The sequence below is a fragment of the Diuraphis noxia genome, unplaced genomic scaffold (genome assembly GCF_037042655.1).
Source record: "Diuraphis noxia isolate RWA-SAM2 unplaced genomic scaffold, SU_Dnox_SAM2 contig0003, whole genome shotgun sequence".
In the NCBI taxonomy this organism is placed as follows: Eukaryota; Metazoa; Arthropoda; class Insecta; order Hemiptera; family Aphididae; genus Diuraphis; species Diuraphis noxia.
In genome coordinates, this window is record NW_028301713.1 from 83,278,098 (window position 1) to 83,350,186 (window position 72,089).

Genomic DNA, 72,089 nt, shown 5'->3' on the forward strand with positions numbered 1-72,089 from the left:
TTTATATTTTTAACGTTAAGTTCACATTATTTTACATCTAAAACACATAATTACAATACATTTGGGTGAATACAAAAAATAGAAAAAAAATTTGGGAAAAAATTGGGTAAAAAATGGTGATAATTCCGCTAAATATCGTTTAAAGTCATTTGTATTGAACTAATCATACTTTTTATATTTTTATCGTTAAGCTCACATTATTTTACATCTAAAACACGTCTTTACAATACATTTGGGTGAATACAAAAAATAGAAAAAAAATTTGGGAAAAAATTGGGTAAAAAATGGTGATAATTCCGCTAAATATCGTTTAAAGTCATTTGTATTGAACTAATCATACTTTTTATATTTTTAACGTTAAGTTCACATTATTTTACATCTAAAACACGTATTTACAATACATTTCGGTGAATACAAAAAATTTGGGAAAAAATTTGGTAAAAAATGGTGATAATTTCGCTAAATATCGATTAAAGTCATTTCTATTAAACTAATCATACTTTTTATATTTTTAACGTTAAGTTCACATTATTTTACATCTAAAACACGTATTTACAATACATTTGGGTGAATAAAAAAGGTCGTAAAAAACTTTTGAAATACAGGTGATGAATCCGCTAAATATCGTCTTAAGTCATTTCTATTAAACTAATCATACTTTTTATATTTTTAACGTTAAGTTCACATTATTTTACAACTAAAACACGTATTTACAATACATTTGGGTGAATAGAAAAAATAGAAAAAAAATTTGGGAAAAAATTTGGTAAAAAATGGTGATAATTTCGCTAAATATCGATTAAAGTCATTTCTATTAAACTAATCATACTTTTTATATTTTTAACGTTAAGTTCACATTATTTTACATCTAAAACACGTATTTACAATACATTTGGGTGAATAAAAAAGGTCGTAAAAAACTTTTGAAATACAGGTGATGAATCCGCTAAATATCGTCTTAAGTCATTTCTATTAAACTAATCATACTTTTTATATTTTTAACGTTAAGTTCACATTATTTTACATCTAAAACACGTATTTACAATACATTTGGGTGAATACAAAAAATAGAAAAAAAATTTGGGAAAAAATTTGGTAAAAAATGGTGATAATTTCGCTAAATATCGATTAAAGTCATTTGTATTGAACTAATCATACTTTTTATATTTTTATCGTTAAGTTCACATTATTTTACATCTAAAACACGTATTTATAATACATTTGGGTGAATACAAAAAATAGAAAAAAAATTTGGGAAAAAATTGGGTAAAAAATGGTGATAATTCCGCTAAATATCGTTTAAAGTCATTTGTATTGAACTAATCATACTTTTTATATTTTTATCGTTAAGTTCACATAATTTTACATCTAAAACACGTCTTTACAATACATTTGGGTTAATATAAAAGGTCGTAAAAGAATTTTGAAATACAGGTGATGAATCCGCTAAATATCGTCTTAAGTCATTTCTATTAAACTAATCATACTTTTTATATTTTTAACGTTAAGTTCACATTATTTTACATCTAAAACACATAATTACAATACATTTGGGTGAATACAAAAAATAGAAAAAAAATTTGGGAAAAAATTGGGTAAAAAATGGTGATAATTCCGCTAAATATCGTTTAAAGTCATTTGTATTGAACTAATCATACTTTTTATATTTTTATCGTTAAGCTCACATTATTTTACATCTAAAACACGTCTTTACAATACATTTGGGTGAATACAAAAAATAGAAAAAAAATTTGGGAAAAAATTGGGTAAAAAATGGTGATAATTCCGCTAAATATCGTTTAAAGTCATTTGTATTGAACTAATCATACTTTTTATATTTTTAACGTTAAGTTCACATTATTTTACATCTAAAACACGTATTTACAATACATTTCGGTGAATACAAAAAATTTGGGAAAAAATTTGGTAAAAAATGGTGATAATTTCGCTAAATATCGATTAAAGTCATTTGTATTGAACTAATCATACTTTTTATATTTTTATCGTTAAGTTCACATAATTTTACATCTAAAACACGTCTTTACAATACATTTGGGTGAATATAAAAGGTCGTAAAAGAATTTTGAAATACAGGTGATGAATCCGCTAAATATCGTCTTAAGTCATTTCTATTAAACTAATCATACTTTTTATATTTTTAACGTTAAGTTCACATTATTTTACAACTAAAACACGTATTTACAATACATTTGGGTGAATAGAAAAAATAGAAAAAAAATTTGGGAAAAAATTTGGTAAAAAATGGTGATAATTTCGCTAAATATCGATTAAAGTCATTTCTATTAAACTAATCATACTTTTTATATTTTTAACGTTAAGTTCACATTATTTTACATCTAAAACACGTATTTACAATACATTTGGGTGAATAAAAAAGGTCGTAAAAAACTTTTGAAATACAGGTGATGAATCCGCTAAATATCGTCTTAAGTCATTTCTATTAAACTAATCATACTTTTTATATTTTTAACGTTAAGTTCACATTATTTTACATCTAAAACACGTATTTACAATACATTTGGGTGAATACAAAAAATAGAAAAAAAATTTGGGAAAAAATTTGGTAAACAATGGTGATAATTCCGCTAAATATCGTTTAAAGTCATTTGTATTGAACTAATCATACTTTTTATATTTTTATCGTTAAGTTCACATAATTTTACATCTTAAACACGTCTTTACAATACATTTGGGTGAATCTAAAAGGTCGTAAAAGAATTTTGAAATACAGGTGATGAATCCGCTAAATATCGTCTTAAGTCATTTCTATTAAACTAATCATACTTTTTATATTTTTAACGTTAAGTTCACATTATTTTACATCTAAAACACGTAATTACAATACATTTGGGTGAATACAAAAAATAGAAAAAAAATTTGGGAAAAAATTGGGTAAAAAATGGTGATAATTCCGCTAAATATCGTTTAAAGTCATTTGTATTGAACTAATCATACTTTTTATATTTTTATCGTTAAGCTCACATTATTTTACATCTAAAACACGTCTTTACAATACATTTGGGTGAATACAAAAAATAGAAAAAAAATTTGGGAAAAAATTGGGTAAAAAATGGTGATAATTCCGCTAAATATCGTTTAAAGTCATTTGTATTGAACTAATCATACTTTTTATATTTTATACGTTAAGTTCACATTATTTTACATCTAAAACACGTATTTACAATACATTTGGGTGAATATAAAAGGTCGTAAAAAACTTTTGAAATACAGGTGATGAATCCGCTAAATATCGTCTTAAGTCATTTCTATTAAACTAATCATACTTTTTATATTTTTAACGTTAAGTTCACATTATTTTACATCTAAAACACATAATTACCATACATGTGGGTGAATACAAAAAATAGAAAAAAAATTTGGGAAAAAATTGGGTAAAAAATGGTGATAATTCCGCTAAATATCGTTTAAAGTCATTTGTATTGAACTAATCATACTTTTTATATTTTTAACGTTAAGTTCACATTATTTTACATCTAAAACACGTATTTACAATACATTTCGGTGAATACAAAAAATTTGGGAAAAAATTTGGTAAAAAATGGTGATAATTTCGCTAAATATCGATTAAAGTCATTTGTATTGAACTAATCATACTTTTTATATTTTTATCGTTAAGTTCACATAATTTTAGATCTAAAACACGTCTTTACAATACATTTGGGTTAATATAAAAGGTCGTAAAAGAATTTTGAAATACAGGTGATGAATCCGCTAAATATCGTCTTAAGTCATTTCTATTAAACTAATCATACTTTTTATATTTTTAACGTTAAGTTCACATTATTTTACATCTAAAACACATAATTACAATACATTTGGGTGAATACAAAAAATAGAAAAAAAATTTGGGAAAAAATTGGGTAAAAAATGGTGATAATTCCGCTAAATATCGTTTAAAGTCATTTGTATTGAACTAATCATACTTTTTATATTTTTATCGTTAAGCTCACATTATTTTACATCTAAAACACGTCTTTACAATACATTTGGGTGAATACAAAAAATAGAAAAAAAATTTGGGAAAAAATTGGGTAAAAAATGGTGATAATTCCGCTAAATATCGTTTAAAGTCATTTGTATTGAACTAATCATACTTTTTATATTTTATACGTTAAGTTCACATTATTTTACATCTAAAACACGTATTTACAATACATTTGGGTGAATATAAAAGGTCGTAAAAAACTTTTGAAATACAGGTGATGAATCCGCTAAATATCGTCTTAAGTCATTTCTATTAAACTAATCATACTTTTTATATTTTTAACGTTAAGTTCACATTATTTTACATCTAAAACACATAATTACCATACATGTGGGTGAATACAAAAAATAGAAAAAAAATTTGGGAAAAAATTGGGTAAAAAATGGTGATAATTCCGCTAAATATCGTTTAAAGTCATTTGTATTGAACTAATCATACTTTTTATATTTTTAACGTTAAGTTCACATTATTTTACATCTAAAACACGTATTTACAATACATTTCGGTGAATACAAAAAATTTGGGAAAAAATTTGGTAAAAAATGGTGATAATTTCGCTAAATATCGATTAAAGTCATTTGTATTGAACTAATCATACTTTTTATATTTTTATCGTTAAGTTCACATAATTTTAGATCTAAAACACGTCTTTACAATACATTTGGGTTAATATAAAAGGTCGTAAAAGAATTTTGAAATACAGGTGATGAATCCGCTAAATATCGTCTTAAGTCATTTCTATTAAACTAATCATACTTTTTATATTTTTAACGTTAAGTTCACATTATTTTACATCTAAAACACATAATTACAATACATTTGGGTGAATACAAAAAATAGAAAAAAAATTTGGGAAAAAATTGGGTAAAAAATGGTGATAATTCCGCTAAATATCGTTTAAAGTCATTTGTATTGAACTAATCATACTTTTTATATTTTTATCGTTAAGCTCACATTATTTTACATCTAAAACACGTCTTTACAATACATTTGGGTTAATACAAAAAATAGAAAAAAAATTTGGGAAAAAATTGGGTAAAAAATGGTGATAATTCCGCTAAATATCGTTTAAAGTCATTTGTATTGAACTAATCATACTTTTTATATTTTTAACGTTAAGTTCACATTATTTTACATCTAAAACACGTATTTACAATACATTTCGGTGAATACAAAAAATTTGGGAAAAAATTTGGTAAAAAATGGTGATAATTTCGCTAAATATCGATTAAAGTCATTTGTATTGAACTAATCATACTTTTTATATTTTTATCGTTAAGTTCACATAATTTTACATCTAAAACACGTCTTTACAATACATTTGGGTGAATATAAAAGGTCGTAAAAGAATTTTGAAATACAGGTGATGAATCCGCTAAATATCGTCTTAAGTCATTTCTATTAAACTAATCATACTTTTTATATTTTTAACGTTAAGTTCACATTATTTTACATCTAAAACACGTCTTTACAATACATTTGGGTGAATACAAAAAATAGAAAAAAAATTTGGGAAAAAATTGGGTAAAAAATGGTGATAATTCCGCTAAATATCGTTTAAAGTCATTTGTATTGAACTAATCATACTTTTTATATTTTTATCGTTAAGTTCACATAATTTTACATCTAAAACACGTCTTTACAATACATTTGGGTGAATATAAAAGGTCGTAAAAGAATTTTGAAATACAGGTGATGAATCCGCTAAATATCGTCTTAAGTCATTTCTATTAAACTAATCATACTTTTTATATTTTTAACGTTAAGTTCACATTATTTTACATCTAAAACACGTAATTACAATACATTTGGGTGAATATAAAAAATAGAAAAAAAATTTGGGAAAAAATTGGGTAAAAAATGGTGATAATTCCGCTAAATATCGTTTAAAGTCATTTGTATTGAACTAATCATACTTTTTATATTTTTATCGTTAAGCTCACATTATTTTACATCTAAAACACGTCTTTACAATACATTTGGGTGAATACAAAAAATAGAAAAAAAATTTGGGAAAAAATTGGGTAAAAAATGGTGATAATTCCGCTAAATATCGTTTAAAGTCATTTGTATTGAACTAATCATACTTTTTATAGTTTTAACGTTAAGTTCACACTATTTTACATCTAAAACACGTATTTACAATACATTTGGGTGAATATAAAAGGTCGTAAAAAACTTTTGAAATACAGGTGATGAATCCGCTAAATATCGTCTTAAGTCATTTCTATTAAACTAATCATACTTTTTATATTTTTAACGTTAAGTTCACATTATTTTACATCTAAAACACGTATTTACAATACATTTGGGTGAATACAAAAAATAGAAAAAAAATTTGGGAAAAAATTTGGTAAACAATGGTGATAATTCCGCTAAATATCGTTTAAAGTCATTTGTATTGAACTAATCATACTTTTTATATTTTATACGTTAAGTTCACATTATTTTACATCTAAAACACGTATTTACAATACATTTGGGTGAATATAAAAGGTCGTAAAAAACTTTTGAAATACAGGTGATGAATCCGCTAAATATCGTCTTAAGTCATTTCTATTAAACTAATCATACTTTTTATATTTTTAACGTTAAGTTCACATTATTTTACATCTAAAACACATAATTACCATACATGTGGGTGAATACAAAAAATAGAAAAAAAATTTGGGAAAAAATTGGGTAAAAAATGGTGATAATTCCGCTAAATATCGTTTAAAGTCATTTGTATTGAACTAATCATACTTTTTATATTTTTAACGTTAAGTTCACATTATTTTACATCTAAAACACGTATTTACAATACATTTCGGTGAATACAAAAAATTTGGGAAAAAATTTGGTAAAAAATGGTGATAATTTCGCTAAATATCGATTAAAGTCATTTGTATTGAACTAATCATACTTTTTATATTTTTATCGTTAAGTTCACATAATTTTAGATCTAAAACACGTCTTTACAATACATTTGGGTTAATATAAAAGGTCGTAAAAGAATTTTGAAATACAGGTGATGAATCCGCTAAATATCGTCTTAAGTCATTTCTATTAAACTAATCATACTTTTTATATTTTTAACGTTAAGTTCACATTATTTTACATCTAAAACACATAATTACAATACATTTGGGTGAATACAAAAAATAGAAAAAAAATTTGGGAAAAAATTGGGTAAAAAATGGTGATAATTCCGCTAAATATCGTTTAAAGTCATTTGTATTGAACTAATCATACTTTTTATATTTTTATCGTTAAGTTCACATAATTTTACATCTAAAACACGTCTTTACAATACATTTGGGTGAATATAAAAGGTCGTAAAAGAATTTTGAAATACAGGTGATGAATCCGCTAAATATCGTCTTAAGTCATTTCTATTAAACTAATCATACTTTTTATATTTTTAACGTTAAGTTCACATTATTTTACATCTAAAACACGTCTTTACAATACATTTGGGTGAATACAAAAAATAGAAAAAAAATTTGGGAAAAAATTGGGTAAAAAATGGTGATAATTCCGCTAAATATCGTTTAAAGTCATTTGTATTGAACTAATCATACTTTTTATATTTTTATCGTTAAGTTCACATAATTTTACATCTAAAACACGTCTTTACAATACATTTGGGTGAATATAAAAGGTCGTAAAAGAATTTTGAAATACAGGTGATGAATCCGCTAAATATCGTCTTAAGTCATTTCTATTAAACTAATCATACTTTTTATATTTTTAACGTTAAGTTCACATTATTTTACATCTAAAACACGTAATTACAATACATTTGGGTGAATATAAAAAATAGAAAAAAAATTTGGGAAAAAATTGGGTAAAAAATGGTGATAATTCCGCTAAATATCGTTTAAAGTCATTTGTATTGAACTAATCATACTTTTTATATTTTTATCGTTAAGCTCACATTATTTTACATCTAAAACACGTCTTTACAATACATTTGGGTGAATACAAAAAATAGAAAAAAAATTTGGGAAAAAATTGGGTAAAAAATGGTGATAATTCCGCTAAATATCGTTTAAAGTCATTTGTATTGAACTAATCATACTTTTTATAGTTTTAACGTTAAGTTCACACTATTTTACATCTAAAACACGTATTTACAATACATTTGGGTGAATATAAAAGGTCGTAAAAAACTTTTGAAATACAGGTGATGAATCCGCTAAATATCGTCTTAAGTCATTTCTATTAAACTAATCATACTTTTTATATTTTTAACGTTAAGTTCACATTATTTTACATCTAAAACACGTATTTACAATACATTTGGGTGAATACAAAAAATAGAAAAAAAATTTGGGAAAAAATTTGGTAAACAATGGTGATAATTCCGCTAAATATCGTTTAAAGTCATTTGTATTGAACTAATCATACTTTTTATATTTTATACGTTAAGTTCACATTATTTTACATCTAAAACACGTATTTACAATACATTTGGGTGAATATAAAAGGTCGTAAAAAACTTTTGAAATACAGGTGATGAATCCGCTAAATATCGTCTTAAGTCATTTCTATTAAACTAATCATACTTTTTATATTTTTAACGTTAAGTTCACATTATTTTACATCTAAAACACATAATTACCATACATGTGGGTGAATACAAAAAATAGAAAAAAAATTTGGGAAAAAATTGGGTAAAAAATGGTGATAATTCCGCTAAATATCGTTTAAAGTCATTTGTATTGAACTAATCATACTTTTTATATTTTTAACGTTAAGTTCACATTATTTTACATCTAAAACACGTATTTACAATACATTTCGGTGAATACAAAAAATTTGGGAAAAAATTTGGTAAAAAATGGTGATAATTTCGCTAAATATCGATTAAAGTCATTTGTATTGAACTAATCATACTTTTTATATTTTTATCGTTAAGTTCACATAATTTTAGATCTAAAACACGTCTTTACAATACATTTGGGTTAATATAAAAGGTCGTAAAAGAATTTTGAAATACAGGTGATGAATCCGCTAAATATCGTCTTAAGTCATTTCTATTAAACTAATCATACTTTTTATATTTTTAACGTTAAGTTCACATTATTTTACATCTAAAACACATAATTACAATACATTTGGGTGAATACAAAAAATAGAAAAAAAATTTGGGAAAAAATTGGGTAAAAAATGGTGATAATTCCGCTAAATATCGTTTAAAGTCATTTGTATTGAACTAATCATACTTTTTATATTTTTATCGTTAAGTTCACATAATTTTACATCTAAAACACGTCTTTACAATACATTTGGGTGAATATAAAAGGTCGTAAAAGAATTTTGAAATACAGGTGATGAATCCGCTAAATATCGTCTTAAGTCATTTCTATTAAACTAATCATACTTTTTATATTTTTAACGTTAAGTTCACATTATTTTACATCTAAAACACGTAATTACAATACATTTGGGTGAATATAAAAAATAGAAAAAAAATTTGGGAAAAAATTGGGTAAAAAATGGTGATAATTCCGCTAAATATCGTTTAAAGTCATTTGTATTGAACTAATCATACTTTTTATATTTTTATCGTTAAGCTCACATTATTTTACATCTAAAACACGTCTTTACAATACATTTGGGTGAATACAAAAAATAGAAAAAAAATTTGGGAAAAAATTGGGTAAAAAATGGTGATAATTCCGCTAAATATCGTTTAAAGTCATTTGTATTGAACTAATCATACTTTTTATAGTTTTAACGTTAAGTTCACACTATTTTACATCTAAAACACGTATTTACAATACATTTGGGTGAATATAAAAGGTCGTAAAAAACTTTTGAAATACAGGTGATGAATCCGCTAAATATCGTCTTAAGTCATTTCTATTAAACTAATCATACTTTTTATATTTTTAACGTTAAGTTCACATTATTTTACATCTAAAACACGTATTTACAATACATTTGGGTGAATACAAAAAATAGAAAAAAAATTTGGGAAAAAATTTGGTAAACAATGGTGATAATTCCGCTAAATATCGTTTAAAGTCATTTGTATTGAACTAATCATACTTTTTATATTTTATACGTTAAGTTCACATTATTTTACATCTAAAACACGTATTTACAATACATTTGGGTGAATATAAAAGGTCGTAAAAAACTTTTGAAATACAGGTGATGAATCCGCTAAATATCGTCTTAAGTCATTTCTATTAAACTAATCATACTTTTTATATTTTTAACGTTAAGTTCACATTATTTTACATCTAAAACACATAATTACCATACATGTGGGTGAATACAAAAAATAGAAAAAAAATTTGGGAAAAAATTGGGTAAAAAATGGTGATAATTCCGCTAAATATCGTTTAAAGTCATTTGTATTGAACTAATCATACTTTTTATATTTTTAACGTTAAGTTCACATTATTTTACATCTAAAACACGTATTTACAATACATTTCGGTGAATACAAAAAATTTGGGAAAAAATTTGGTAAAAAATGGTGATAATTTCGCTAAATATCGATTAAAGTCATTTGTATTGAACTAATCATACTTTTTATATTTTTATCGTTAAGTTCACATAATTTTAGATCTAAAACACGTCTTTACAATACATTTGGGTTAATATAAAAGGTCGTAAAAGAATTTTGAAATACAGGTGATGAATCCGCTAAATATCGTCTTAAGTCATTTCTATTAAACTAATCATACTTTTTATATTTTTAACGTTAAGTTCACATTATTTTACATCTAAAACACATAATTACAATACATTTGGGTGAATACAAAAAATAGAAAAAAAATTTGGGAAAAAATTGGGTAAAAAATGGTGATAATTCCGCTAAATATCGTTTAAAGTCATTTGTATTGAACTAATCATACTTTTTATATTTTTATCGTTAAGCTCACATTATTTTACATCTAAAACACGTCTTTACAATACATTTGGGTTAATACAAAAAATAGAAAAAAAATTTGGGAAAAAATTGGGTAAAAAATGGTGATAATTCCGCTAAATATCGTTTAAAGTCATTTGTATTGAACTAATCATACTTTTTATATTTTTAACGTTAAGTTCACATTATTTTACATCTAAAACACGTATTTACAATACATTTCGGTGAATACAAAAAATTTGGGAAAAAATTTGGTAAAAAATGGTGATAATTTCGCTAAATATCGATTAAAGTCATTTGTATTGAACTAATCATACTTTTTATATTTTTATCGTTAAGTTCACATAATTTTACATCTAAAACACGTCTTTACAATACATTTGGGTGAATATAAAAGGTCGTAAAAGAATTTTGAAATACAGGTGATGAATCCGCTAAATATCGTCTTAAGTCATTTCTATTAAACTAATCATACTTTTTATATTTTTAACGTTAAGTTCACATTATTTTACATCTAAAACACGTCTTTACAATACATTTGGGTGAATACAAAAAATAGAAAAAAAATTTGGGAAAAAATTGGGTAAAAAATGGTGATAATTCCGCTAAATATCGTTTAAAGTCATTTGTATTGAACTAATCATACTTTTTATATTTTTATCGTTAAGTTCACATAATTTTACATCTAAAACACGTCTTTACAATACATTTGGGTGAATATAAAAGGTCGTAAAAGAATTTTGAAATACAGGTGATGAATCCGCTAAATATCGTCTTAAGTCATTTCTATTAAACTAATCATACTTTTTATATTTTTAACGTTAAGTTCACATTATTTTACATCTAAAACACGTAATTACAATACATTTGGGTGAATATAAAAAATAGAAAAAAAATTTGGGAAAAAATTGGGTAAAAAATGGTGATAATTCCGCTAAATATCGTTTAAAGTCATTTGTATTGAACTAATCATACTTTTTATATTTTTATCGTTAAGCTCACATTATTTTACATCTAAAACACGTCTTTACAATACATTTGGGTGAATACAAAAAATAGAAAAAAAATTTGGGAAAAAATTGGGTAAAAAATGGTGATAATTCCGCTAAATATCGTTTAAAGTCATTTGTATTGAACTAATCATACTTTTTATAGTTTTAACGTTAAGTTCACACTATTTTACATCTAAAACACGTATTTACAATACATTTGGGTGAATATAAAAGGTCGTAAAAAACTTTTGAAATACAGGTGATGAATCCGCTAAATATCGTCTTAAGTCATTTCTATTAAACTAATCATACTTTTTATATTTTTAACGTTAAGTTCACATTATTTTACATCTAAAACACGTATTTACAATACATTTGGGTGAATACAAAAAATAGAAAAAAAATTTAGGAAAAAATTTGGTAAACAATGGTGATAATTCCGCTAAATATCGTTTAAAGTCATTTGTATTGAACTAATCATACTTTTTATATTTTTATCGTTAAGTTCACATAATTTTACATCTAAAACACGTCTTTACAATACATTTGGGTGAATCTAAAAGGTCGTAAAAGAATTTTGAAATACAGGTGATGAATCCGCTAAATATCGTCTTAAGTCATTTCTATTAAACTAATCATACTTTTTATATTTTTAACGTTAAGTTCACATTATTTTACATCTAAAACACGTAATTACAATACATTTGGGTGAATACAAAAAATAGAAAAAAAATTTGGGAAAAAATTGTGTAAAAAATGGTGATAATTCCGCTAAATATCGTTTAAAGTCATTTGTATTGAACTAATCATACTTTTTATATTTTTATCGTTAAGCTCACATTATTTTACATCTAAAACACGTCTTTACAATACATTTGGGTGAATACAAAAAATAGAAAAAAAATTTGGGAAAAAATTGGGTAAAAAATGGTGATAATTCCGCTAAATATCGTTTAAAGTCATTTGTATTGAACTAATCATACTTTTTATATTTTTAACGTTAAGTTCACATTATTTTACATCTAAAACACGTATTTACAATACATTTGGGTGAATATAAAAGGTCGTAAAAAACTTTTGAAATACAGGTGATGAATCCGCTAAATATCGTCTTAAGTCATTTCTATTAAACTAATCATACTTTTTATATTTTTAACGTTAAGTTCTCATTATTTTACATCTAAAACACGTATTTACAATACATTTGGGTGAATACAAAAAATAGAAAAAAAATTTGGGAAAAAATTTGGTAAAAAATGGTGATAATTTCGCTAAATATCGATTAAAGTCATTTGTATTGAACTAATCATACTTTTTATATTTTTATCGTTAAGTTCACATTATTTTACATCTAAAACACGTATTTATAATACATTTGGGTGAATACAAAAAATAGAAAAAAAATTTGGGAAAAAATTGGGTAAAAAATGGTGATAATTCCGCTAAATATCGTTTAAAGTCATTTGTATTGAACTAATCATACTTTTTATATTTTTATCGTTAAGTTCACATAATTTTAGATCTAAAACACGTCTTTACAATACATTTGGGTTAATATAAAAGGTCGTAAAAGAATTTTGAAATACAGGTGATGAATCCGCTAAATATCGTCTTAAGTCATTTCTATTAAACTAATCATACTTTTTATATTTTTAACGTTAAGTTCACATTATTTTACATCTAAAACACATAATTACCATACATGTGGGTGAATACAAAAAATAGAAAAAAAATTTGGGAAAAAATTGGGTAAAAAATGGTGATAATTCCGCTAAATATCGTTTAAAGTCATTTGTATTGAACTAATCATACTTTTTATATTTTTAACGTTAAGTTCACATTATTTTACATCTAAAACACGTATTTACAATACATTTCGGTGAATACAAAAAATTTGGGAAAAAATTTGGTAAAAAATGGTGATAATTTCGCTAAATATCGATTAAAGTCATTTGTATTGAACTAATCATACTTTTTATATTTTTATCGTTAAGTTCACATAATTTTAGATCTAAAACACGTCTTTACAATACATTTGGGTTAATATAAAAGGTCGTAAAAGAATTTTGAAATACAGGTGATGAATCCGCTAAATATCGTCTTAAGTCATTTCTATTAAACTAATCATACTTTTTATATTTTTAACGTTAAGTTCACATTATTTTACATCTAAAACACATAATTACAATACATTTGGGTGAATACAAAAAATAGAAAAAAAATTTGGGAAAAAATTGGGTAAAAAATGGTGATAATTCCGCTAAATATCGTTTAAAGTCATTTGTATTGAACTAATCATACTTTTTATATTTTTATCGTTAAGCTCACATTATTTTACATCTAAAACACGTCTTTACAATACATTTGGGTTAATACAAAAAATAGAAAAAAAATTTGGGAAAAAATTGGGTAAAAAATGGTGATAATTCCGCTAAATATCGTTTAAAGTCATTTGTATTGAACTAATCATACTTTTTATATTTTTAACGTTAAGTTCACATTATTTTACATCTAAAACACGTATTTACAATACATTTCGGTGAATACAAAAAATTTGGGAAAAAATTTGGTAAAAAATGGTGATAATTTCGCTAAATATCGATTAAAGTCATTTGTATTGAACTAATCATACTTTTTATATTTTTATCGTTAAGTTCACATAATTTTACATCTAAAACACGTCTTTACAATACATTTGGGTGAATATAAAAGGTCGTAAAAGAATTTTGAAATACAGGTGATGAATCCGCTAAATATCGTCTTAAGTCATTTCTATTAAACTAATCATACTTTTTATATTTTTAACGTTAAGTTCACATTATCTTACATCTAAAACACATAATTACCATACATGTGGGTGAATACAAAAAATAGAAAAAAAATTTGGGAAAAAATTGGGTAAAAAATGGTGATAATTCCGCTAAATATCGTTTAAAGTCATTTGTATTGAACTAATCATACTTTTTATATTTTTATCGTTAAGCTCACATTATTTTACATCTAAAACACGTCTTTACAATACATTTGGGTGAATACAAAAAATAGAAAAAAAATTTGGGAAAAAATTGGGTAAAAAATGGTGATAATTCCGCTAAATATTGTTTAAAGTCATTTGTATTGAACTAATCATACTTTTTATATTTTTATCGTTAAGCTCACATTATTTTACATCTAAAACACGTCTTTACAATACATTTGGGTTAATACAAAAAATAGAAAAAAAATTTGGGAAAAAATTGGGTAAAAAATGGTGATAATTCCGCTAAATATCGTTTAAAGTCATTTGTATTGAACTAATCATACTTTTTATATTTTTAACGTTAAGTTCACATTATTTTACATCTAAAACACGTATTTACAATACATTTCGGTGAATACAAAAAATTTGGGAAAAAATTTGGTAAAAAATGGTGATAATTTCGCTAAATATCGATTAAAGTCATTTGTATTGAACTAATCATACTTTTTATATTTTTATCGTTAAGTTCACATAATTTTACATCTAAAACACGTCTTTACAATACATTTAGGTGAATATAAAAGGTCGTAAAAGAATTTTGAAATACAGGTGATGAATCCGCTAAATATCGTCTTAAGTCATTTCTATTAAACTAATCATACTTTTTATATTTTTAACGTTAAGTTCACATTATTTTACATCTAAAACACATAATTACCATACATGTGGGTGAATACAAAAAATAGAAAAAAAATTTGGGAAAAAATTGGGTAAAAAATGGTGATAATTCCGCTAAATATCGTTTAAAGTCATTTGTATTGAACTAATCATACTTTTTATATTTTTATCGTTAAGCTCACATTATTTTACATCTAAAACACGTCTTTACAATACATTTGGGTGAATACAAAAAATAGAAAAAAAATTTGGGAAAAAATTGGGTAAAAAATGGTGATAATTCCGCTAAATATTGTTTAAAGTCATTTGTATTGAACTAATCATACTTTTTATATTTTTAACGTTAAGTTCACATTATTTTACATCTAAAACACGTATTTACAATACATTTCGGTGAATACAAAAAATTTGGGAAAAAATTTGGTAAAAAATGGTGATAATTTCGCTAAATATCGATTAAAGTCATTTGTATTGAACTAATCATACTTTTTATATTTTTATCGTTAAGTTCACATAATTTTAGATCTAAAACACGTCTTTACAATACATTTGGGTTAATATAAAAGGTCGTAAAAGAATTTTGAAATACAGGTGATGAATCCGCTAAATATCGTCTTAAGTCATTTCTATTAAACTAATCATACTTTTTATATTTTTAACGTTAAGTTCACATTATTTTACATCTAAAACACATAATTACAATACATTTGGGTGAATACAAAAAATAGAAAAAAAATTTGGGAAAAAATTGGGTAAAAAATGGTGATAATTCCGCTAAATATCGTTTAAAGTCATTTGTATTGAACTAATCATACTTTTTATATTTTTATCGTTAAGCTCACATTATTTTTCATCTAAAACACGTCTTTACAATACATTTGGGTTAATACAAAAAATAGAAAAAAAATTTGGGAAAAAATTGGGTAAAAAATGGTGATAATTCCGCTAAATATCGTTTAAAGTCATTTGTATTGAACTAATCATACTTTTTATATTTTTAACGTTAAGTTCACATTATTTTACATCTAAAACACGTATTTACAATACATTTCGGTGAATACAAAAAATTTGGGAAAAAATTTGGTAAAAAATGGTGATAATTTCGCTAAATATCGATTAAAGTCATTTGTATTGAACTAATCATACTTTTTATATTTTTATCGTTAAGTTCACATAATTTTACATCTAAAACACGTCTTTACAATACATTTGGGTGAATATAAAAGGTCGTAAAAGAATTTTGAAATACAGGTGATGAATCCGCTAAATATCGTCTTAAGTCATTTCTATTAAACTAATCATACTTTTTATATTTTTAACGTTAAGTTCACATTATTTTCCATCTAAAACACATAATTACCATACATGTGGGTGAATACAAAAAATAGAAAAAAAATTTGGGAAAAAATTGGGTAAAAAATGGTGATAATTCCGCTAAATATCGTTTAAAGTCATTTGTATTGAACTAATCATACTTTTTATATTTTTATCGTTAAGCTCACATTATTTTACATCTAAAACACGTCTTTACAATACATTTGGGTGAATACAAAAAATAGAAAAAAAATTAGGGAAAAAATTGGGTAAAAAATGGTGATAATTCCGCTAAATATTGTTTAAAGTCATTTGTATTGAACTAATCATACTTTTTATATTTTTAACGTTAAGTTCACATTATTTTACATCTAAAACACGTATTTACAATACATTTCGGTGAATACAAAAAATTTGGTAAAAAATGGTGATAATTTCGCTAAATATCGATTAAAGTCATTTGTATTGAACTAATCATACTTTTTATATTTTTATCGTTAAGTTCACATAATTTTAGATCTAAAACACGTCTTTACAATACATTTGGGTGAATATAAAAGGTCGTAAAAGAATTTTGAAATACAGGTGATGAATCCGCTAAATATCGTCTTAAGTCATTTCTATTAAACTAATCATACTTTTTATATTTTTAACGTTAAGTTCACATTATTTTACAACTAAAACACGTATTTACAATACATTTGGGTGAATAGAAAAAATAGAAAAAAAATTTGGGAAAAAATTTGGTAAAAAATGGTGATAATTTCGCTAAATATCGATTAAAGTCATTTCTATTAAACTAATCATACTTTTTATATTTTTAACGTTAAGTTCACATTATTTTACATCTAAAACACGTATTTACAATACATTTGGGTGAATATAAAAGGTCGTAAAAAACTTTTGAAATACAGGTGATGAATCCGCTAAATATCGTCTTAAGTCATTTCTATTAAACTAATCATACTTTTTATATTTTTAACGTTAAGTTCACATTATTTTACATCTAAAACACGTATTTACAATACATTTGGGTGAATAGAAAAAATAGAAAAAAAATTTGGGAAAAAATTTGGTAAAAAATGGTGATAATTTCGCTAAATATCGATTAAAGTCATTTCTATTAAACTAATCATACTTTTTATATTTTTAACGTTAAGTTCACATTATTTTACATCTAAAACACGTATTTACAATACATTTGGGTGAATATAAAAGGTCGTAAAAAACTTTTGAAATACAGGTGATGAATCCGCTAAATATCGTCTTAAGTCATTTCTATTAAACTAATCATACTTTTTATATTTTTAACGTTAAGTTCACATTATTTTACATCTAAAACACGTCTTTACAATACATTTGGGTGAATACAAAAAATAGAAAAAAAATTTGGGAAAAAATTGGGTAAAAAATGGTGATAATTCCGCTAAATATCGTTTAAAGTCATTTGTATTGAACTAATCATACTTTTTATATTTTTATCGTTAAGTTCACATAATTTTACATCTAAAACACGTCTTTACAATACATTTGGGTGAATATAAAAGGTCGTAAAAGAATTTTGAAATACAGGTGATGAATCCGCTAAATATCGTCTTAAGTCATTTCTATTAAACTAATCATACTTTTTATATTTTTAACGTTAAGTTCACATTATTTTACATCTAAAACACGTAATTACAATACATTTGGGTGAATACAAAAAATAGAAAAAAAATTTGGGAAAAAATTGGGTAAAAAATGGTGATAATTCCGCTAAATATCGTTTAAAGTCATTTGTATTGAACTAATCATACTTTTTATATTTTTATCGTTAAGCTCACATTATTTTACATCTAAAACACGTCTTTACAATACATTTGGGTGAATACAAAAAATAGAAAAAAAATTTGGGAAAAAATTGGGTAAAAAATGGTGATAATTCCGCTAAATATCGTTTAAAGTCATTTGTATTGAACTAATCATACTTTTTATATTTTTAACGTTAAGTTCACATTATTTTACATCTAAAACACGTATTTACAATACATTTGGGTGAATATAAAAGGTCGTAAAAAACTTTTGAAATACAGGTGATGAATCCGCTAAATATCGTCTTAAGTCATTTCTATTAAACTAATCATACTTTTTATATTTTTAACGTTATGTTCACATTATTTTACATCTAAAACACGTATTTACAATACATTTGGGTGAATACAAAAAATAGAAAAAAAATTTGGGAAAAAATTTGGTAAACAATGGTGATAATTCCGCTAAATATCGTTTAGTGTCATTTGTATTGAACTAATCATACTTTTTATATTTTTATCGTTAAGTTCACATAATTTTACATCTAAAACACGTCTTTACAATACATTTGGGTGAATATAAAAGGTCGTAAAAGAATTTTGAAATACAGGTGATGAATCCGCTAAATATCGTCTTAAGTCATTTCTATTAAACTAATCATACTTTTTATATTTTTAACGTTAAGTTCACATTATTTTACATCTAAAACACGTCTTTACAATACATTTGGGTGAATACAAAAAATAGAAAAAAAATTTGGGAAAAAATTTGGTAAACAATGGTGATAATTCCGCTAAATATCGTTTAGTGTCATTTCTATTAAACTAATCATACTTTTTATATTTTTAACGTTAAGTTCACATTATTTTACATCTAAAACACGTAATTACAATACATTTGGGTGAATACAAAAAATAGAAAAAAAATTTGGGAAAAATTTGGGTAAAAAATGGTGATAATTCCGCTAAATATCGTTTAAAGTCATTTGTATTTTACTAATCATACTTTTTATATTTTTATCGTTAAGCTCACATTATTTTACATCTAAAACACGTCTTTACAATACATTTGGGTGAATACAAAAAATAGAAAAAAAATTTGGGAAAAAATTGGGTAAAAAATGGTGATAATTCCGCTAAATATCGTTTAAAGTCATTTGTATTGAACTAATCATACTTTTTATATTTTTAACGTTAAGTTCACATTATTTTACATCTAAAACACGTATTTACAATACATTTGGGTGAATATAAAAGGTCGTAAAAAACTTTTGAAATACAGGTGATGAATCCGCTAAATATCGTCTTAAGTCATTTCTATTAAACTAATCATACTTTTTATATTTTTAACGTTAAGTTCACATTATTTTACATCTAAAACACGTATTTACAATACATTTGGGTGAATACAAAAAATAGAAAAAAAATTTGGGAAAAAATTTGGTAAAAAATGGTGATAATTCCGCTAAATATCGTTTAAAGTCATTTGTATTGAACTAATCATACTTTTTATATTTTTATCGTTAAGCTCACATTATTTTACATCTAAAACACGTCTTTACAATACATGTGGGTGAATACAAAAAATAGAAAAAAAATTTGGGAAAAAATTGGGTAAAAAATGGTGATAATTCCGCTAAATATCGTTTAAAGTCATTTGTATTGAACTAATCATACTTTTTATATTTTTAACGTTAAGTTCACATTATTTACATCTAAAACACGTAGTTACATTACATTTGGGTGAATACAAAAAATAGAAAAAAAATTTGGGAAAAAATTTGGTAAAAAATGGTGATAATTTTGCTAAATATCGATTAAAGTCATTTCTCTTAAACTAATCATACTTTTTATATTTTTAACGTTAAGTTCACATTATTTTACATCTAAAACACGTATTTACAATACATTTGGGTGAATACAAAAAATAGAAAAAAAATTTGGGAAAAAATTTGGTAAACAATGGTGATAATTCCGCTAAATATCGTTTAAAGTCATTTGTATTGAACTAATCATACTTTTTATATTTTTATCGTTAAGTTCACATTATTTTACATCTAAAGCACGTCTTTACAATACATTTGGGTAAATATAAAAGGTCGTAAAAAAATTTTGAAATACAGGTGATGAATCCGCTAAATATCGTCTTAAGTCATTTCTATTAAACTAATCATACTTTTTATATTTTTAACGTTAAGTTCACAATATTTTACATCTAAAACACGTATTTACAATACATTTGAGTGAATAGAAAAAATAGAAAAAAAATTTGGGAAAAAATTTGATTAAATAATGGTGATAATTCCGCTAAATATCGTTTAAAGTCATTTGTATTGAACTAATCATACTTTTTATATTTTTATCGTTAAGGTCACATTATTTTACATCTAAAACACGTCTTTACAATACATTTGGGTGAATACAAAAAATAGAAAAAAAATTTGGGAAAAAATTTGGTATAAAATGGTGATAATTTCGCTAAATATCGATTAAAGTCATTTGTATTGAACTAATCATACTTTTTATATTTTTATCGTTAAGCTCACATTATTTTACATCTAAAACACGTCTTTACAATACATTTGGGTGAATACAAAAAATAGAAAAAAAATTTGGGAAAAAATTTGGTAAAAAATGGTGATAATTTCGCTAAATATCGATTAAAGTCATTTGTATTGAACTAATCATACTTTTTATATTTTTATCGTTAAGTTAACATAATTTTACATCTAAAAAAAGTCTTTACAATACATTTGGGTGAATATAAAAGGTCGTAAAAGAATTTTGAAATACAGGTGATGAATCCGCTAAATATCGTCTTAAGTCATTTCTATTAAACTAATCATACTTTTTATATTTTTAACGTTAAGTTCACATTATTTTACAACTAAAACACGTATTTACAATACATTTGGGTGAATAGAAAAAATAGAAAAAAAATTTGGGAAAAAATTTGGTAAAAAATGGTGATAATTTCGCTAAATATCGATTAAAGTCATTTCTATTAAACTAATCATACTTTTTATATTTTTAACGTTATGTTCACATTATTTTACATCTAAAACACGTATTTACAATACATTTGGGTGAATATAAAAGGTCGTAAAAAACTTTTGAAATACAGGTGATGAATCCGCTAAATATCGTCTTAAGTCATTTCTATTAAACTAATCATACTTTTTATATTTTTAACGTTAAGTTCACATTATTTTACATCTAAAACACGTATTTACAATACATTTGAGTGAATAGAAAAAATAGAAAAAAAATTTGGGAAAAAATTTGGTATAAAATGGTGATAATTTCGCTAAATATCGATTAAAGTCATTTGTATTGAACTAATCATACTTTTTATATTTTTATCGTTAAGCTCACATTATTTTACATCTAAAACACGTCTTTACAATACATTTGGGTGAATACAAAAAATAGAAAAAAAATTTGGGAAAAAATTTGGTAAAAAATGGTGATAATTTCGCTAAATATCGATTAAAGTCATTTGTATTGAACTAATCATACTTTTTATATTTTTATCGTTAAGTTAACATAATTTTACATCTAAAAAAAGTCTTTACAATACATTTGGGTGAATATAAAAGGTCGTAAAAGAATTTTGAAATACAGGTGATGAATCCGCTAAATATCGTTTAAAGTCATTTGTATTGAACTAATCATACTTTTTATATTTTTATCGTTAAGCTCACATTATTTTACATCTAAAACACGTCTTTACAATACATTTGGGTGAATACAAAAAATAGAAAAAAAATTTGGGAAAAAATTTGGTAAAAAATGGTGATAATTTCGCTAAATATCGATTAAAGTCATTTGTATTGAACTAATCATACTTTTTATATTTTTATCGTTAAGTTAACATAATTTTACATCTAAAAAAAGTCTTAACAATACATTTGGGTGAATATAAAAGGTCGTAAAAGAATTTTGAAATACAGGTGATGAATCCGCTAAATATCGTCTTAAGTCATTTCTATTAAACTAATCATACTTTTTATATTTTTAACGTGAAGTTCACATTATTTTACAACTAAAACACGTATTTACAATACATTTGGGTGAATAGAAAAAATAGAAAAAAAATTTGGGAAAAAATTTGGTAAAAAATGGTGATAATTTCGCTAAATATCGATTAAAGTCATTTCTATTAAACTAATCATACTTTTTATATTTTTAACGTTAAGTTCACATTATTTTACATCTAAAACACGTATTTACAATACATTTGGGTGAATATAAAAGGTCGTAAAAAACTTTTGAAATACAGGTGATGAATCCGCTAAATATCGTCTTAAGTCATTTCTATTAAACTAATCATACTTTTTATATTTTTAACGTTAAGTTCACATTATTTTACATCTAAAACACGTATTTACAATACATTTGGGTGAATACAAAAAATAGAAAAAAAATTTGGGAAAAAATTTGGTAAACAATGGTGATAATTCCGCTAAATATCGTTTAAAGTCATTTGTATTGAACTAATCATACTTTTTATATTTTTATCGTTAAGTTCACATAATTTTACATCTAAAACACGTCTTTACAATACATTTGGGTGAATATAAAAGGTCGTAAAAGAATTTTGAAATACAGGTGATGAATCCGCTAAATATCGTCTTAAGTCATTTCTATTAAACTAATCATACTTTTTATATTTTTAACGTTAAGTTCACATTATTTTACATCTAAAACACGTATTTACAATACATTTGGGTGAATACAAAAAATAGAAAAAAAATTTGGGAAAAAATTTGGTAAACAATGGTGATAATTCCGCTAAATATCGTTTAAAGTCATTTGTATTGAACTAATCATACTTTTTATATTTTTATCGTTAAGTTCACATTATTTTACATCTAAAGCACGTCTTTACAATACATTTGGGTAAATATAAAAGGTCGTAAAAAAATTTTGAAATACAGGTGATGAATCCGCTAAATATCGTCTTAAGTCATTTCTATTAAACTAATCATACTTTTTATATTTTTATCGTTAAGCTCACATTATTTTACATCTAAAACACGTCTTTACAATACATTTGGGTGAATACAAAAAATAGAAAAAAAATTTGGGAAAAAATTTGGTAAAAAATGGTGATAATTTCGCTAAATATCGATTAAAGTCATTTGTATTGAACTAATCATACTTTTTATATTTTTATCGTTAAGCTCACATTATTTTACATCTAAAACACGTCTTTACAATACATTTGGGTGAATACAAAAAATAGAAAAAAAATTTGGGAAAAAATTTGGTAAAAAATGGTGATAATTTCGCTAAATATCGATTAAAGTCATTTGTATTGAACTAATCATACTTTTTATATTTTTATCGTTAAGTTAACATAATTTTACATCTAAAAAAAGTCTTTACAATACATTTGGGTGAATATAAAAGGTCGTAAAAGAATTTTGAAATACAGGTGATGAATCCGCTAAATATCGTTTAAAGTCATTTGTATTGAACTAATCATACTTTTTATATTTTTATCGTTAAGCTCACATTATTTTACATCTAAAACACGTCTTTACAATACATTTGGGTGAATACAAAAAATAGAAAAAAAATTTGGGAAAAAATTTGGTAAAAAATGGTGATAATTTCGCTAAATATCGATTAAAGTCATTTGTATTGAACTAATCATACTTTTTATATTTTTATCGTTAAGTTAACATAATTTTACATATAAAAAAAGTCTTTACAATACATTTGGGTGAATATAAAAGGTCGTAAAAGAATTTTGAAATATAGGTGATGAATCCGCTAAATATCGTCTTAAGTAATTTCTATTAAACTAATCATACTTTTTATATTTTTAACGTTAAGTTCACATTATTTTACATCTAAAACACGTATTTACAATACATTTGGGTGAATACAAAAAATAGAAAAAAAATTTGGGAAAAAATTTGGTAAAAAATGGTGATAATTCCGCTAAATATCGTTTAAAGTCATTTGTATTGAACTAATCATACTTTTTATATTTTTATCGTTAAGTTCACATAATTTTACATCTAAAACACGTCTTTACAATACATTTGGGTGAATATAAAAGGTCGTAAAAGAACTTTGAAATACAGGTGATGAATCCGCTAAATATCGTCTTAAGTCATTTCTATTAAACTAATCATACTTTTTATATTTTTAACGTTAAGTTCACATTATTTTACATCTAAAACACGTATTTACAATACATTTGGGTGAATAGAAAAAATAGAAAAAAAATTTGGGAAAAAATTTGGTAAAAAATGGTGATAATTTCGCTAAATATCGATTAAAGTCATTTGTATTGAACTAATCATACTTTTTATATTTTTATCGTTAAGCTCACATTATTTTACATCTAAAACACGTCTTTACAATACATTTGGGTGAATACAAAAAATAGAAAAAAAATTTGGGAAAAAATTTGGTAAAAAATGGTGATAATTTCGCTAAATATCGATTAAAGTCATTTGTATTGAACTAATCATACTTTTTATATTTTTATCGTTAAGTTAACATAATTTTACATCTAAAAAAAGTCTTTACAATACATTTGGGTGAATATAAAAGGTCGTAAAAGAATTTTGAAATACAGGTGATGAATCCGCTAAATATCGTTTAAAGTCATTTGTATTGAACTAATCATACTTTTTATATTTTTATCGTTAAGCTCACATTATTTTACATCTAAAACACGTCTTTACAATACATTTGGGTGAATACAAAAAATAGAAAAAAAATTTGGGAAAAAATTTGGTAAAAAATGGTGATAATTTCGCTAAATATCGATTAAAGTCATTTGTATTGAACTAATCATACTTTTTATATTTTTATCGTTAAGTTAACATAATTTTACATATAAAAAAAGTCTTTACAATACATTTGGGTGAATATAAAAGGTCGTAAACGAATTTTGAAATATAGGTGATGAATCCGCTAAATATCGTCTTAAGTAATTTCTATTAAACTAATCATACTTTTTATATTTTTAACGTTAAGTTCACATTATTTTACATCTAAAACACGTATTTACAATACATTTGGGTGAATACAAAAAATAGAAAAAAAATTTGGGAAAAAATTTGGTAAAAAATGGTGATAATTCCGCTAATTATCGTTTAAAGTCATTTGTATTGAACTAATCATACTTTTTATATTTTTATCGTTAAGTTCACATAATTTTACATCTAAAACACGTCTTTACAATACATTTGGGTGAATATAAAAGGTCGTAAAAGAACTTTGAAATACAGGTGATGAATCCGCTAAATATCGTCTTAAGTCATTTCTATTAAACTAATCATACTTTTTATATTTTTAACGTTAAGTTCACATTATTTTACATCTAAAACACGTATTTACAATACATTTGGGTGAATAGAAAAAATAGAAAAAAAATTTGGGAAAAAATTTGGTAAAAAATGGTGATAATTTCGCTAAATATCGATTAAAGTCATTTCTATTAAACTAATCATACTTTTTATATTTTTAACGTTAAGTTCACATTATTTTACATCTAAAACACGTATTTACAATACATTTGGGTGAATATAAAAGGTCGTAAAAAACTTTTGAAATACAGGTGATGAATCCGCTAAATATCGTCTTAAGTCATTTCTATTAAACTAATCATACTTTTTATATTTTTAACGTTAAGTTCACATTATTTTACATCTAAAACACGTATTTACAATACATTTGGGTGAATACAAAAAATAGAAAAAAAATTTGGGGAAAAATTTGGTAAAAAATGGTGATAATTTCGCTAAATATCGATTAAAGTCATTTGTATTGAACTAATCATACTTTTTATATTTTTATCGTTAAGTTCACATTATTTTACATCTAAAACACGTATTTACAATACATTTGGGTGAATACAAAAAATAGAAAAAAAATTTGGGAAAAAATTTGGTATAAAATGGTGATAATTTCGCTAAATATCGATTAAAGTCATTTGTATTAGCTAATCATACTTTTTATATTTTTATCGTTAAGTTCACATAATTTAACATCTAAAACACGTCTTTACAAAACATTTGGGTGAATATAAAAGGTCGTAAAAGAATTTTGAAATACAGGTGATGAATCCGCTAAATATCGTCTTAAGTCATTTCTATTAAACTAATCATACTTTTTATATTTTTAACGTTAAGTTCACATTATTTTACATCTAAAACACGTATTTACAATACATTTGGGTGAATACAAAAAATAGAAAAAAAATTTGGGAAAAAATTTGGTAAAAAATGGTGATAATTTCGCTAAATATCGATTAAAGTCATTTCTATTAATCTAATCATACTTTTTATATTTTTAACGTTAAGTTCACATTATTTTACATCTAAAACACGTATTTACAATACATTTGGGTGAATACAAAAAATAGAAAAAAAATTTGGGAAAAAATTGGGTAAAAAATGGTGATAATTCCGCTAAATATCGTTTAAAGTCATTTGTATTGAACTAATCATACTTTTTATATTTTTATCGTTAAGCTCACATTATTTTACATCTAAAACACGTCTTTACAATACATTTGGGTGAATACAAAAAATAGAAAAAAAATTTGGGAAAAAATTTGGTAAAAAATGGTGATAATTTCGCTAAATATCGATTAAAGTCATTTGTATTGAACTAATCATACTTTTTATATTTTTATCGTTAAGTTCACATAATTTTACATCTAAAAAAAGTCTTTACAATACATTTGGGTGAATATAAAAGGTCGTAAAAGAATTTTGAAATACAGGTGATGAATCCGCTAAATATCGTCTTAAGTCATTTCTATTAAACTAATCATACTTTTTATATTTTTAACGTTAAGTTCACATTATTTTACAACTAAAACACGTATTTACAATACATTTGGGTGAATAGAAAAAATAGAAAAAAAATTTGGGAAAAAATTGGGTAAAAAATGGTGATAATTCCGCTAAATATCGTTTAAAGTCATTTGTATTGAACTAATCATACTTTTTATATTTTTAACGTTAAGTTCACATTATTTTACATCTAAAACACGTATTTACATTACATTTGGGTGAATACAAAAAATAGAAAAAAAATTTGGGAAAAAATTTGGTAAAAAATGGTGATAATTTCGCTAAATATCGATTAAAGTCATTTCTATTAAACTAATCATACTTTTTATATTTTTAACGTTAAGTTCACATTATTTTACATCTAAAACACGTATTTACAATACATTTGGGTGAATACAAAAAATAGAAAAAAAATTTGGGAAAAAATTGGATAAAAAATGGTGATAATTCCGCTAAATATCGTTTAAAGTCATTTGTATTGAACTAATCATACTTTTTATATTTTTATCGTTAAGCTCACATTATTTTACATCTAAAACACGTCTTTACAATACATTTGGGTGAATACAAAAAATAGAAAAAAATTTGGGAAAAAATTTGGTAAAAAATGGTGATAATTTCGCTAAATATCGATTAAAGTCATTTGTATTGAACTAATCATACTTTTTATATTTTTATCGTTAAGTTCACATAATTTTACATCTAAAACACGTCTTTACAATACATTTGGGTGAATATAAAAGGTCGTAAAAGAATTTTGAAATACAGGTGATGAATCCGCTAAATATCGTCTTAAGTCAGTTCTATTAAACTAATCATACTTTTTATATTTTTAACGTTAAGTTCACATTATTTTACATCTAAAACACGTATTTACAATACATTTGGGTGAATACAAAAAATAGAAAAAAAATTTGGGAAAAAATTTGGTAAAAAATGGTGATAATTTTGCTAAATATCGATTAAAGTCATTTCTCTTAAACTAATCATACTTTTTATATTTTTAACGTTAAGTTCACATTATTTTACATCTAAAACACGTATTTACAATACATTTGGGTGAATACAAAAAATAGAAAAAAAATTTGGGAAAAAATTGGGTAAAAAATGGTGATAATTCCCCTAAATATCGTTTAAAGTCATTTGTATTGAACTAATCATACTTTTTATATTTTTATCGTTAAGCTCACATTATTTTACATCTAAAACACGTATTTACAATACATTTGGGTGAATAGAAAAAATAGAAAAAAAATTTGGGAAAAAATTTGGTAAAAAATGGTGATAATTTCGCTAAATATCGATTAAAGTCATTTCTATTAAACTAATCATACTTTTTATATTTTTAACGTTAAGTTCACATTATTTTACATCTAAAACACGTATTTACAATACATTTGGGTGAGTATAAAAGGTCGTAAAAAACTTTTGAAATACAGGTGATGAATCCGCTAAATATCGTCTTAAGTCATTTCTATTAAACTAATCATACTTTTTATATTTTTAACGTTAAGTTCACATTATTTTACATCTAAAACACGTATTTACAATACATTTGGGTGAATACAAAAAATAGAAAAAAAATTTGGGAAAAAATTTGGTAAACAACGGTGATAATTCCGCTAAATATCGTTTAAAGTCATTTGTATTGAACTAATCATACTTTTTATATTTTTATCGTTATGTTCACATTATTTTACATCTAAAGCACGTCTTTACAATACATTTGGGTAAATATAAAAGGTCGTAAAAAAATTTTGAAATACAGGTGATGAATCCGCTAAATATCGTCTTAAGTCATTTCTATTAAACTAATCATACTTTTTATATTTTTAACGTTAAGTTCACAATATTTTACATCTAAAACACGTATTTACAATACATTTGAGTGAATAGAAAAAATAGAAAAAAAATTTGGGAAAAAATTTGATTAAATAATGGTGATAATTCCACTAAATATCGTTTAAAGTCATTTGTATTGAACTAATCATACTTTTTATATTTTTATCGTTAAGGTCACATTATTTTACATCTAAAACACGTATTTACAATACATTTGGGTGAATACAAAAAATAGAAAAAAAATTTGGGAAAAAATTTGGTAAAAAATGGTGATAATTCCGCTAAATATCGTTTAAAGTCATTTGTATTGAACTAATCATACTTTTTATATTTTTATCGTTAAGTTAACATAATTTTACATCTAAAAAAAGTCTTTACAATACATTTGGGTGAATATAAAAGGTCGTAAAAGAATTTTGAAATACAGGTGATGAATCCGCTAAATATCGTTTAAAGTCATTTGTATTGAACTAATCATACTTTTTATATTTTTATCGTTAAACTCACATTATTTTACATCTAAAACACGTCTTTACAATACATTTGGGTGAATACAAAAAATAGAAAACAAATTTGGGAAAAAATTTGGTAAAAAATGGTGATAATTTCGCTAAATATCGATTAAAGTCATTTGTATTGAACTAATCATACTTTTTATATTTTTATCGTTAAGTTAACATAATTTTACATATAAAAAAAGTCTTTACAATACATTTGGGTGAATATAAAAGGTCGTAAAAGAATTTTGAAATATAGGTGATGAATCCGCTAAATATCGTCTTAAGTAATTTCTATTAAACTAATCATACTTTTTATATTTTTAACGTTAAGTTCACATTATTTTACATCTAAAACACGTATTTACAATACATTTGGGTGAATACAAAAAATAGAAAAAAAATTTGGGAAAAAATTTGGTAAAAAATGGTGATAATTCCGCTAAATATCGTTTAAAGTCATTTGTATTGAACTAATCATACTTTTTATATTTTTATCGTTAAGTTCACATAATTTTACATCTAAAACACGTCTTTACAATACATTTGGGTGAATATAAAAGGTCGTAAAAGAACTTTGAAATACAGGTGATGAATCCGCTAAATATCGTCTTAAGTCATTTCTATTAAACTAATCATACTTTTTATATTTTTAACGTTAAGTTCACATTATTTTACATCTAAAACACGTATTTACAATACATTTGGGTGAATAGAAAAAATAGAAAAAAAATTTGGGAAAAAATTTGGTAAAAAATGGTGATAATTTCGCTAAATATCGATTAAAGTCATTTCTATTAAACTAATCATACTTTTTATATTTTTAACGTTAAGTTCACATTATTTTACATCTAAAACACGTATTTACAATACATTTGGGTGAATATAAAAGGTCGTAAAAAACTTTTGAAATACAGGTGATGAATCCGCTAAATATCGTCTTAAGTCATTTCTATTAAACTAATCATACTTTTTATATTTTTAACGTTAAGTTCACATTATTTTACATCTAAAACACGTATTTACAATACATTTGGGTGAATACAAAAAATAGAAAAAAAATTTGGGGAAAAATTTGGTAAAAAATGGTGATAATTTCGCTAAATATCGATTAAAGTCATTTGTATTGAACTAATCATACTTTTTATATTTTTATCGTTAAGTTCACATTATTTTACATCTAAAACACGTATTTACAATACATTTGGGTGAATACAAAAAATAGAAAAAAAATTTGGGAAAAAATTTGGTATAAAATGGTGATAATTTCGCTAAATATCGATTAAAGTCATTTGTATTAGCTAATCATACTTTTTATATTTTTATCGTTAAGTTCACATAATTTAACATCTAAAACACGTCTTTACAATACATTTGGGTGAATATAAAATGTCGTAAAAGAATTTTGAAATACAGGTGATGAATCCGCTAAATATCGTCTTAAGTCATTTCTATTAAACTAATCATACTTTTTATATTTTTAACGTTAAGTTCACATTATTTTACATCTAAAACACGTATTTACAATACATTTGGGTGAATACAAAAAATAGAAAAAAAATTTGGGAAAAAATTGGGTAAAAAATGGTGATAATTCCGCTATATATCGTTTAAAGTCATTTGTATTGATTTAATCATACTTTTTATATTTTTAACGTTAAGTTCACATTATTTTACATCTAAAACACGTATTTACAATACATTTGGGTGAATACAAAAAATAGAAAAAAAATTTGGGAAAAAATTTGGTAAAAAATGGTGATAATTTCGCTAAATATCGATTAAAGTCATTTCTATTAAACTAATCATACTTTTTATATTTTTAACGTTAAGTTCACATTATTTTACATCCAAAACACGTATTTACAATACATTTGGGTGAATACAAAAAATAGAAAAAAAATTTGGGAAAAAATTGGGTAAAAAATGGTGATAATTCCGCTAAATATCGTTTAAAGTCATTTGTATTGAACTAATCATACTTTTTATATTTTTAACGTTAAGTTCACATTATTTTACATCTAAAACACGTATTTACATTACATTTGGGTGAATACAAAAAATAGAAAAAAAATTTGGGAAAAAATTTGGTAAAAAATGGTGATAATTTCGCTAAATATCGATTAAAGTCATTTCTATTAAACTAATCATACTTTTTATATTTTTAACGTTAAGTTCACATTATTTTACATCTAAAACACGTATTTACAATACATTTGGGTGAATACAAAAAATAGAAAAAAAATTTGGGAAAAAATTGGATAAAAAATGGTGATAATTCCGCTAAATATCGTTTAAAGTCATTTGTATTGAACTAATCATACTTTTTATATTTTTATCGTTAAGCTCACATTATTTTACATCTAAAACACGTCTTTACAATATATTTGGGTGAATACAAAAAATAGAAAAAAATTTGGGAAAAAATTTGGTAAAAAATGGTGATAATTTCGCTAAATATCGATTAAAGTCATTTGTATTGAACTAATCATACTTTTTATATTTTTATCGTTAAGTTCACATAATTTTACATCTAAAACACGTCTTTACAATACATTTGGGTGAATATAAAAGGTCGTAAAAGAATTTTGAAATACAGGTGATGAATCCGCTAAATATCGTCTTAAGTCAGTTCTATTAAACTAATCATACTTTTTATATTTTTAACGTTAAGTTCACATTATTTTACATCTAAAACACGTATTTACAATACATTTGGGTGAATACAAAAAATAGAAAAAAAATTTGGGAAAAAATTTGGTAAAAAATGGTGATAATTTTGCTAAATATCGATTAAAGTCATTTCTCTTAAACTAATCATACTTTTTATATTTTTAACGTTAAGTTCACATTATTTTACATCTAAAACACGTATTTACAATACATTTGGGTGAATACAAAAAATAGAAAAAAAATTTGGGAAAAAATTGGGTAAAAAATGGTGATAATTCCCCTAAATATCGTTTAAAGTCATTTGTATTGAACTAATCATACTTTTTATATTTTTATCGTTAAGCTCACATTATTTTACATCTAAAACACGTATTTACAATACATTTGGGTGAATAGAAAAAATAGAAAAAAAATTTGGGAAAAAATTTGGTAAAAAATGGTGATAATTTCGCTAAATATCGATTAAAGTCATTTCTATTAAACTAATCATACTTTTTATATTTTTAACGTTAAGTTCACATTATTTTACATCTAAAACACGTATTTACAATACATTTGGGCGAGTATAAAAGGTCGTAAAAAACTTTTGAAATACAGGTGATGAATCCGCTAAATATCGTCTTAAGTCATTTCTATTAAACTAATCATACTTTTTATATTTTTAACGTTAAGTTCACATTATTTTACATCTAAAACACGTATTTACAATACATTTGGGTGAATACAAAAAATAGAAAAAAAATTTGGGAAAAAATTTGGTAAACAATGGTGATAATTCCGCTAAATATCGTTTAAAGTCATTTGTATTGAACTAATCATACTTTTTATATTTTTATCGTTAAGTTCACATTATTTTACATCTAAAGCACGTCTTTACAATACATTTGGGTAAATATAAAAGGTCGTAAAAAAATTTTGAAATACAGGTGATGAATCCGCTAAATATCGTCTTAAGTCATTTCTATTAAACTAATCATACTTTTTATATTTTTAACGTTAAGTTCACAATATTTTACATCTAAAACACGTATTTACAATACATTTGAGTGAATAGAAAAAATAGAAAAAAAATTTGGGAAAAAATTTGATTAAATAATGGTGATAATTCCGCTAAATATCGTTTAAAGTCATTTGTATTGAACTAATCATACTTTTTATATTTTTATCGTTAAGGTCACATTATTTTACATCTAAAACACGTATTTACAATACATTTGGGTGAATACAAAAAATAGAAAAAAAATTTGGGAAAAAATTTGGTATAAAATGGTGATAATTTCGCTAAATATCGATTAAAGTCATTTGTATTAGCTAATCATACTTTTTATATTTTTATCGTTAAGTTCACATAATTTAACATCTAAAACACGTCTTTACAATACATTTGGGTGAATATAAAATGTCGTAAAAGAATTTTGAAATACAGGTGATGAATCCGCTAAATATCGTCTTAAGTCATTTCTATTAAACTAATCATACTTTTTATATTTTTAACGTTAAGTTCACATTATTTTACATCTAAAACACGTATTTACAATACATTTGGGTGAATACAAAAAATAGAAAAAAAATTTGGGAAAAAATTGGGTAAAAAATGGTGATAATTCCGCTATATATCGTTTAAAGTCATTTGTATTGATTTGATCATACTTTTTATATTTTTAACGTTAAGTTCACATTATTTTACATCTAAAACACGTATTTACAATACATTTGGGTGAATACAAAAAATAGAAAAAAAATTTGGGAAAAAATTTGGTAAAAAATGGTGATAATTTCGCTAAATATCGATTAAAGTCATTTCTATTAAACTAATCATACTTTTTATATTTTTAACGTTAAGTTCACATTATTTTACATCCAAAACACGTATTTACAATACATTTGGGTGAATACAAAAAATAGAAAAAAAATTTGGGAAAAAATTGGGTAAAAAATGGTGATAATTCCGCTAAATATCGTTTAAAGTCATTTGTATTGAACTAATCATACTTTTTATATTTTTAACGTTAAGTTCACATTATTTTACATCTAAAACACGTATTTACATTACATTTGGGTGAATACAAAAAATAGAAAAAAAATTTGGGAAAAAATTTGGTAAAAAATGGTGATAATTTCGCTAAATATCGATTAAAGTCATTTCTATTAAACTAATCATACTTTTTATATTTTTAACGTTAAGTTCACATTATTTTACATCTAAAACACGTATTTACAATACATTTGGGTGAATACAAAAAATAGAAAAAAAATTTGGGAAAAAATTGGATAAAAAATGGTGATAATTCCGCTAAATATCGTTTAAAGTCATTTGTATTGAACTAATCATACTTTTTATATTTTTATCGTTAAGCTCACATTATTTTACATCTAAAACACGTCTTTACAATACATTTGGGTGAATATAAAAGGTCGTAAAAGAATTTTGAAATACAGGTGATGAATCCGCTAAATATCGTCTTAAGTCAGTTCTATTAAACTAATCATACTTTTTATATTTTTAACGTTAAGTTCACATTATTTTACATCTAAAACACGTATTTACAATACATTTGGGTGAATACAAAAAATAGAAAAAAAATTTGGGAAAAAATTTGGTAAAAAATGGTGATAATTTTGCTAAATATCGATTAAAGTCATTTCTCTTAAACTAATCATACTTTTTATATTTTTAACGTTAAGTTCACATTATTTTACATCTAAAACACGTATTTACAATACATTTGGGTGAATACAAAAAATAGAAAAAAAATTTGGGAAAAAATTGGGTAAAAAATGGTGATAATTCCCCTAAATATCGTTTAAAGTCATTTGTATTGAACTAATCATACTTTTTATATTTTTATCGTTAAGCTCACATTATTTTACATCTAAAACACGTATTTACAATACATTTGGGTGAATAGAAAAAATAGAAAAAAAATTTGGGAAAAAATTTGGTAAAAAATGGTGATAATTTCGCTAAATATCGATTAAAGTCATTTCTATTAAACTAATCATACTTTTTATATTTTTAACGTTAAGTTCACATTATTTTACATCTAAAACACGTATTTACAATACATTTGGGTGAGTATAAAAGGTCGTAAAAAACTTTTGAAATACAGGTGATGAATCCGCTAAATATCGTCTTAAGTCATTTCTATTAAACTAATCATACTTTTTATATTTTTAACGTTAAGTTCACATTATTTTACATCTAAAACACGTATTTACAATACATTTGGGTGAATACAAAAAATAGAAAAAAAATTTGGGAAAAAATTTGGTAAACAATGGTGATAATTCCGCTAAATATCGTTTAAAGTCATTTGTATTGAACTAATCATACTTTTTATATTTTTATCGTTAAGTTCACATTATTTTACATCTAAAGCACGTCTTTACAATACATTTGGGTAAATATAAAAGGTCGTAAAAAAATTTTGAAATACAGGTGATGAATCCGCTAAATATCGTCTTAAGTCATTTCTATTAAACTAATCATACTTTTTATATTTTTAACGTTAAGTTCACAATATTTTACATCTAAAACACGTATTTACAATACATTTGAGTGAATAGAAAAAATAGAAAAAAAATTTGGGAAAAAATTTGATTAAATAATGGTGATAATTCCGCTAAATATCGTTTAAAGTCATTTGTATTGAACTAATCATACTTTTTATATTTTTATCGTTAAGGTCACATTATTTTACATCTAAAACACGTATTTACAATACATTTGGGTGAATACAAAAAATAGAAAAAAAATTTGGGAAAAAATTTGGTAAAAAATGGTGATAATTCCGCTAAATATCGTTTAAAGTCATTTGTATTGAACTAATCATACTTTTTATATTTTTATCGTTAAGTTAACATAATTTTACATCTAAAAAAAGTCTTTACAATACATTTGGGTGAATATAAAAGGTCGTAAAAGAATTTTGAAATACAGGTGATGAATCCGCTAAATATCGTTTAAAGTCATTTGTATTGAACTAATCATACTTTTTATATTTTTATCGTTAAGCTCACATTATTTTACATCTAAAACACGTCTTTACAATACATTTGGGTGAATACAAAAAATAGAAAACAAATTTGGGAAAAAATTTGGTAAAAAATGGTGATAATTTCGCTAAATATCGATTAAAGTCATTTGTATTGAACTAATCATACTTTTTATATTTTTATCGTTAAGTTAACATAATTTTACATATAAAAAAAGTCTTTACAATACATTTGGGTGAATATAAAAGGTCGTAAAAGAATTTTGAAATATAGGTGATGAATCCGCTAAATATCGTCTTAAGTAATTTCTATTAAACTAATCATACTTTTTATATTTTTAACGTTAAGTTCACATTATTTTACATCTAAAACACGTATTTACAATACATTTGGGTGAATACAAAAAATAGAAAAAAAATTTGGGAAAAAATTTGGTAAAAAATGGTGATAATTCCGCTAAATATCGTTTAAAGTCATTTGTATTGAACTAATCATACTTTTTATATTTTTATCGTTAAGTTCACATAATTTTACATCTAAAACACGTCTTTACAATACATTTGGGTGAATATAAAAGGTCGTAAAAGAACTTTGAAATACAGGTGATGAATCCGCTAAATATCGTCTTAAGTCATTTCTATTAAACTAATCATACTTTTTATATTTTTAACGTTAAGTTCACATTATTTTACATCTAAAACACGTATTTACAATACATTTGGGTGAATAGAAAAAATAGAAAAAAAATTTGGGAAAAAATTTGGTAAAAAATGGTGATAATTTCGCTAAATATCGATTAAAGTCATTTCTATTAAACTAATCATACTTTTTATATTTTTAACGTTAAGTTCACATTATTTTACATCTAAAACACGTATTTACAATACATTTGGGTGAATATAATAGGTCGTAAAAAACTTTTGAAATACAGGTGATGAATCCGCTAAATATCGTCTTAAGTCATTTCTATTAAACTAATCATACTTTTTATATTTTTAACGTTAAGTTCACATTATTTTACATCTAAAACACGTATTTACAATACATTTGGGTGAATACAAAAAATAGAAAAAAAATTTGGGAAAAAATTTGGTAAACAATGGTGATAATTCCGCTAAATATCGTTTAAAGTCATTTGTATTGAACTAATCATACTTTTTATATTTTTATCGTTAAGTTCACATTATTTTACATCTAAAGCACGTCTTTACAATACATTTGGGTAAATATAAAAGGTCGTAAAAAAATTTTGAAATACAGGTGATGAATCCGCCAAATATCGTCTTAAGTCATTTCTATTAAACTAATCATACTTTTTATATTTTTAACGTTAAGTTCACAATATTTTACATCTAAAACACGTATTTACAATACATTTGAGTGAATAGAAAAAATAGAAAAAAAATTTGGGAAAAAATTTGGTAAATAATGGTGATAATTCCGCTAAATATCGTTTAAAGTCATTTGTATCCAACTAATCATACTTTTTATATTTTTATCGTTAAGTTCACATTATTTTACATCTAAAACACGTATTTACAATACATTTGGGTGAATACAAAAAATAGAAAAAAAATTTGGGAAAAAATTTGGTATAAAATTGTGATAATTTCGCTAAATATCGATTAAAGTCATTTGTATTAGCTAATCATACTTTTTATATTTTTATCGTTAAGTTCACATAATTTAACATCTAAAACACGTCTTTACAATACATTTGGGTGAATATAAAAGGTCGTAAAAGAATTTTGAAATACAGCTGATGAATCCGCTAAATATCGTCTTAAGTCATTTCTATTAAACTAATCATACTTTTTATATTTTTAACGTTAAGTTCACATTATTTTACATCTAAAACACGTCTTTACAATACATTTGGGTGAATACAAAAAATAGAAAAAAAATTTGGGAAAAAATTGGGTAAAAAATGGTGATAATTCCGCTATATATCGTTTAAAGTCATTTGTATTGATTTAATCATACTTTTTATATTTTTAACGTTAAGTTCACATTATTTTACATCTAAAACACGTATTTACAATACATTTGGGTGAATACAAAAAATAGAAAAAAAATTTGGGAAAAAATTTGGTAAAAAATGGTGATAATTTCGCTAAATATCGATTAAAGTCATTTCTATTAAACTAATCATACTTTTTATATTTTTAACGTTAAGTTCACATTATTTTACATCCAAAACACGTATTTACAATACATTTGGGTGAATACAAAAAATAGAAAAAAAATTTGGGAAAAAATTGGGTAAAAAATGGTGATAATTCCGCTAAATATCGTTTAAAGTCATTTGTATTGAACTAATCATACTTTTTATATTTTTAACGTTAAGTTCACATTATTTTACATCTAAAACACGTATTTACATTACATTTGGGTGAATACAAAAAATAGAAAAAAAATTTGGGAAAAAATTTGGTAAAAAATGGTGATAATTTCGCTAAATATCGATTAAAGTCATTTCTATTAAACTAATCATACTTTTTATATTTTTAACGTTAAGTTCACATTATTTTACATCTAAAACACGTATTTACAATACATTTGGGTGAATACAAAAAATAGAAAAAAAATTTGGGAAAAAATTGGATAAAAAATGGTGATAATTCCGCTAAATATCGTTTAAAGTCATTTGTATTGAACTAATCATACTTTTTATATTTTTATCGTTAAGCTCACATTATTTTACATCTAAAACACGTCTTTACAATACATTTGGGTGAATACAAAAAATAGAAAAAAATTTGGGAAAAAATTTGGTAAAAAATGGTGATAATTTCGCTAAATATCGATTAAAGTCATTTGTATTGAACTAATCATACTTTTTATATTTTTATCGTTAAGTTCACATAATTTTACATCTAAAACACGTCTTTACAATACATTTGGGTGAATATAAAAGGTCGTAAAAGAATTTTGAAATACAGGTGATGAATCCGCTAAATATCGTCTTAAGTCAGTTCTATTAAACTAATCATACTTTTTATATTTTTAACGTTAAGTTCACATTATTTTACATCTAAAACACGTATTTACAATACATTTGGGTGAATACAAAAAATAGAAAAAAAATTTGGGAAAAAATTTGGTAAAAAATGGTGATAATTTTGCTAAATATCGATTAAAGTCATTTCTCTTAAACTAATCATACTTTTTATATTTTTAACGTTAAGTTCACATTATTTTACATCTAAAACACGTATTTACAATACATTTGGGTGAATACAAAAAATAGAAAAAAAATTTGGGAAAAAATTGGGTAAAAAATGGTGATAATTCCCCTAAATATCGTTTAAAGTCATTTGTATTGAACTAATCATACTTTTTATATTTTTATCGTTAAGCTCACATTATTTTACATCTAAAACACGTATTTACAATACATTTGGGTGAATAGAAAAAATAGAAAAAAAATTTGGGAAAAAATTTGGTAAAAAATGGTGATAATTTCGCTAAATATCGATTAAAGTCATTTCTATTAAACTAATCATACTTTTTATATTTTTAACGTTAAGTTCACATTATTTTACATCTAAAACACGTATTTACAATACATTTGGGTGAGTATAAAAGGTCGTAAAAAACTTTTGAAATACAGGTGATGAATCCGCTAAATATCGTCTTAAGTCATTTCTATTAAACTAATCATACTTTTTATATTTTTAACGTTAAGTTCACATTATTTTACATCTAAAACACGTATTTACAATACATTTGGGTGAATACAAAAAATAGAAAAAAAATTTGGGAAAAAATTTGGTAAACAATGGTGATAATTCCGCTAAATATCGTTTAAAGTCATTTGTATTGAACTAATCATACTTTTTATATTTTTATCGTTAAGTTCACATTATTTTACATCTAAAGCACGTCTTTACAATACATTTGGGTAATTATAAAAGGTCGTAAAAAAATTTTGAAATACAGGTGATGAATCCGCTAAATATCGTCTTAAGTCATTTCTATTAAACTAATCATACTTTTTATATTTTTAACGTTAAGTTCACAATATTTTACATCTAAAACACGTATTTACAATACATTTGAGTGAATAGAAAAAATAGAAAAAAAATTTGGGAAAAAATTTGATTAAATAATGGTGATAATTCCGCTAAATATCGTTTAAAGTCATTTGTATTGAACTAATCATACTTTTTATATTTTTATCGTTAAGGTCACATTATTTTACATCTAAAACACGTCTTTACAATACATTTGGGTGAATACAAAAAATAGAAAAAAAATTTGGGAAAAAATTTGGTATAAAATGGTGATAATTTCGCTAAATATCGATTAAAGTCATTTGTATTGAACTAATCATACTTTTTATATTTTTATCGTTAAGCTCACATTATTTTACATCTAAAACACGTCTTTACAATACATTTGGGTGAATACAAAAAATAGAAAAAAAATTTGGGAAAAAATTTGGTAAAAAATGGTGATAATTTCGCTAAATATCGATTAAAGTCATTTGTATTGAACTAATCATACTTTTTATATTTTTATCGTTAAGTTAACATAATTTTACATCTAAAAAAAGTCTTTACAATACATTTGGGTGAATATAAAAGGTCGTAAAAGAATTTTGAATTACAGGTGATGAATCCGCTAAATATCGTTTAAAGTCATTTGTATTGAACTAATCATACTTTTTATATTTTTATCGTTAAGCTCACATTATTTTACATCTAAAACACGTCTTTACAATACATTTGGGTGAATACAAAAAATAGAAAAAAAATTTGGGAAAAAATTTGGTAAAAAATGGTGATAATTTCGCTAAATATCGATTAAAGTCATTTGTATTGAACTAATCATACTTTTTATATTTTTATCGTTAAGTTAACATAATTTTACATCTAAAAAAAGTCTTAACAATACATTTGGGTGAATATAAAAGGTCGTAAAAGAATTTTGAAATACAGGTGATGAATCCGCTAAATATCGTCTTAAGTCATTTCTATTAAACTAATCATACTTTTTATATTTTTAACGTGAAGTTCACATTATTTTACAACTAAAACACGTATTTACAATACATTTGGGTGAATAGAAAAAATAGAAAAAAAATTTGGGAAAAAATTTGGTAAAAAATGGTGATAATTTCGCTAAATATCGATTAAAGTCATTTCTATTAAACTAATCATACTTTTTATATTTTTAACGTTAAGTTCACTTTATTTTACATCTAAAACACGTATTTACAATACATTTGGGTGAATATAAAAGGTCGTAAAAAACTTTTGAAATACAGGTGATGAATCCGCTAAATATCGTCTTAAGTCATTTCTATTAAACTAATCATACTTTTTATATTTTTAACGTTAAGTTCACATTATTTTACATCTAAAACACGTATTTACAATACATTTGGGTGAATACAAAAAATAGAAAAAAAATTTGGGAAAAAATTTGGTAAACAATGGTGATAATTCCGCTAAATATCGTTTAAAGTCATTTGTATTGAACTAATCATACTTTTTATATTTTTATCGTTAAGTTCACATTATTTTACATCTAAAGCACGTCTTTACAATACATTTGGGTAAATATAAAAGGTCGTAAAAAAATTTTGAAATACAGGTGATGAATCCGCCAAATATCGTCTTAAGTCATTTCTATTAAACTAATCATACTTTTTATATTTTTAACGTTAAGTTCACAATATTTTACATCTAAAACACGTATTTACAATACATTTGAGTGAATAGAAAAAATAGAAAAAAAATTTGGGAAAAAATTTGGTAAATAATGGTGATAATTCCGCTAAATATCGTTTAAAGTCATTTGTATCGAACTAATCATACTTTTTATATTTTTATCGTTAAGTTCACATTATTTTACATCTAAAACACGTATTTACAATACATTTGGGTGAATACAAAAAATAGAAAAAAAATTTGGGAAAAAATTTGGTATAAAATGGTGATAATTTCGCTAAATATCGATTAAAGTCATTTGTATTAGCTAATCATACTTTTTATATTTTTATCGTTAAGTTCACATAATTTAACATCTAAAACACGTCTTTACAATACATTTGGGTGAATATAAAAGGTCGTAAAAGAATTTTGAAATACAGCTGATGAATCCGCTAAATATCGTCTTAAGTCATTTCTATTAAACTAATCATACTTTTTATATTTTTAACGTTAAGTTCACATTATTTTACATCTAAAACACGTCTTTACAATACATTTGGGTGAATACAAAAAATAGAAAAAAAATTTGGGAAAAAATTGGGTAAAAAATGGTGATAATTCCGCTATATATCGTTTAAAGTCATTTGTATTGATTTAATCATACTTTTTATATTTTTAACGTTAAGTTCACATTATTTTACATCTAAAACACGTATTTACAATACATTTGGGTGAATACAAAAAATAGAAAAAAAATTTGGGAAAAAATTTGGTAAAAAATGGTGATAATTTCGCTAAATATCGATTAAAGTCATTTCTATTAAACTAATCATACTTTTTATATTTTTAACGTTAAGTTCACATTATTTTACATCCAAAACACGTATTTACAATACATTTGGGTGAATACAAAAAATAGAAAAAAAATTTGGGAAAAAATTGGGTAAAAAATGGTGATAATTCCGCTAAATATCGTTTAAAGTCATTTGTATTGAACTAATCATACTTTTTATATTTTTAACGTTAAGTTCACATTATTTTACATCTAAAACACGTATTTACATTACATTTGGGTGAATACAAAAAATAGAAAAAAAATTTGGGAAAAAATTTGGTAAAAAATGGTGATAATTTCGCTAAATATCGATTAAAGTCATTTCTATTAAACTAATCATACTTTTTATATTTTTAACGTTAAGTTCACATTATTTTACATCTAAAACACGTATTTACAATACATTTGGGTGAATACAAAAAATAGAAAAAAAATTTGGGAAAAAATTGGATAAAAAATGGTGATAATTCCGCTAAATATCGTTTAAAGTCATTTGTATTGAACTAATCATACTTTTTATATTTTTATCGTTAAGCTCACATTATTTTACATCTAAAACACGTCTTTACAATACATTTGGGTGAATACAAAAAATAGAAAAAAATTTGGGAAAAAATTTGGTAAAAAATGGTGATAATTTCGCTAAATATCGATTAAAGTCATTTGTATTGAACTAATCATACTTTTTATATTTTTATCGTTAAGTTCACATAATTTTACATCTAAAACACGTCTTTACAATACATTTGGGTGAATATAAAAGGTCGTAAAAGAATTTTGAAATACAGGTGATGAATCCGCTAAATATCGTCTTAAGTCAGTTCTATTAAACTAATCATACTTTTTATATTTTTAACGTTAAGTTCACATTATTTTACATCTAAAACACGTATTTACAATACATTTGGGTGAATACAAAAAATAGAAAAAAAATTTGGGAAAAAATTTGGTAAAAAATGGTGATAATTTTGCTAAATATCGATTAAAGTCATTTCTCTTAAACTAATCATACTTTTTATATTTTTAACGTTAAGTTCACATTATTTTACATCTAAAACACGTATTTACAATACATTTGGGTGAATACAAAAAATAGAAAAAAAATTTGGGAAAAAATTGGGTAAAAAATGGTGATAATTCCCCTAAATATCGTTTTAAGTCATTTGTATTGAACTAATCATACTTTTTATATTTTTATCGTTAAGCTCACATAATTTTACATCTAAAAAAAGTCTTTACAATACATTTGGGTGAATATAAAAGGTCGTAAAAGAATTTTGAATTACAGGTGATGAATCCGCTAAATATCGTTTAAAGTCATTTGTATTGAACTAATCATACTTTTTATATTTTTATCGTTAAGCTCACATTATTTTACATCTAAAACACGTCTTTACAATACATTTGGGTGAATACAAAAAATAGAAAAAAAATTTGGGAAAAAATTTGGTAAAAAATGGTGATAATTTCGCTAAATATCGATTAAAGTCATTTGTATTGAACTAATCATACTTTTTATATTTTTATCGTTAAGTTAACATAATTTTACATCTAAAAAAAGTCTTAACAATACATTTGGGTGAATATAAAAGGTCGTAAAAGAATTTTGAAATACAGGTGATGAATCCGCTAAATATCGTCTTAAGTCATTTCTATTAAACTAATCATACTTTTTATATTTTTAACGTGAAGTTCACATTATTTTACAACTAAAACACGTATTTACAATACATTTGGGTGAATAGAAAAAATAGAAAAAAAATTTGGGAAAAAATTTGGTAAAAAATGGTGATAATTTCGCTAAATATCGATTAAAGTCATTTCTATTAAACTAATCATACTTTTTATATTTTTAACGTTAAGTTCACTTTATTTTACATCTAAAACACGTATTTACAATACATTTGGGTGAATATAAAAGGTCGTAAAAAACTTTTGAAATACAGGTGATGAATCCGCTAAATATCGTCTTAAGTCATTTCTATTAAACTAATCATACTTTTTATATTTTTAACGTTAAGTTCACATTATTTTACATCTAAAACACGTATTTACAATACATTTGGGTGAATACAAAAAATAGAAAAAAAATTTGGGAAAAAATTTGGTAAACAATGGTGATAATTCCGCTAAATATCGTTTAAAGTCATTTGTATTGAACTAATCATACTTTTTATATTTTTATCGTTAAGTTCACATTATTTTACATCTAAAGCACGTCTTTACAATACATTTGGGTAAATATAAAAGGTCGTAAAAAAATTTTGAAATACAGGTGATGAATCCGCCAAATATCGTCTTAAGTCATTTCTATTAAACTAATCATACTTTTTATATTTTTAACGTTAAGTTCACAATATTTTACATCTAAAACACGTATTTACAATACATTTGAGTGAATAGAAAAAATAGAAAAAAAATTTGGGAAAAAATTTGGTAAATAATGGTGATAATTCCGCTAAATATCGTTTAAAGTCATTTGTATCGAACTAATCATACTTTTTATATTTTTATCGTTAAGTTCACATTATTTTACATCTAAAACACGTATTTACAATACATTTGGGTGAATACAAAAAATAGAAAAAAAATTTGGGAAAAAATTTGGTATAAAATGGTGATAATTTCGCTAAATATCGATTAAAGTCATTTGTATTAGCTAATCATACTTTTTATATTTTTATCGTTAAGTTCACATAATTTAACATCTAAAACACGTCTTTACAATACATTTGGGTGAATATAAAAGGTCGTAAAAGAATTTTGAAATACAGCTGATGAATCCGCTAAATATCGTCTTAAGTCATTTCTATTAAACTAATCATACTTTTTATATTTTTAACGTTAAGTTCACATTATTTTACATCTAAAACACGTATTTACAATACATTTGGGTGAATACAAAAAATAGAAAAAAAATTTGGGAAAAAATTTGGTAAAAAATGGTGATAATTTCGCTAAATATCGATTAAAGTCATTTCTATTAATCTAATCATACTTTTTATATTTTTAACGTTAAGTTCACATTATTTTACATCTAAAACACGTATTTACAATACATTTGGGTGAATACAAAAAATAGAAAAAAAATTTGGGAAAAAATTTGGTAAAAAATGGTGATAATTCCGCTAAATATCGTTTAAAGTCATTTGTATTGAACTAATCATACTTTTTATATTTTTATCGTTAAGTTCACATAATTTTACATCTAAAACACGTCTTTACAATACATTTGGGTGAATATAAAAGGTCGTAAAAGAACTTTGAAATACAGGTGATGAATCCGCTAAATATCGTCTTAAGTCATTTCTATTAAACTAATCATACTTTTTATATTTTTAACGTTAAGTTCACATTATTTTACATCTAAAACACGTATTTACAATACATTTGGGTGAATAGAAAAAATAGAAAAAAAATTTGGGAAAAAATTTGGTAAAAAATGGTGATAATTTCGCTAAATATCGATTAAAGTCATTTCTATTAAACTAATCATACTTTTTATATTTTTAACGTTAAGTTCACATTATTTTACATCTAAAACACGTATTTACAATACATTTGGGTGAATATAAAAGGTCGTAAAAAACTTTTGAAATACAGGTGATGAATCCGCTAAATATCGTCTTAAGTCATTTCTATTAAACTAATCATACTTTTTATATTTTTAACGTTAAGTTCACATTATTTTACATCTAAAACACGTATTTACAATACATTTGGGTGAATACAAAAAATAGAAAAAAAATTTGGGAAAAAATTTGGTAAAAAATGGTGATAATTTCGCTAAATATCGATTAAAGTCATTTCTATTAATCTAATCATAATTTTTATATTTTTAACGTTAAGTTCACATTATTTTACATCTAAAACACGTATTTACAATACATTTGGGTGAATACAAAAAATAGAAAAAAAATTTGGGAAAAAATTGGGTAAAAAATGGTGATAATTCCGCTAAATATCGTTTAAAGTCATTTGTATTGAACTAATCATACTTTTTATATTTTTATCGTTAAGCTCACATTATTTTACATCTAAAACACGTCTTTACAATACATTTGGGTGAATACAAAAAATAGAAAAAAAATTTGGGAAAAAATTTGGTAAAAAATGGTGATAATTTCGCTAAATATCGATTAAAGTCATTTGTATTGAACTAATCATACTTTTTATATTTTTATCGTTAAGTTCACATAATTTTACATCTAAAAAAAGTCTTTACAATACATTTGGGTGAATATAAAAGGTCGTAAAAGAATTTTGAAATACAGGTGATGAATCCGCTAAATATCGTCTTAAGTCATTTCTATTAAACTAATCATACTTTTTATATTTTTAACGTTAAGTTCACATTATTTTACAACTAAAACACGTATTTACAATACATTTGGGTGAATAGAAAAAATAGAAAAAAAATTTGGGAAAAAATTTGGTAAAAAATGGTGATAATTTCGCTAAATATCGATTAAAGTCATTTCTATTAAACTAATCATACTTTTTATATTTTTAACGTTAAGTTCACATTATTTTACATCTAAAACACGTATTTACAATACATTTGGGTGAATATAAAAGGTCGTAAAAAACTTTTGAAATACAGGTGATGAATCCGCTAAATATCGTCTTAAGTCATTTCTATTAAACTAATCATACTTTTTATATTTTTAACGTTAAGTTCACATTATTTTACATCTAAAACACGTATTTACAATACATTTGGGTGAATACAAAAAATAGAAAAAAAATTTGGGAAAAAATTTGGTAAACAATGGTGATAATTCCGCTAAATATCGTTTAAAGTCATTTGTATTGAACTAATCATACTTTTTATATTTTTATCGTTAAGTTCACATTATTTTACATCTAAAGCACGTCTTTACAATACATTTGGGTAAATATAAAAGGTCGTAAAAAAATTTTGAAATACAGGTGATGAATCCGCCAAATATCGTCTTAAGTCATTTCTATTAAACTAATCATACTTTTTATATTTTTAACGTTAAGTTCACAATATTTTACATCTAAAACACGTATTTACAATACATTTGAGTGAATAGAAAAAATAGAAAAAAAATTTGGGAAAAAATTTGGTAAATAATGGTGATAATTCCGCTAAATATCGTTTAAAGTCATTTGTATCGAACTAATCATACTTTTTATATTTTTATCGTTAAGTTCACATTATTTTACATCTAAAACACGTATTTACAATACATTTGGGTGAATACAAAAAATAGAAAAAAAATTTGGGAAAAAATTTGGTATAAAATGGTGATAATTTCGCTAAATATCGATTAAAGTCATTTGTATTAGCTAATCATACTTTTTATATTTTTATCGTTAAGTTCACATAATTTAACATCTAAAACACGTCTTTACAATACATTTGGGTGAATATAAAAGGTCGTAAAAGAATTTTGAAATACAGCTGATGAATCCGCTAAATATCGTCTTAAGTCATTTCTATTAAACTAATCATACTTTTTATATTTTTAACGTTAAGTTCACATTATTTTACATCTAAAACACGTATTTACAATACATTTGGGTGAATACAAAAAATAGAAAAAAAATTTGGGAAAAAATTTGGTAAAAAATGGTGATAATTTCGCTAAATATCGATTAAAGTCATTTCTATTAATCTAATCATACTTTTTATATTTTTAACGTTAAGTTCACATTATTTTACATCTAAAACACGTATTTACAATACATTTGGGTGAATACAAAAAATAGAAAAAAAATTTGGGAAAAAATTTGGTAAAAAATGGTGATAATTCCGCTAAATATCGTTTAAAGTCATTTGTATTGAACTAATCATACTTTTTATATTTTTATCGTTAAGTTCACATAATTTTACATCTAAAACACGTCTTTACAATACATTTGGGTGAATATAAAAGGTCGTAAAAGAACTTTGAAATACAGGTGATGAATCCGCTAAATATCGTCTTAAGTCATTTCTATTAAACTAATCATACTTTTTATATTTTTAACGTTAAGTTCACATTATTTTACATCTAAAACACGTATTTACAATACATTTGGGTGAATAGAAAAAATAGAAAAAAAATTTGGGAAAAAATTTGGTAAAAAATGGTGATAATTTCGCTAAATATCGATTAAAGTCATTTCTATTAAACTAATCATACTTTTTATATTTTTAACGTTAAGTTCACATTATTTTACATCTAAAACACGTATTTACAATACATTTGGGTGAATACAAAAAATAGAAAAAAAATTTGGGAAAAAATTTGGTATAAAATGGTGATAATTTCGCTAAATATCGATTAAAGTCATTTGTATTAGCTAATCATACTTTTTATATTTTTATCGTTAAGTTCACATAATTTAACATCTAAAACACGTCTTTACAATACATTTGGGTGAATATAAAAGGTCGTAAAAAATTTTGAAATACAGGTGATGAATCCGCTAAATATCGTCTTAAGTCATTTCTATTAAACTAATCATACTTTTTATATTTTTAACGTTAAGTTCACATTATTTTACATCTAAAACACGTATTTACAATACATTTGGGTGAATACAAAAAATAGAAAAAAAATTTGGGAAAAAATTTGGTAAAAAATGGTGATAATTTCGCTAAATATCGATTAAAGTCATTTCTATTAATCTAATCATAATTTTTATATTTTTAACGTTAAGTTCACATTATTTTACATCTAAAACACGTATTTACAATACATTTGGGTGAATACAAAAAATAGAAAAAAAATTTGGGAAAAAATTGGGTAAAAAATGGTGATAATTCCGCTAAATATCGTTTAAAGTCATTTGTATTGAACTAATCATACTTTTTATATTTTTATCGTTAAGCTCACCTTATTTTACATCTAAAACACGTCTTTACAATACATTTGGGTGAATACAAAAAATAGAAAAAAAATTTGGGAAAAAATTTGGTAAAAAATGGTGATAATTTCGCTAAATATCGATTAAAGTCATTTGTATTGAACTAATCATACTTTTTATATTTTTATCGTTAAGTTCACATAATTTTACATCTAAAAAAAGTCTTTACAATACATTTGGGTGAATATAAAAGGTCGTAAAAGAATTTTGAAATACAGGTGATGAATCCGCTAAATATCGTCTTAAGTCATTTCTATTAAACTAATCATACTTTTTATATTTTTAACGTTAAGTTCACATTATTTTACAACTAAAACACGTATTTACAATACATTTGGGTGAATAGAAAAAATAGAAAAAAAATTTGGGAAAAAATTTGGTAAAAAATGGTGATAATTTCGCTAAATATCGATTAAAGTCATTTCTATTAAACTAATCATACTTTTTATATTTTTAACGTTAAGTTCACATTATTTTACATCTAAAACACGTATTTACAATACATTTGGGTGAATATAAAAGGTCGTAAAAAACTTTTGAAATACAGGTGATGAATCCGCTAAATATCGTCTTAAGTCATTTCTATTAAACTAATCATACTTTTTATATTTTTAACGTTAAGTTCACATTATTTTACATCTAAAACACGTATTTACAATACATTTGGGTGAATACAAAAAATAGAAAAAAAATTTGGGAAAAAATTTGGTAAACAATGGTGATAATTCCGCTAAATATCGTTTAAAGTCATTTGTATTGAACTAATCATACTTTTTATATTTTTATCGTTAAGTTCACATTATTTTACATCTAAAGCACGTCTTTACAATACATTTGGGTAAATATAAAAGGTCGTAAAAAAATTTTGAAATACAGGTGATGAATCCGCCAAATATCGTCTTAAGTCATTTCTATTAAACTAATCATACTTTTTATATTTTTAACGTTAAGTTCACAATATTTTACATCTAAAACACGTATTTACAATACATTTGAGTGAATAGAAAAAATAGAAAAAAAATTTGGGAAAAAATTTGGTAAATAATGGTGATAATTCCGCTAAATATCGTTTAAAGTCATTTGTATCGAACTAATCATACTTTTTATATTTTTATCGTTAAGTTCACATTATTTTACATCTAAAACACGTATTTACAATACATTTGGGTGAATACAAAAAATAGAAAAAAAATTTGGGAAAAAATTTGGTATAAAATGGTGATAATTTCGCTAAATATCGATTAAAGTCATTTGTATTAGCTAATCATACTTTTTATATTTTTATCGTTAAGTTCACATAATTTAACATCTAAAACACGTCTTTACAATACATTTGGGTGAATATAAAAGGTCGTAAAAGAATTTTGAAATACAGCTGATGAATCCGCTAAATATCGTCTTAAGTCATTTCTATTAAACTAATCATACTTTTTATATTTTTAACGTTAAGTTCACATTATTTTACATCTAAAACACGTATTTACAATACATTTGGGTGAATACAAAAAATAGAAAAAAAATTTGGGAAAAAATTTGGTAAAAAATGGTGATAATTTCGCTAAATATCGATTAAAGTCATTTCTATTAATCTAATCATACTTTTTATATTTTTAACGTTAAGTTCACATTATTTTCCATCTAAAACACGTATTTACAATACATTTGGGTGAATACAAAAAATAGAAAAAAAATTTGGGAAAAAATTTGGTAAAAAATGGTGATAATTCCGCTAAATATCGTTTAAAGTCATTTGTATTGAACTAATCATACTTTTTATATTTTTATCGTTAAGTTCACATAATTTTACATCTAAAACACGTCTTTACAATACATTTGGGTGAATATAAAAGGTCGTAAAAGAACTTTGAAATACAGGTGATGAATCCGCTAAATATCGTCTTAAGTCATTTCTATTAAACTAATCATACTTTTTATATTTTTAACGTTAAGTTCACATTATTTTACATCTAAAACACGTATTTACAATACATTTGGGTGAATAGAAAAAATAGAAAAAAAATTTGGGAAAAAATTTGGTAAAAAATGGTGATAATTTCGCTAAATATCGATTAAAGTCATTTCTATTAAACTAATCATACTTTTTATATTTTTAACGTTAAGTTCACATTATTTTACATCTAAAACACGTATTTACAATACATTTGGGTGAATATAAAAGGTCGTAAAAAACTTTTGAAATACAGGTGATGAATCCGCTAAATATCGTCTTAAGTCATTTCTATTAAACTAATCATACTTTTTATATTTTTAACGTTAAGTTCACATTATTTTACATCTAAAACACGTATTTACAATACATTTGGGTGAATACAAAAAATAGAAAAAAAATTTGGGAAAAAATTTGGTAAACAATGGTGATAATTCCGCTAAATATCGTTTAAAGTCATTTGTATTGAACTAATCATACTTTTTATATTTTTATCGTTAAGTTCACATTATTTTACATCTAAAGCACGTCTTTACAATACATTTGGGTAAATATAAAAGGTCGTAAAAAAATTTTGAAATACAGGTGATGAATCCGCCAAATATCGTCTTAAGTCATTTCTATTAAACTAATCATACTTTTTATATTTTTAACGTTAAGTTCACAATATTTTACATCTAAAACACGTATTTACAATACATTTGAGTGAATAGAAAAAATAGAAAAAAAATTTGGGAAAAAATTTGGTAAATAATGGTGATAATTCCGCTAAATATCGTTTAAAGTCATTTGTATCGAACTAATCATACTTTTTATATTTTTATCGTTAAGTTCACATTATTTTACATCTAAAACACGTATTTACAATACATTTGGGTGAATACAAAAAATAGAAAAAAAATTTGGGAAAAAATTTGGTATAAAATGGTGATAATTTCGCTAAATATCGATTAAAGTCATTTGTATTAGCTAATCATACTTTTTATATTTTTATCGTTAAGTTCACATAATTTAACATCTAAAACACGTCTTTACAATACATTTGGGTGAATATAAAAGGTCGTAAAAGAATTTTGAAATACAGCTGATGAATCCGCTAAATATCGTCTTAAGTCATTTCTATTAAACTAATCATACTTTTTATATTTTTAACGTTAAGTTCACATTATTTTACATCTAAAACACGTATTTACAATACATTTGGGTGAATACAAAAAATAGAAAAAAAATTTGGGAAAAAATTTGGTAAAAAATGGTGATAATTTCGCTAAATATCGATTAAAGTCATTTCTATTAATCTAATCATACTTTTTATATTTTTAACGTTAAGTTCACATTATTTTACATCTAAAACACGTATTTACAATACATTTGGGTGAATACAAAAAATAGAAAAAAAATTTGGGAAAAAATTTGGTAAAAAATGGTGATAATTCCGCTAAATATCGTTTAAAGTCATTTGTATTGAACTAATCATACTTTTTATATTTTTATCGTTAAGTTCACATAATTTTACATCTAAAACACGTCTTTACAATACATTTGGGTGAATATAAAAGGTCGTAAAAGAACTTTGAAATACAGGTGATGAATCCGCTAAATATCGTCTTAAGTCATTTCTATTAAACTAATCATACTTTTTATATTTTTAACGTTAAGTTCACATTATTTTACATCTAAAACACGTATTTACAATACATTTGGGTGAATAGAAAAAATAGAAAAAAAATTTGGGAAAAAATTTGGTAAAAAATGGTGATAATTTCGCTAAATATCGATTAAAGTCATTTCTATTAAACTAATCATACTTTTTATATTTTTAACGTTAAGTTCACATTATTTTACATCTAAAACACGTATTTACAATACATTTGGGTGAATATAAAAGGTCGTAAAAAACTTTTGAAATACAGGTGATGAATCCGCTAAATATCGTCTTAAGTCATTTCTATTAAACTAATCATACTTTTTATATTTTTAACGTTAAGTTCACATTATTTTACATCTAAAACACGTATTTACAATACATTTGGGTGAATACAAAAAATAGAAAAAAAATTTGGGAAAAAATTTGGTAAAAAATGGTGATAATTTCGCTAAATATCGATTAAAGTCATTTGTATTGAACTAATCATACTTTTTATATTTTTATCGTTAAGTTCACATTATTTTACATCTAAAACACGTATTTACAATACATTTGGGTGAATACAAAAAATAGAAAAAAAATTTGGGAAAAAATTTGGTATAAAATGGTGATAATTTCGCTAAATATCGATTAAAGTCATTTGTATTAGCTAATCATACTTTTTATATTTTTATCGTTAAGTTCACATAATTTAACATCTAAAACACGTCTTTACAATACATTTGGGTAAATATAAAAGGTCGTAAAAAATTTTGAAATACAGGTGATGAATCCGCTAAATATCGTCTTAAGTCATTTCTATTAAACTAATCATACTTTTTATATTTTTAACGTTAAGTTCACATTATTTTACATCTAAAACACGTATATACAATACATTTGGGTGAATACAAAAAATAGAAAAAAAATTTGGGAAAAAATTTGGTAAAAAATGGTGATAATTTCGCTAAATATCGATTAAAGTCATTTCTATTAATCTAATCATAATTTTTATATTTTTAACGTTAAGTTCACATTATTTTACATCTAAAACACGTATTTACAATACATTTGGGTGAATACAAAAAATAGAAAAAAAATTTGGGAAAAAATTGGGTAAAAAATGGTGATAATTCCGCTAAATATCGTTTAAAGTCATTTGTATTGAACTAATCATACTTTTTATATTTTTATCGTTAAGCTCACATTATTTTACATCTAAAACACGTCTTTACAATACATTTGGGTGAATACAAAAAATAGAAAAAAAATTTGGGAAAAAATTTGGTAAAAAATGGTGATAATTTCGCTAAATATCGATTAAAGTCATTTGTATTGAACTAATCATACTTTTTATATTTTTATCGTTAAGTTCACATAATTTTACATCTAAAAAAAGTCTTTACAATACATTTGGGTGAATATAAAAGGTCGTAAAAGAATTTTGAAATACAGGTGATGAATCCGCTAAATATCGTCTTAAGTCATTTCTATTAAACTAATCATACTTTTTATATTTTTAACGTTAAGTTCACATTATTTTACAACTAAAACACGTATTTACAATACATTTGGGTGAATAGAAAAAATAGAAAAAAAATTTGGGAAAAAATTTGGTAAAAAATGGTGATAATTTCGCTAAATATCGATTAAAGTCATTTCTATTAAACTAATCATACTTTTTATATTTTTAACGTTAAGTTCACATTATTTTACATCTAAAACACGTATTTACAATACATTTGGGTGAATATAAAAGGTCGTAAAAAACTTTTGAAATACAGGTGATGAATCCGCTAAATATCGTCTTAAGTCATTTCTATTAAACTAATCATACTTTTTATATTTTTAACGTTAAGTTCAAATTATTTTACATCTATAACACGTATTTACAATACATTTGGGTGAATACAAAAAATAGAAAAAAAATTTGGGAAAAAATTTGGTAAACAATGGTGATAATTCCGCTAAATATCGTTTAAAGTCATTTGTATTGAACTAATCATACTTTTTATATTTTTATCGTTAAGTTCACATTATTTTACATCTAAAGCACGTCTTTACAATACATTTGGGTAAATATAAAAGGTCGTAAAAAAATTTTGAAATACAGGTGATGAATCCGCTAAATATCGTCTTAAGTCATTTCTATTAAACTAATCATACTTTTTATATTTTTAACGTTAAGTTAACAATATTTTACATCTAAAACACGTATTTACAATACATTTGAGTGAATAGAAAAAATAGAAAAAAAATTTGGGAAAAAATTTGGTAAATAATGGTGATAATTCCGCTAAATATCGTTTAAAGTCATTTGTATTGAACTAATCATACTTTTTATATTTTTATCGTTAAGGTCACATTATTTTACATCTAAAACACGTCTTTACAATACATTTGGGTGAATACAAAAAATAGAAAAAAAATTTGGGAAAAAATTTGGTATAAAATGGTGATAATTTCGCTAAATATCGATTAAAGTCATTTGTATTGAACTAATCATACTTTTTATATTTTTATCGTTAAGCTCACATTATTTTACATCTAAAACACGTCTTTACAATACATTTGGGTGAATACAAAAAATAGAAAAAAAATTTGGGAAAAAATTTGGTAAAAAATGGTGATAATTTCGCTAAATATCGATTAAAGTCATTTGTATTGAACTAATCATACTTTTTATATTTTTATCGTTAAGTTAACATAATTTTACATCTAAAAAAAGTCTTTACAATACATTTGGGTGAATATAAAAGGTCGTAAAAGAATTTTGAAATACAGGTGATGAATCCGCTAAATATCGTTTAAAGTCATTTGTATTGAACTAATCATACTTTTTATATTTTTATCGTTAAGCTCACATTATTTTACATCTAAAACACGTCTTTACAATACATTAGGGTGAATACAAAAAATAGAAAAAAAATTTGGGAAAAAATTTGGTAAAAAATGGTGATAATTTCGCTAAATATCGATTAAAGTCATTTGTATTGAACTAATCATACTTTTTATATTTTTATCGTTAAGTTAACATAATTTTACATCTAAAAAAAGTCTTTACAATACATTTGGGTGAATATAAAAGGTCGTAAAAGAATTTTGAAATACAGGTGATGAATCCGCTAAATATCGTCTTAAGTAATTTCTATTAAACTAATCATACTTTTTATATTTTTAACGTTAAGTTCACATTATTTTACATCTAAAACACGTATTTACAATACATTTGGGTGAATACAAAAAATAGAAAAAAAATTTGGGAAAAAATTTGGTAAAAAATGGTGATAATTCCGCTAAATATCGTTTAAAGTCATTTGTATTGAACTAATCATACTTTTTATATTTTTATCGTTAAGTTCACATAATTTTACATCTAAAACACGTCTTTACAATACATTTGGGTGAATATAAAAGGTCGTAAAAGAATTTTGAAATACAGGTGATGAATCCGCTAAATATCGTCTTAAGTCATTTCTATTAAACTAATCATACTTTTTATATTTTTAACGTTAAGTTCACATTATTTTACATCTAAAACACGTAATTACAATACATTTGGGTGAATACAAAAAATAGAAAAAAAATTTGGGAAAAAATTTGGTAAAAAATGGTGATAATTTCGCTAAATATCGATTAAAGTCATTTCTATTAAACTAATCATACTTTTTATATTTTTAACGTTAAGTTCACTTTATTTTACATCTAAAACACGTATTTACAATACATTTGGGTGAATATAAAAGGTCGTAAAAAACTTTTGAAATACAGGTGATGAATCCGCTAAATATCGTCTTAAGTCATTTCTATTAAACTAATCATACTTTTTATATTTTTAACGTTAAGTTCACATTATTTTACATCTAAAACACGTATTTACAATACATTTGGGTGAATACAAAAAAAAGAAAAAAAATTTGGGAAAAAATTTGGTAAAAAATGGTGATAATTTCGCTAAATATCGATTAAAGTCATTTGTATTGAACTAATCATACTTTTTATATTTTTATCGTTAAGTTCACATTATTTTACATCTAAAACACGTATTTACAATACATTTGGGTGAATACAAAAAATAGAAAAAAAATTTGGGAAAAAATTGGGTAAAAATGGTGATAATTCCGCTAAATATCGTTTAAAGTCATTTGTATTGAACTAATCATACTTTTTATATTTTTATCGTTAAGTTCACATAATTTTACATCTAAAACACGTCTTTACAATACATTTGGGTGAATATAAAAGGTCGTAAAAGAATTTTGAAATACAGGTGATGAATCCGCTAAATATCGTCTTAAGTCATTTCTATTAAACTAATCATACTTTTTATATTTTTAACGTTAAGTTCACATTATTTTACATCTAAAACACGTATTTACAATACATTTGGGTGAATACAAAAAATAGAAAAAAAATTTGGGAAAAAATTGGGTAAAAAATGGTGATAATTCCGCTAAATATCGTTTAAAGTCATTTGTATTGAACAAATCATACTTTTTATATTTTTATCGTTAAGCTCACATTATTTTACATCTAAAACACGTCTTTACAATACATTTGGGTGAATACAAAAAATATAAAAAAAATTTGGGAAAAAATTGGGTAAAAAATGGTGATAATTCCGCTAAATATCGTTTAAAGTCATTTGTATTGAACTAATCATACTTTTTATATTTTTATCGTTAAGTTCACATAATTTTACATCTAAAACACGTCTTTACAATACATTTGGGTGAATATAAAAGGTCGTAAAAGAATTTTGAAATACAGGTGATGAATCCGCTAAATATCGTCTTAAGTAATTTCTATTAAACTAATCATACTTTTTATATTTTTAACGTTAAGTTCACATTATTTTACATCTAAAACACGTATTTACAATACATTTGGGTGAATACAAAAAATAGAAAAAAAATTTGGGAAAAAATTTGGTAAAAAATGGTGATAATTCCGCTAAATATCGTTTAAAGTCATTTGTATTGAACTAATCATACTTTTTATATTTTTATCGTTAAGTTCACATAATTTTACATCTAAAACACGTCTTTACAATACATTTGGGTGAATATAAAAGGTCGTAAAAGAATTTTGAAATACAGGTGATGAATCCGCTAAATATCGTCTTAAGTCATTTCTATTAAACTAATCATACTTTTTATATTTTTAACGTTAAGTTCACATTATTTTACATCTAAAACACGTAATTACAATACATTTGGGTGAATACAAAAAATAGAAAAAAAATTTGGGAAAAAATTGGGTAAAAAATGGTGATAATTCCGCTAAATATCGTTTAAAGTCATTTGTATTGAACTAATCATACTTTTTATATTTTTATCGTTAAGCTCACATTATTTTACATCTAAAACACGTCTTTACAATACATTTGGGTGAATAGAAAAAATAGAAAAAAAATTTGGGAAAAAATTTGGTAAAAAATGGTGATAATTTCGCTAAATATCGATTAAAGTCATTTCTATTAAACTAATCATACTTTTTATATTTTTAACGTTAAGTTCACTTTATTTTACATCTAAAACACGTATTTACAATACATTTGGGTGAATATAAAAGGTCGTAAAAAACTTTTGAAATACAGGTGATGAATCCGCTAAATATCGTCTTAAGTCATTTCTATTAAACTAATCATACTTTTTATATTTTTAACGTTAAGTTCACATTATTTTACATCTAAAACACGTATTTACAATACATTTGGGTGAATACAAAAAAAAGAAAAAAAATTTGGGAAAAAATTTGGTAAAAAATGGTGATAATTTCGCTAAATATCGATTAAAGTCATTTGTATTGAACTAATCATACTTTTTATATTTTTATCGTTAAGTTCACATTATTTTACATCTAAAACACGTATTTACAATACATTTGGGTGAATACAAAAAATAGAAAAAAAATTTGGGAAAAAATTGGGTAAAAATGGTGATAATTCCGCTAAATATCGTTTAAAGTCATTTGTATTGAACTAATCATACTTTTTATATTTTTATCGTTAAGTTCACATAATTTTACATCTAAAACACGTCTTTACAATACATTTGGGTGAATATAAAAGGTCGTAAAAGAATTTTGAAATACAGGTGATGAATCCGCTAAATATCGTCTTAAGTCATTTCTATTAAACTAATCATACTTTTTATATTTTTAACGTTAAGTTCACATTATTTTACATCTAAAACACGTATTTACAATACATTTGGGTGAATACAAAAAATAGAAAAAAAATTTGGGAAAAAATTGGGTAAAAAATGGTGATAATTCCGCTAAATATCGTTTAAAGTCATTTGTATTGAACAAATCATACTTTTTATATTTTTATCGTTAAGCTCACATTATTTTACATCTAAAACACGTCTTTACAATACATTTGGGTGAATACAAAAAATATAAAAAAAATTTGGGAAAAAATTGGGTAAAAAATGGTGATAATTCCGCTAAATATCGTTTAAAGTCATTTGTATTGAACTAATCATACTTTTTATATTTTTATCGTTAAGTTCACATAATTTTACATCTAAAACACGTCTTTACAATACATTTGGGTGAATATAAAAGGTCGTAAAAGAATTTTGAAATACAGGTGATGAATCCGCTAAATATCGTCTTAAGTCATTTCTATTAAACTAATCATACTTTTTATATTTTTAACGTTAAGTTCACATTATTTTACATCTAAAACACGTATTTACAATACATTTGGGTGAATACAAAAAATAGAAAAAAAATTTGGGAAAAAATTTGGTAAAAAATGGTGATAATTTCGCTAAATATCGATTAAAGTCATTTGTATTGAACTAATCATACTTTTTATATTTTTAACGTTAAGTTCACATTATTTTACATCTAAAACACGTCTTTACAATACATTTGGGTGAATACAAAAAATAGAAAAAAAATTTGGGAAAAAATTGGGTAAATAATGGTGATAATTCCGCTAAATATCGTTTAAAGTCATTTGTATTGAACTAATCATACTTTTTATATTTTTAACGTTAAGTTCACATTATTTTACATCTAAAACACGTATTTACAATACATTTGGGTGAATATAAAAGGTCGTAAAAAACTTTTGAAATACAGGTGATGAATCCGCTAAATATCGTCTTAAGTCATTTCTATTAAACTAATCATACTTTTTATATTTTTAACGTTAAGTTCACATTATTTTACATCTAAAACACGTATTTACAATACATTTGGGTGAATACAAAAAATAGAAAAAAAATTTGGGAAAAAATTTGGTAAACAATGGTGATAATTCCGCTAAATATCGTTTAAAGTCATTTGTATTGAACTAATCATACTTTTTATATTTTTATCGTTAAGTTCACATAATTTTACATCTAAAACACGTCTTTACAATACATTTGGGTGAATACAAAAAATAGAAAAAAAATTTGGGAAAAAATTTGGTATAAAATGGTGATAATTTCGCTAAATATCGATTAAAGTCATTTGTATTGAACTAATCATACTTTTTATATTTTTATCGTTAAGCTCACATTATTTTACATCTAAAACACGTCTTTACAATACATTTGGGTGAATACAAAAAATAGAAAAAAAATTTGGGAAAAAATTTGGTAAAAAATGGTGATAATTTCGCTAAATATCGATTAAAGTCATTTGTATTGAACTAATCATACTTTTTATATTTTTATCGTTAAGTTAACATAATTTTACATCTAAAAAAAGTCTTTACAATACATTTGGGTGAATATAAAAGGTCGTAAAAGAATTTTGAAATACAGGTGATGAATCCGCTAAATATCGTTTAAAGTCATTTGTATTGAACTAATCATACTTTTTATATTTTTATCGTTAAGCTCACATTATTTTACATCTAAAACACGTCTTTACAATACATTAGGGTGAATACAAAAAATAGAAAAAAAATTTGGGAAAAAATTTGGTAAAAAATGGTGATAATTTCGCTAAATATCGATTAAAGTCATTTGTATTGAACTAATCATACTTTTTATATTTTTATCGTTAAGTTAACATAATTTTACATCTAAAAAAAGTCTTTACAATACATTTGGGTGAATATAAAAGGTCGTAAAAGAATTTTGAAATACAGGTGATGAATCCGCTAAATATCGTCTTAAGTAATTTCTATTAAACTAATCATACTTTTTATATTTTTAACGTTAAGTTCACATTATTTTACATCTAAAACACGTATTTACAATACATTTGGGTGAATACAAAAAATAGAAAAAAAATTTGGGAAAAAATTTGGTAAAAAATGGTGATAATTCCGCTAAATATCGTTTAAAGTCATTTGTATTGAACTAATCATACTTTTTATATTTTTATCGTTAAGTTCACATAATTTTACATCTAAAACACGTCTTTACAATACATTTGGGTGAATATAAAAGGTCGTAAAAGAATTTTGAAATACAGGTGATGAATCCGCTAAATATCGTCTTAAGTCATTTCTATTAAACTAATCATACTTTTTATATTTTTAACGTTAAGTTCACATTATTTTACATCTAAAACACGTAATTACAATACATTTGGGTGAATACAAAAAATAGAAAAAAAATTTGGGAAAAAATTGGGTAAAAAATGGTGATAATTCCGCTAAATATCGTTTAAAGTCATTTGTATTGAACTAATCATACTTTTTATATTTTTATCGTTAAGCTCACATTATTTTACATCTAAAACACGTCTTTACAATACATTTGGGTGAATAGAAAAAATAGAAAAAAAATTTGGGAAAAAATTTGGTAAAAAATGGTGATAATTTCGCTAAATATCGATTAAAGTCATTTCTATTAAACTAATCATACTTTTTATATTTTTAACGTTAAGTTCACTTTATTTTACATCTAAAACACGTATTTACAATACATTTGGGTGAATATAAAAGGTCGTAAAAAACTTTTGAAATACAGGTGATGAATCCGCTAAATATCGTCTTAAGTCATTTCTATTAAACTAATCATACTTTTTATATTTTTAACGTTAAGTTCACATTATTTTACATCTAAAACACGTATTTACAATACATTTGGGTGAATACAAAAAAAAGAAAAAAAATTTGGGAAAAAATTTGGTAAAAAATGGTGATAATTTCGCTAAATATCGATTAAAGTCATTTGTATTGAACTAATCATACTTTTTATATTTTTATCGTTAAGTTCACATTATTTTACATCTAAAACACGTATTTACAATACATTTGGGTGAATACAAAAAATAGAAAAAAAATTTGGGAAAAAATTGGGTAAAAATGGTGATAATTCCGCTAAATATCGTTTAAAGTCATTTGTATTGAACTAATCATACTTTTTATATTTTTATCGTTAAGTTCACATAATTTTACATCTAAAACACGTCTTTACAATACATTTGGGTGAATATAAAAGGTCGTAAAAGAATTTTGAAATACAGGTGATGAATCCGCTAAATATCGTCTTAAGTCATTTCTATTAAACTAATCATACTTTTTATATTTTTAACGTTAAGTTCACATTATTTTACATCTAAAACACGTATTTACAATACATTTGGGTGAATACAAAAAATAGAAAAAAAATTTGGGAAAAAATTTGGTAAAAAATGGTGATAATTTCGCTAAATATCGATTAAAGTCATTTGTATTGAACTAATCATACTTTTTATATTTTTAACGTTAAGTTCACATTATTTTACATCTAAAACACGTCTTTACAATACATTTGGGTGAATACAAAAAATAGAAAAAAAATTTGGGAAAAAATTGGGTAAATAATGGTGATAATTCCGCTAAATATCGTTTAAAGTCATTTGTATTGAACTAATCATACTTTTTATATTTTTAACGTTAAGTTCACATTATTTTACATCTAAAACACGTATTTACAATACATTTGGGTGAATATAAAAGGTCGTAAAAAACTTTTGAAATACAGGTGATGAATCCGCTAAATATCGTCTTAAGTCATTTCTATTAAACTAATCATACTTTTTATATTTTTAACGTTAAGTTCACATTATTTTACATCTAAAACACGTATTTACAATACATTTGGGTGAATACAAAAAATAGAAAAAAAATTTGGGAAAAAATTTGGTAAACAATGGTGATAATTCCGCTAAATATCGTTTAAAGTCATTTGTATTGAACTAATCATACTTTTTATATTTTTATCGTTAAGTTCACATAATTTTACATCTAAAACACGTCTTTACAATACATTTAGGTGAATATAAAAGGTCGTAAAAGAACTTTGAAATACAGGTGATGAATCCGCTAAATATCGTCTTAAGTCATTTCTATTAAACTAATCATACTTTTTATATTTTTAACGTTAAGTTCACATTATTTTACATCTAAAACACGTATTTACAATACATTTGGGTGAATAGAAAAAATAGAAAAAAAATTTGGGAAAAAATTTGGTAAAAAATGGTGATAATTTCGCTAAATATCGATTAAAGTCATTTCTATTAAACTAATCATACTTTTTATATTTTTAACGTTAAGTTCACATTATTTTACATCTAAAACACGTATTTACAATACATTTGGGTGAATATAAAAGGTCGTAAAAAACTTTTGAAATACAGGTGATGAATCCGCTAAATATCGTCTTAAGTCATTTCTATTAAACTAATCATACTTTTTATATTTTTAACGTTAAGTTCACATTATTTTACATCTAAAACACGTATTTACAATACATTTGGGTGAATACAAAAAATAGAAAAAAAATTTGGGAAAAAATTGGGTAAAAATGGTGATAATTCCGCTAAATATCGTTTAAAGTCATTTGTATTGAACTAATCATACTTTTTATATTTTTATCGTTAAGTTCACATAATTTTACATCTAAAACACGTCTTTACAATACATTTGGGTGAATATAAAAGGTCGTAAAAGAATTTTGAAATACAGGTGATGAATCCGCTAAATATCGTCTTAAGTCATTTCTATTAAACTAATCATACTTTTTATATTTTTAACGTTAAGTTCACATTATTTTAAAACTAAAACACGTATTTACAATACATTTGGGTGAATACAAAAAATAGAAAAAAAATTTGGGAAAAAATTGGGTAAAAATGGTGATAATTCCGCTAAATATCGTTTAAAGTCATTTGTATTGAACTAATCATACTTTTTATATTTTTATCGTTAAGTTCACATAATTTTACATCTAAAACACGTCTTTACAATACATTTGGGTGAATATAAAAGGTCGTAAAAGAATTTTGAAATACAGGTGATGAATCCGCTAAATATCGTCTTAAGTCATTTCTATTAAACTAATCATACTTTTTATATTTTTAACGTTAAGTTCACATTATTTTAAAACTAAAACACGTATTTACAATACATTTGGGTGAATACAAAAAATAGAAAAAAAATTTGGGAAAAAATTGGGTAAAAAATGGTGATAATTCCGCTAAATATCGTTTAAAGTCATTTGTATTGAACTAATCATACTTTTTATATTTTTATCGTTAAGCTCACATTATTTTACATCTAAAACACGTCTTTACAATACATTTGGGTGAATACAAAAAATAGAAAAAAAATTTGGGAAAAAATTGGGTAAAAAATGGTGATAATTCCGCTAAATATCGTTTAAAGTCATTTGTATTGAACTAATCATACTTTTTATATTTTTATCGTTAAGCTCACATTATTTTACATCTAAAACACGTCTTTACAATACATTTGGGTGAATACAAAAAATAGAAAAAAAATTTGGGAAAAAATTGGGTAAAAAATGGTGATAATTCCGCTAAATATCGTTTAAAGTCATTTGTATTGAACTAATCATACTTTTTATATTTTTAACGTTAAGTTCACATTATTTTACATCTAAAACACGTATTTACAATACATTTGGGTGAATATAAAAGGTCGTAAAAAACTTTTGAAATACAGGTGATGAATCCGCTAAATATCGTCTTAAGTCATTCCTATTAAACTAATCATACTTTTTATATTTTTAACGTTAAGTTCACATTATTTTACATCTAAAACACGTATTTACAATACATTTGGGTGAATACAAAAAATAGAAAAAAATTTGGGAAAAAATTTGGTAAACAATGGTGATAATTCCGCTAAATATCGTTTAAAGTCATTTGTATTGAACTAATCATACTTTTTATATTTTTATCGTTAAGTTCACATAATTTTACATCTAAAACACGTCTTTACAATACATTTAGGTGAATATAAAAGGTCGTAAAAGAACTTTGAAATACAGGTGATGAATCCGCTAAATATCGTCTTAAGTCATTTCTATTAAACTAATCATACTTTTTATATTTTTAACGTTAAGTTCACATTATTTTACATCTAAAACACGTATTTACAATACATTTGGGTGAATAGAAAAAATAGAAAAAAAATTTGGGAAAAAATTTGGTAAAAAATGGTGATAATTTCGCTAAATATCGATTAAAGTCATTTCTATTAAACTAATCATACTTTTTATATTTTTAACGTTAAGTTCACATTATTTTACATCTAAAACACGTATTTACAATACATTTGGGTGAATATAAAAGGTCGTAAAAAACTTTTGAAATACAGGTGATGAATCCGCTAAATATCGTCTTAAGTCATTTCTATTAAACTAATCATACTTTTTATATTTTTAACGTTAAGTTCACATTATTTTACATCTAAAACACGTATTTACAATACATTTGGGTGAATACAAAAAATAGAAAAAAAATTTGGGAAAAAATTGGGTAAAAATGGTGATAATTCCGCTAAATATCGTTTAAAGTCATTTGTATTGAACTAATCATACTTTTTATATTTTTATCGTTAAGTTCACATAATTTTACATCTAAAACACGTCTTTACAATACATTTGGGTGAATATAAAAGGTCGTAAAAGAATTTTGAAATACAGGTGATGAATCCGCTAAATATCGTCTTAAGTCATTTCTATTAAACTAATCATACTTTTTATATTTTTAACGTTAAGTTCACATTATTTTAAAACTAAAACACGTATTTACAATACATTTGGGTGAATACAAAAAATAGAAAAAAAATTTGGGAAAAAATTGGGTAAAAATGGTGATAATTCCGCTAAATATCGTTTAAAGTCATTTGTATTGAACTAATCATACTTTTTATATTTTTATCGTTAAGTTCACATAATTTTACATCTAAAACACGTCTTTACAATACATTTGGGTGAATATAAAAGGTCGTAAAAGAATTTTGAAATACAGGTGATGAATCCGCTAAATATCGTCTTAAGTCATTTCTATTAAACTAATCATACTTTTTATATTTTTAACGTTAAGTTCACATTATTTTAAAACTAAAACACGTATTTACAATACATTTGGGTGAATACAAAAAATAGAAAAAAAATTTGGGAAAAAATTGGGTAAAAAATGGTGATAATTCCGCTAAATATCGTTTAAAGTCATTTGTATTGAACTAATCATACTTTTTATATTTTTATCGTTAAGCTCACATTATTTTACATCTAAAACACGTCTTTACAATACATTTGGGTGAATACAAAAAATAGAAAAAAAATTTGGGAAAAAATTTGGTAAAAAATGGTGATAATTTCGCTAAATATCGTTTAAAGTCATTTGTATTGAACTAATCATACTTTTTATATTTTTATCGTTAAGCTCACATTATTTTACATCTAAAACACGTCTTTACAATACATTTGGGTGAATACAAAAAATAGAAAAAAAATTTGGGAAAAAATTGGGTAAAAAATGGTGATAATTCCGCTAAATATCGATTAAAGTCATTTCTATTAATCTAATCATAATTTTTATATTTTTAACGTTAAGTTCACATTATTTTACATCTAAAACACGTATTTACAATACATTTGGGTGAATACAAAAAATAGAAAAAAAATTTGGGAAAAAATTGGGTAAAAAATGGTGATAATTCCGCTAAATATCGTTTAAAGTCATTTGTATTGAACTAATCATACTTTTTATATTTTTATCGTTAAGCTCACATTATTTTACATCTAAAACACGTCTTTACAATACATTTGGGTGAATACAAAAAATAGAAAAAAAATTTGGGAAAAAATTTGGTAAAAAATGGTGATAATTTCGCTAAATATCGATTAAAGTCATTTGTATTGAACTAATCATACTTTTTATATTTTTATCGTTAAGTTCACATAATTTTACATCTAAAAAAAGTCTTTACAATACATTTGGGTGAATATAAAAGGTCGTAAAAGAATTTTGAAATACAGGTGATGAATCCGCTAAATATCGTCTTAAGTCATTTCTATTAAACTAATCATACTTTTTATATTTTTAACGTTAAGTTCACATTATTTTACAACTAAAACACGTATTTACAATACATTTGGGTGAATAGAAAAAATAGAAAAAAAATTTGGGAAAAAATTTGGTAAAAAATGGTGATAATTTCGCTAAATATCGATTAAAGTCATTTCTATTAAACTAATCATACTTTTTATATTTTTAACGTTAAGTTCACATTATTTTACATCTAAAACACGTATTTACAATACATTTGGGTGAATATAAAAGGTCGTAAAAAACTTTTGAAATACAGGTGATGAATCCGCTAAATATCGTCTTAAGTCATTTCTATTAAACTAATCATACTTTTTATATTTTTAACGTTAAGTTCAAATTATTTTACATCTATAACACGTATTTACAATACATTTGGGTGAATACAAAAAATAGAAAAAAAATTTGGGAAAAAATTTGGTAAACAATGGTGATAATTCCGCTAAATATCGTTTAAAGTCATTTGTATTGAACTAATCATACTTTTTATATTTTTATCGTTAAGTTCACATTATTTTACATCTAAAGCACGTCTTTACAATACATTTGGGTAAATATAAAAGGTCGTAAAAAAATTTTGAAATACAGGTGATGAATCCGCTAAATATCGTCTTAAGTCATTTCTATTAAACTAATCATACTTTTTATATTTTTAACGTTAAGTTAACAATATTTTACATCTAAAACACGTATTTACAATACATTTGAGTGAATAGAAAAAATAGAAAAAAAATTTGGGAAAAAATTTGGTAAATAATGGTGATAATTCCGCTAAATATCGTTTAAAGTCATTTGTATTGAACTAATCATACTTTTTATATTTTTATCGTTAAGGTCACATTATTTTACATCTAAAACACGTCTTTACAATACATTTGGGTGAATACAAAAAATAGAAAAAAAATTTGGGAAAAAATTTGGTATAAAATGGTGATAATTTCGCTAAATATCGATTAAAGTCATTTGTATTGAACTAATCATACTTTTTATATTTTTATCGTTAAGCTCACATTATTTTACATCTAAAACACGTCTTTACAATACATTTGGGTGAATACAAAAAATAGAAAAAAAATTTGGGAAAAAATTTGGTAAAAAATGGTGATAATTTCGCTAAATATCGATTAAAGTCATTTGTATTGAACTAATCATACTTTTTATATTTTTATCGTTAAGTTAACATAATTTTACATCTAAAAAAAGTCTTTACAATACATTTGGGTGAATATAAAAGGTCGTAAAAGAATTTTGAAATACAGGTGATGAATCCGCTAAATATCGTTTAAAGTCATTTGTATTGAACTAATCATACTTTTTATATTTTTATCGTTAAGCTCACATTATTTTACATCTAAAACACGTCTTTACAATACATTAGGGTGAATACAAAAAATAGAAAAAAAATTTGGGAAAAAATTTGGTAAAAAATGGTGATAATTTCGCTAAATATCGATTAAAGTCATTTGTATTGAACTAATCATACTTTTTATATTTTTATCGTTAAGTTAACATAATTTTACATCTAAAAAAAGTCTTTACAATACATTTGGGTGAATATAAAAGGTCGTAAAAGAATTTTGAAATACAGGTGATGAATCCGCTAAATATCGTCTTAAGTAATTTCTATTAAACTAATCATACTTTTTATATTTTTAACGTTAAGTTCACATTATTTTACATCTAAAACACGTATTTACAATACATTTGGGTGAATACAAAAAATAGAAAAAAAATTTGGGAAAAAATTTGGTAAAAAATGGTGATAATTCCGCTAAATATCGTTTAAAGTAATTTGTATTGAACTAATCATACTTTTTATATTTTTATCGTTAAGTTCACATAATTTTACATCTAAAACACGTCTTTACAATACATTTGGGTGAATATAAAAGGTCGTAAAAGAATTTTGAAATACAGGTGATGAATCCGCTAAATATCGTCTTAAGTCATTTCTATTAAACTAATCATACTTTTTATATTTTTAACGTTAAGTTCACATTATTTTACATCTAAAACACGTAATTACAATACATTTGGGTGAATACAAAAAATAGAAAAAAAATTTGGGAAAAAATTGGGTAAAAAATGGTGATAATTCCGCTAAATATCGTTTAAAGTCATTTGTATTGAACTAATCATACTTTTTATATTTTTATCGTTAAGCTCACATTATTTTACATCTAAAACACGTCTTTACAATACATTTGGGTGAATACAAAAAATAGAAAAAAAATTTGGGAAAAAATTGGGTAAAAAATGGTGATAATTCCGCTAAATATCGTTTAAAGTCATTTGTATTGAACTAATCATACTTTTTATATTTTTAACGTTAAGTTCACATTATTTTACATCTAAAACACGTATTTACAATACATTTGGGTGAATATAAAAGGTCGTAAAAAACTTTTGAAATACAGGTGATGAATCCGCTAAATATCGTCTTAAGTCATTTCTATTAAACTAATCATACTTTTTATATTTTTAACGTTAAGTTCACATTATTTTACATCTAAAACACGTATTTACAATACATTTGGGTGAATACAAAAAATAGAAAAAAAATTTGGGAAAAAATTTGGTAAACAATGGTGATAATTCCGCTAAATATCGTTTAAAGTCATTTGTATTGAACTAATCATACTTTTTATATTTTTATCGTTAAGTTCACATAATTTTACATCTAAAACACGTCTTTACAATACATTTGGGTGAATATAAAAGGTCGTAAAAGAACTTTGAAATACAGGTGATGAATCCGCTAAATATCGTCTTAAGTCATTTCTATTAAACTAATCATACTTTTTATATTTTTAACGTTAAGTTCACATTATTTTACATCTAAAACACGTATTTACAATACATTTGGGTGAATAGAAAAAATAGAAAAAAAATTTGGGAAAAAATTTGGTAAAAAATGGTGATAATTTCGCTAAATATCGATTAAAGTCATTTCTATTAAACTAATCATACTTTTTATATTTTTAACGTTAAGTTCACTTTATTTTACATCTAAAACACGTATTTACAATACATTTGGGTGAATATAAAAGGTCGTAAAAAACTTTTGAAATACAGGTGATGAATCCGCTAAATATCGTCTTAAGTCATTTCTATTAAACTAATCATACTTTTTATATTTTTAACGTTAAGTTCACATTATTTTACATCTAAAACACGTATTTACAATACATTTGGGTGAATACAAAAAAAAGAAAAAAAATTTGGGAAAAAATTTGGTAAAAAATGGTGATAATTTCGCTAAATATCGATTAAAGTCATTTGTATTGAACTAATCATACTTTTTATATTTTTATCGTTAAGTTCACATTATTTTACATCTAAAACACGTATTTACAATACATTTGGGTGAATACAAAAAATAGAAAAAAAATTTGGGAAAAAATTGGGTAAAAATGGTGATAATTCCGCTAAATATCGTTTAAAGTCATTTGTATTGAACTAATCATACTTTTTATATTTTTATCGTTAAGTTCACATAATTTTACATCTAAAACACGTCTTTACAATACATTTGGGTGAATATAAAAGGTCGTAAAAGAATTTTGAAATACAGGTGATGAATCCGCTAAATATCGTCTTAAGTCATTTCTATTAAACTAATCATACTTTTTATATTTTTAACGTTAAGTTCACATTATTTTACATCTAAAACACGTATTTACAATACATTTGGGTGAATACAAAAAATAGAAAAAAAATTTGGGAAAAAATTGGGTAAAAAATGGTGATAATTCCGCTAAATATCGTTTAAAGTCATTTGTATTGAACAAATCATACTTTTTATATTTTTATCGTTAAGCTCACATTATTTTACATCTAAAACACGTCTTTACAATACATTTGGGTGAATACAAAAAATATAAAAAAAATTTGGGAAAAAATTGGGTAAAAAATGGTGATAATTCCGCTAAATATCGTTTAAAGTCATTTGTATTGAACTAATCATACTTTTTATATTTTTATCGTTAAGTTCACATAATTTTACATCTAAAACACGTCTTTACAATACATTTGGGTGAATATAAAAGGTCGTAAAAGAATTTTGAAATACAGGTGATGAATCCGCTAAATATCGTCTTAAGTCATTTCTATTAAACTAATCATACTTTTTATATTTTTAACGTTAAGTTCACATTATTTTACATCTAAAACACGTATTTACAATACATTTGGGTGAATACAAAAAATAGAAAAAAAATTTGGGAAAAAATTTGGTAAAAAATGGTGATAATTTCGCTAAATATCGATTAAAGTCATTTGTATTGAACTAATCATACTTTTTATATTTTTAACGTTAAGTTCACATTATTTTACATCTAAAACACGTCTTTACAATACATTT